Raw genomic sequence first — 72,089 nt, 5'->3', positions numbered from 1 at the left:
CTGTGCCCATCCTTTGAAGTACAAGGAATGGTGCTGTTGCTGCTCCTTTGTGATGCCTCACCCCATTTGCAACAGCCACATCTGGCTAGTCCAAGGCCTAAAGCCCAGTTAAAAGGGGCCTTGTTACTACTATGCAATGCAGATAGTTAAGCAGAAATGTGCCACGTAGTTAAGGCTAAGATTTAGTCATGGGTATTTTTAGTAAAATTCATGGACAGGTCACGGGCAAAAAACAAAAATTCACGGCCCTGTGACCTGTTCATGATTTGTACTATGTACCCCTGCCTAAATCTTGGGTGTTCTGGGGGGCAACGGGGCGCCCGCTGGTGCTCAGGAGGGGGGCACCGCTCTGGGGCACCCGCTCATGCTCGGGGGGGCGCTCCAGGGTGCCTGCTGGTGCTCGGTGCATCCGGAACCGCATGAGTCCGCTGCCGGCGTTGCTGCTGGTGGAGTGCAGCCAGGGACCACCACTGCTGCTGGGGGACCGGTGCAGCTGGCCCCGGGGCCACCCGAGCTGCTCAGGGAGCCCTGGGGTCAGGTGCCCTGGCAGGCTACAGAAGTTACAGAGGTCGTGGAGAATCACGGAATCCGTGACCTCCGTGACAGACTCATAGCCTTACACATAGTCTTTTGCAATATGTGAAGGCATAATATACTGAGCTTCCACAGAAACTGGTAGAAGTTCAATGCGCTGAGTACAGAACCCAAATGCATCCACAGCTGTATCACAAATATTCATTTTAGTCAGAAATCTTTGATCAATATTCTATTTTGATTTCTTCTTGTAGAGTTCACCTGCTGAATAACATTGACTGAGTTAATTCTGGTTATCATGTCTGTCAATGTCGTCTTCACTGCCTTCTGGTTTTCTCCTCTTCCCTTGACCCCTGAAGACCAAAACTCTGTAGCTGCAGCAACCACTGATGATTGCTAGTAAGATCATTTCTATGTGCAAAGTACTCTAAGGGAGAAAACTTATTACAGTCTACCCTACAAAAGATGATGAGGCTTAAGTCCTATAACAGATCAAAATAAAACGTACTCCTTTTAAAGAGTGGAAATCTGTCTCCAGCTAGCAATGTCAGCATATACAATTTACAAATAATAAATATCTGTTTTGCATGGTTGATTAATCTCTGTTGGTTATTATTATGTAAAGGGTTTTGCCTTAATATTTATGATGTAGATTTTAAATTATAACATTTTTCTTCAGTTTGTTTCCTGCATGTCACTGCTTATCATTACAATTTATACCCTGACTGGTGCTTTTTTGATTCCCTACTTGTTAGTTGTGATATGTATGAACATGTGTAGCGTTCAAGATTGCTAGAGTCTGGTGGAATCAAAGTACAATTCCTATTGGTACAGCTGAGTTGGACTCAGAATACCACACACTACTTCTGAATACCTGTAATCAGTGGCTAACCTTCCTACCAAGTAAAGTACTTAACAAATGTTGTCCCTGGGATTTGACACACAGTAAAACAAATGAATTCCTAGGACCATGTGAAACTTGTCAGTTTAAATTCATTTGGATCCCGGCACTTTAAAGTCACATGAATGAACACAATGAGCTTTTTGTGAATAATCTGCAGATGAAGTATTGATCACTATGGGTGAAATTCACCCCCGGTGCAGAGGTTTAAATGAGACTTACATGATGTACAGGCATCATGCTGGCTCTCTACACAGAGGTGAATTTCACTCTTTGAATAATTTTGAACAAATAAATTTTGCAATTTACTGAAAATTTGCAAACAGAATAGGTCTAATTTGTCTAACTAATGGTGTGTTGTGAATTATTGCTCATCTCTAATCATTCACTGGATCCTTTCTTAGGGCATCTTTTCCAACACAGTTTTGAGGATCAGCTACTAAACCCCACTAGTGTAACAAGGATAATAGGGAAGTGTGTCAATATTTTATATTGAATTTTCTTCAAGGCATCAACAGCCAATGTATTGCCTGGTTTTCAATTAATTCTTCTTTCCATATGTTCAAGAAGTTTCCTGCACTTCACTGGACTGTCCAGGTTTGTCTGTGAGCAGTATTTTCTACCCACTATCTTTCTAATCTGAAAGCTCCCCTCAATACTGTAATAACTAGTCAATTGTTGTAGCACAAATCTCCTAATCTAAACATATTGGTTATAGTTGAAGTTTTGGTGATTCCAATTTTTGTATGATGAAAGCATCAAGAAAGTCAGGCCAGGAAACATTTTGTCAGAAGGTAACCGACTGATTTTTCCCCCCACTTTGTTTTCATATTAATGCTGATGGGGGGGGGGGGGAACTGCCATTTCCCCAGATGGGGACACATGACTGTGACCCGCTCTTCAATTTACGTCTCTTCTTTGTTCCTGTTCACCTGGCCTAGCCTGATGGCAAAACACCTCACTGGGAGAGGACATCTCCACTTCTGCCCTTTGACCAAGACTGACCGAGTGGTTTAAGTCCCATGAAGGCTTTATCCTTCAGCATCTCTCCTTTGAGGTTGCGGGGGTCTTTTCTCCTTTGGAAAGAGCAATTAGACACACCGACCCAACCAAAGAATTCCTTCAAATGAGGTTTATTAAAAACATAAAAACCTGATTTAAAATAAAAGAAAGTTTGCTTTTCATGACTAGATTTAAGATAAGGCATTGTCAGCTTAGTTACAAAAAGGAAGAGAGAACATTACCTGTTCCAAGAGCAAGTCCTGAAGACCTCTCCTGCCTTGTGTCTGGGATCCTTGTGTCTCCTGCCAGAGTTCCAGTCCAGAGACAGAGAAGCCCCTCTTTTACTAAGAGCTCTTTTATTATGTGGTTTAAGATAGACAATTGGTGAAGTCAGTTCTTATCAAAAGATAACACAAAATATGAACTGGAACCTTTTTTTTTTTTTTTTTTTAAGTATTCTCAAATATGGGCCAGCCCATATGTGGTTTGACTAACAGTCCTTTTGCTCCTAATGTCATTTATGGTATATGTAAAATCTGCATAACTTTCTGGTTGTACCTGAAACTTCTTTTTCCTTAATCTCTCTCCTTTCCTTTACCAATTAACATTCATACTGAGAAGTGGAACTACTGCATGTTTTCTTACTGCACTGCTCTAAGGAAGCCAGCTATGACTTGAGCTATATCAGTTAATCAAACTCCCTCCAGCCTTATCAGAGGCTTCTTCTCTTGCTATCTCACTCACTCCTTTGAGATATTACAAGAGCAACATCTCTAATTAACACATCATGAACCAAACGCTCAGCAGTGAGGTTTGTTGCATAATCAAATCCCAATGTAGCCAGCGGTTGCAATAAGCTGCACTTATTCACATTATTAACTTCCCCTCCTCTGCACCACTCAAATTGCATTTATGAAGGTATTTACAACATAGAATCTAACTAAACATTTAAAGAACAATAAACAATGGTTAGGCCAGAGCAGAGAGCTACTCTGCTTTAACTCTGAAAAATTTAAAACAAAATACTTCACTTGTGATTGGGAAAACAAAGACAAACATGTGACAGGTTTCCCCAGGGGTCCCACCTGGAACTGGGGTACCACTGAGCCCTCTGACCCACCAGCCTGAGATCCCTCTCACACTGTACTGGTGTGACAAGCTGCAGACCCATTCCCAGTCTTACACTTCCACCAGCATACACACAGGCAGGGACATACCCAGCTGCAGTTACATGGAGGATCTCTGATCAGCTGCTGCATGAACCAACAATAGAGAGGCTACAGTCAAAATAACCACCAGCTTCCCAGCCTCGGACCCTCCCCCTGGAGTATAAACCCCAAATTATACCATCTTGCACTGCACAGGGAACTGTACAGCATAAGCTCATCTAGTTTGCCTCTTCTTCAATGTGGAGAGGAACTGCAACAGCCCCCCGAGCGGAAGTTCCCAAGAACTTCACTCCAAACTTACTGGTTTAGATTAAAACATAAAATAAATTTATTAATTACAAAAAGATAGATTTTAAGTGATTATAAGTAATAGCAAACAGATCAAAGCAGATTACCTAGTAAATAAACAAAAATGCAAACTGAGCTTAACATACTAGAGAGACTGGATTTGAATTAGCAGTTTCTCACCCTGAGAGATGGTACAAGCAGGCTGCAGATTCTTAAGGGACAAGCTGCACTTGCTTTACAGCTTGGAATCCCCAGGTCTTTCATACACAGGCTAGAAATCCCTTTAGCCTGGGTCCAGCACTTCCCCCAGTTCAGTCTTTGTTCCTCAGGTGTTTCCAGGAGTGTTCATGTGTGGGGAGTGAAGAACAGCAGATGATGTCATTCCCTACCTTATACAGCTTTAGCATATGGCGGGAATCCTTTGGTCCCAAACTCAGTTTGTGGAAAAACACTGACATCCCAAGATGGAGTCCAGCGTCCTGTGGCCTGGTCACAGACCCTGGCATACCTTGCTGAGTCATAGCAGCCATTACTTACAGGCTGTCTGGAACCTTTACAAGAAGGCTCACCAGGTGATGGATAAGCTTCTCCAAAGACCTATTGTTTTCCCTAATGGCTCATTACCCTGAATAGGCCCTTCCCCACCCACTATCTAGCCTGAAAACATCTTGCCTAGTGAGCGTCACCCAGATGTCACTACATTTGAAATACAGATACATAGTCAATATTCATAACTTGAGATACAAAAATGATACATGGATACAAATAGAATAATCATATTCTGCAAATCATAACTTTTCTGATGACACCTTACATGACCCATCTTGCATAAAATGCTTCATAATTATGCTCTAATCATATCATAACATTACTATAAAGAATATGGGGTGCAGTACCACAAAACTGTGGCAATGTGACCACAAGCCATGGTAGCAGGGGTGGTGGTACGTACTTGGATAACCAGTAAACGAGGAATCCTGCTGTCACAGGACGAGACATCATGCTGGCTCAGCTCATGTTTCACCACTCCTTTCTGCAGGAGCAATGTTCTCACTGCTACGGGGCCAGTTTGCACATGGGGATTAACAGGATTTGGGGGCTTCCTTTTTATCCCCGCAAACAGCACCCTTGTGCCACAAGTACTCCTGATCTTTTTGCGGATACAGACTAACACAGCTGCTACTTTGAAATCTGTCATTATGAACATTGTATGTGAGGGACAGATCAGGCCTCATGCCCCAGATCAGGATATCTTCTGCATACCAGAAGCATGTCTTTGCCCTTCGGATACTTGTTATTCTCAAGTTTGAACATGGAGACCTATCTTCCAGGTCTCCGGTTTTATAATCAAGGTATTGTCATCTATTCTGAACTCCCTGTAACTCTCTGATGCTAGAGCCCTTAACATGAAGCAGTGTATGTGGTGGGGTGTTTGGGTTTGTGACCATTTTCTGTTTTTAGTGATGTATAAAGAAGGCTGGGGGGGGGTGGGGAGGAGAGTGTGTTTTAAAAGGGGGTTGTTTATTTTTTTAACCTTAGAAATATCCAGTCTGTTCTCCCTGGTTTTGCTGCAGGTGTTCTTGGAGGACTCCGAGATTTAGATTGGAAGCTGCCTCAGCACTTGAATGAAGAGAGATGGACGGTGAGTCTTTAATAGTGACATATTGTCTTCTAATAATTTATAGGGCATTTTGAGTTAACAAAAACAAACACTGAATGTTAAGTAATGAATAAAAATCACCTCTCTATCCCCAATTAATTGGAGGGTTTTTGTACAGCTCTTCCCCACAGTGTGGCTTAAGCCTCCTCCCTGGTTCTTTCTACTTAGTGGCTTCTCCCCTCTCCTCACATGGATTGGGTCCTGAGTTGTTTGTGATGCCTGGTGCCTTCCCACAATGTGACTCCTCACTGGGCCTAGCCCAGAAGGGGTGCTGTCCCCCTAGGGAAAATGAATAATGCTACCACTGCTGGCAAGGACTGTAAAATCCAGTATACAGGAAACAATATAGTCCAGCAACATAAACCCCAGCACAGAAATGACACACGCAAAAATAAGAATAGAGCAAATAGGGACTTTACTGGGAGCAGAAAAATAGGCTCTGGGGAACAGGTTAAAGGTAATTACTATCTCCCACCACTCACAACTCTTCCCAACCCCCAGCGCCCTCCCTGGCACCTTCCCAGCTAGATGGTACACAGAGCATGAGGCCGGAAGCAAGTGATGCAGAGCTGTGAATGCTGGCCAGCTAAACAAACAAAGGGATCCTCTTCATGTCTTCACCACAAGATGCTCTGGAGTCCTGTAGGGGTCTCAGCTGGCTCTTGATAGCTGGTGCTACGTTGGATGGTTGGTGCCAGGTTGGATCCGCAGGGCTGGAAGGAACCATCTGACCCTTGCACTAGATCCCGCAGCAGTCCAAAGCCTCCTTTTGTGGGGAGGGGAAGTTAATCAGGTTCCCTGAGCTGTTCTGCTTCTCCCTCCATTCCCACACTCAAAGCTACTCAAACCTGAAAGTAAAACTAGTCTCTTTGTCTCTGAGACAAGCTCTCCCCTCCATTGAGGGGCTGAGCAGCCCTGGCTCATCACTGGCCCAATAAACTGCCTGACCACATCATCCTATTGAGAAGCCTCCCTATTGGCCTCAGCTGGAGTCTCTAGTCCATTCTGTCACCACACCTGACTCTGAGCATGCTGAGAAATGGTGTCAGAGGGCTCTTGTAGCCACCATTGCTGTTGTCCATAGGGTAGATGCCCTAGAGCAGGGGTCAGCAACGTTCAGCACGCGGCTCGCCAGGGTAAGCACCCTAGCGGGCTGGGCCAGTTTATTTACCTTCTGACGCGGCAGGTTCGGCCGATCGTGGCCCCCACTGGCCGCGGTTTGCCATCCCGGGCCAATGGGGGCGGCGGGAAGCCGCGGCCAGCACATCCCTCGACCCGCGCTGCTTCCCGCCGCCCCCATTGTCCCGGGACGGCGAACCGCGGCCAGTGGGGGCCACGATCGGCCGAACCTGCCGCGTCAGCAGGTAAATAAACTGGCCCGGCCCGCCAGGGTGCTTACCCTGGCGAGCTGCGTGCTGAACGTTGCCGACCCCTGCCCTAGAGGCTCAGTCCAGAATACAGGAGCAAACTCCAAGGGTAGGGGAGGGTACATTTGCATGGTATGTGCGGTGTTCCAGTAATTACACTAGTTCTCCCATCATCCAGAGTGTCTTCCTGGCAAAAAGAGAAGGCATAACCTGAATTTCTAATGCATTTGGAGCAGGAACTGTTGGTACAGCACCTAGCACAAAGGGGTCCCAACAATATTAATAGTAATAAAACAAGCCAAACATTAGTTTTTAAAAAACAAAACAAAACGTACTTTTGTGCATCTTCATACATCACAGGAAACAAACAAAAGGGGCACGAAAGAAATTTGTTTTCTATAGCAGGTGACTTTTATAATCCTGTAGAGATGTTCTCCTCAAGCGCTGCAATTTTAGCAGTATTTTTCTCTAGCTTAGTGTTCAGTGGGACTACACATGGAGACCAAGAATTCAGTCATTAAGGATTTTCAGCAAGGATTGTCCAGGGTCAAACTCCCCACAATCAAGTCCAAAAGAACAAAAGGAATGAACTTAATCCTTAAGTACTAACTTTATAAGAAACATATAATGATAAAGAAACATAATAAATAATAATAACTTACTTTCTATAGCATAACATGGCTATTTTATAATCCACATACATTATATTCACAGTTACAAATACATAAACAAAGAAGACAAATTAAGTCTAAATAGGTCAGTCCCCACAGAAACAGTGAGAAGTAAGTCAGAATTCCTAAAAGCTTAGGTTGAGTTCATCTGAGTCTCCATTACAGTCTTTGATCCCCAAAATCTATACAGTCTGTTGAGTCAAAAGCACTGCAACTATACTTCTCTCCTCTTGCTTGTAGAAACCTTCAGCTGGAATCCATGCAGACTATTCCTCCTCCTCTGCTGAAATCGCTTAGTTAGCTAGTCAGCTAACTAATTAACCAACCACTCAGTTTAAGGATATAGATTAAAAAAAACTCCTGAAAAATGCTTCAGAGTTTGGGGAAACAGCCTGCTATTTCTCATCTTCTCCCAACCCACCCAGGGCACATGGCTATTAGTAAAGCAGCTGCACTGACTACTTGCCCTCATGGTTTCTGAGTCCAGCATCGGGGAACTTGTTCAGTATACTCAAAACTACCACACCCAATTCCAGAAACTTCTGGCTATGAGCGCTAATCGTGCATCTGCCTAGCAACACTGACCCAGCCACAATTCATTCCTACCACTCCCCCACCAATAGATCTCTTAAAGAGATAGCTCCCTATTAGTTATATGGGTTACAGTACCTCTTGCAGGCAATGCTTCCCACAGTGGCATTAAAATCTGGCTGCCTCTATGCATTTAGCATATTTTCGCAAAGCATGGTGCACTATAAGACACATTACTATTGCCTCATGATAAGCATATGTTGCCTCCTTCTTCCACAAGCTCTTAAAGTGTACATCTTGTCTTATAACTTTAGAGCTTACATTTATTAACAAAAAGCAGATGAGGAAAGCTGAATGAGATGGAAATGAAAGCCAATAAAAAATACATTTACCATATAAAGCAAAAATGTATCTCCCCAAACTGCAGGAAAGCTCTATCTTACACACCTTGTGTTGAAAGTAAAACAAAACCTAGCACTGAACATTTGATTTGTCTAAAGTGAGAAGAGGCTTCATAAATAAACCCACTAAGAAACGCATGGTTTTCTCATTGTTTTACCCCCATTGTGCCAAAACAGGACTAATCAATTGCAGCTAGGAGAATTTGTTAGATTTCTACCTATTTTCTAAATCCTGGAATTGCTTCAAGACAATGCGGCCCACTGTTTGCTAATGGGAAATAAGGAAGTAATCGTGTATATTGAAAACAATGTGGACCCTTTGAACTTGCTGCATTTATGACCTTTTACAAACTTCTTATGGGAATACAAATATCCTGTCACTTTGGTTTTGGCTTGATTGGAATTGAAATCTCATTGGTGGGGGGGAAGGAAAAATGCAATAAAGTCTCCTGAATTGATGTTAAACCACTGACATTTTAAAAAGAACCATGCTGGCAGTTGCCAGTCTATTGTTATGAGCTACAGTGAAGCAGAAACTCCACAGTGAAGGTCACAGTGCTGGAAGCAAAGATGTGAACATTTTAGCATCACTTTTTTGGTGGTGGTGTTTGTATCCAATACTTATTTTTTGCTCCTCACCTATTTTCTAAAGATAATAGCCTGCAGAAACTTGTTAAAATATACTACTGGAGTATTCATATTCCTGGGGACAAACATCAAGCACTAAAGTTTCCTATGAAACCTGTGTCTAAGCTACAGTGGTGCTAGACTGAGTAGTTTGCAAGTGTCTTTCTCACATCAGGGGGCGGGGGATATATATGAACAGGGCTGCCATTACCATTATTTGGAATCACCTGGAAAACTAACCTCTCTAGCAATAGCAAAATAGGTCCCCTGTGATTGTGGGGGAAAAACCTTGAGTCTCTAATGAGAAAAAGCCCATAATACAAATCTAAGAAAGGAAAGGGGCTCTAAGGAACAGGACCTATTTCTGACTTTGGGAGAGTGATGGGTGAGGACGGATTAGATTAGATGAGATACTACAGGGATGGGCAAACCCAGAGACAGACCGATCTGGGATGTCACATTAAGACAAAAAAAGTGACTCACCATATATGCTCTGGGCATGAGCAATAACTGGGAAAAACTTTGCAGTTTTACCCCTTTTAAAGGGTGGCCTACATGGTTTTTTTTTCTGTAATGAGTTAACCCCAAACAGCAGAATGATCTGTTAAACCACAAGCTCCTGAGCCAGTCATTTGAAAGTATTTTGAATATTTAAATAATGGAGTTGCTGGCTATTAAAAATTTGGGTTGGGGGAGAGGAGAAATGGCCTTAAATGTCATCAGCTACAGATTACTGGTGTCTTTTTATGGGATTTAATATGTTTCTATAAAACATGGTCCAGCAACAGCAAAGGCAAATAATTCACATTAATAATCTTCATAACATAAACATAACATAAGAACGGCCTTACCGGGTCAGACCAAAGGTCCATCTAGCCCAGTATCCTGTCTACCGACAGTGGCCAATGCCAGGTGCCCCAGAGGGAGTGGACTTAACAGGCAATGATCAAGTGATCTCTCTCCTGCCATCCATCTCCATCCTCTGACAAACAGAGGCTAGGGACACCATTCCTTACCCATCCTGGCTAATAGCCATTAATGGACTTAACCACCATGAATTTATCCAGTTCTCTTTTAAACGCTGTTATAGTCCTAGCCTTCACAAACTCCTCAGGTAAGGAGTTCCACAAGTTGACTGTGCGCTGTGTGCAGAAGAACTTCCTTGTATTTGTTTTAAACCTGCTGCCTATTAATTTCATTTGGTGACCCCTAGTTCTTGTATTATGGGAATAAGTAAATAACTTTTTCTTATCCACTTTCTTCACATCACTCATGATTTTATATACCTCTATCATATCCCCCCTTAGTCTCCTCTTTTCCAAGCTGAAGAGTCCTAGCCCCTTTAATCTCTCCTCATATGGGACCCGTTCCAAACCCCTAATCATTTTAGTTGCCCTTTTCTGAACCTTTTCTAGTGTCAATATATCTTTTTTGAGATGAGACCACATCTGTACTCAGTATTCGAGATGTGGGCGTACCATCGATTTATATAAGGACAATAATATATTCTCAGTCTTATTCTCTATCCCCTTTTTAATGATTCCTAACATCCTGTTTGCTTTTTTGACTGCCTCTGCACACTGCGTGGACATCTTCAAAGAACTATCCACGATGACTCCAAGATCTTTTTCCTGACTTCTTGTAGCTAAATTAGCCCCCATCATATTGTATGTATAGTTGGGGTTATTTTTCCCAATGTGCATTACTTTACATTTATCCATATTAAATTTCATTTGCCATTTTGTTGCCCAATCACTTAGTTTTGTGAGATCTTTTTGAAGTTCTTCACAGTCTGCTTTGGTCTTAACTGTCTTGAGCAGTTTAGTATCATCTGCAAACTTTACCACCTCACTGTTTCATAATTCTGACTGTCTTTTTAAAGGGCCAGATACTCAGCTTGTGTTAATCAGCATAGAATAAGGATGAAAGCACAGGGTCCAATTGAAGTCTAATATGGTCCTATAGAAATTATTCTGAAAACTGTTTCCTATATGTTTTTGAACCACTTGTAGAATTATATAGCAGGGATGTAATTCTCTATTAAAATCTAATCATTGATTCAGAAAAAAAAATCCTATGGAAATGCTATAGGACGTTTCTATAAAAGCAAGTCATTTCCATTTACCCACTGGTAAAATAGTGTGATTATAGTCACCTTTATACAGTAACTCCTCACTTAAAGTCATCCTGGTTAACGTTGTTTTGTTGTTACGTTGCTGATCAATTAGGAAACATGCTCATTTAAAGTTGTGTAATGCTCCCTTCTAAGGTCATTTGGCAGCCGCCTGCTTTGTCTACTGCTTGCAGGAAGAGCAGCCCATTGCAGCTAGCTGGTGGGGGCTTGGAACCAGGGTGGACCGGCAGCCCCCTATCAGCTCCCCGCTCCCCTAAGTTCCCTGTGCAGCAGCTGCCTGCAGTTCAGCTGTGTCCCTCCTGCCCTCTGCCTTGGAACTGCTCCCCAAGACTCCTGCTTGCTGTGCCAGGGGGGAGGGAAGGAAGAGGGGGGCTAATGTCAGGGTGTCCCCCTCCCCCCTGCTCCTGCACCCCGCTTACCCCATCTTCCATAGAGCAGGGCTCAGGATGGAGGGAGCTTGCAGCAGCTGCGATCTCAGCAAGCTGATCTAATTAACAAGGCAGTGTACTTAAGGGAAATGCGCATATCTCCCTCCATTCCTGCTGCCTTGCAGCGTGAGAGAGTTAACCCTTGAGGGCTCAGCCAATTGCTAGTTCATCATTTAGCAGTAAGGGAAATATCCCACCCTCTGACTTCTCCACCTTAACCAAGCTTCACAATCATCATCACTGTGTACCAGTATTAAATTGTTTGTTTAAAACTTATAGTGTGTGTGTGTGGGGGGGGGGGGATATATAATATAGTCTTTTGTCTGGTGAAAAAAATTTCCCTGGAATCTAACCCCCTCATTTACATTAATTCTTATGAGGAAATTGGATTTGCTCTACATCGTTTCGCTTAAAGTCGCATTTTTCAGGAACATAACTACAACGTTAAGTGAGGAGTTACTGTATTAATATTCACAAGAGTGCTGTGAGGTTCAACTAATAATTGTGAAGTGATTCCTTGCATGGAAAGTACTATGGGGCCCTGATCTAGCAAGGTACCTAAACACATGCTTCACTTTAAGCATGTGAAAGGGTTTCACTGGGATTTGTTTGAGTGGATCCCACTGAAGGATCTGTGACTAAATGTGCAGTATATGTTCGCGGCTTATTGTTCCAAGGAATGGCATTCTTGGCTTTCATCGCCTGCGTGTTGTAGCCATAAGCAGGTAAATGATGGATTCCAGGCTCTGGCAAACCTATTTAGAGGCAGGGCCCAATCAATAGCTAACTCCAAAACTTGTTGACACCATAGAAGCACAGTGATGTGCAATAAAATGTTTGCTCCTCAGATTAATATATAATAGTATTGTTATTGTTTAGTATTAGACCAAAGCATAAAGAGATTTATCCTTTCCCTAGATTAATAATTGTGAAAAATGATACTTGAGTCCACATGTTTCCTGTTCTAATTGTATGGAATGATAACGTAACTAGAGCACTCAGTTGTTACATATAAAATCAGATTGGCTGGTTGTGATACAAACAGGATATCCCTGGAGGACTGTTTTTAATCCAAGGGACACTGCTGATACAAAAAGACATTGCAAATTGTGTCTGTTACTAATAATGTTAGATTTATTGCAAATAAAAGGTTATTTTAAAATTTATATTGCCATTTCGCTTTTCATATTCTTATTTTTTGTCTGTCTAAGGAGTGAAACTAAATTATTACAGGCTGTTTAGAGTTAATTTAATGCTGCAGTGTTTGAATTGTAAATATTTTGAGGAATACTTTACATATATACTTTAATAAAAATCTAAATGTTAAGTAAAACTACTTTATAAATATGAAATGTTTGCCATGTTTTCATTAATGCACTTGGCAGTTTGATATGTAAAAACACAGATAAAATCTGAAGACATCTGGATCTGCAAGCCACTGGAGCTTCCTCGGCTAAGTACTGAGGGTAAGAAAGCAGAAGAAGTTGAGTGTAAAGTCAAGATCATCAGCTACAAAATGCTGCAGCTTTCTCAGTTCTGCAAGGAACTCAAGTAAGTAACTTCTTCCAAACTCTGGAAGATATTTATTTTGAATCTGAATTATAATCTGACCTGGCACTGTGTTATCTTGCTAGATGTTTTGTAATCACCACACTTGTTGGTAAGTGATAAAGCAAGTCATGGAGTTACACCAATCTATTCCTGATGATTTGATGCATATACTATAAAGTCCAACCTACCCCCTTCCTAGGATTTGGTTTTATTAGTAACTTAAGTAACAACAACAACAAACTTTCTCTCCAAACTTACTTGGTCCTAGATTTTCCTTGCAGGATCTATCTGTCCTAAACCATGGTTATCTTTTTTCCTAAGGGAAGCAACATGGCTTAGTGGATACTGGGACCAGACTAGGACTCCCAAGAGTGGGGGGTGGGAGTCTATTCCCAGTAGTGCCACTGGATTGCTGGGTGACTTTGAACAAGTCATTTCACTTCCATCTTTAAAATGGGGAATAATGCTTACCTCCTTCACAAAGATCTTGGAAGTCAATGGAAGAAAAGTGTTGTGCAAGATTATTGCATTATTATTTATTACATAGGCTCTTATATCATGGTTGGAGCTAACTGACTCCACCTGCTAGTATAATTCACTGTACTTACAGGAATGGTTCAAGCACCTTATGAACAGGCTGACTACAAAGAGGAGCCCTGTATTACTATTATAATAATATACAGGGTCTTAGATGCTGCCAGCTGTTAGATGTTTTACAAACTTTGTAAATAGCTAAGATTTACATTGGTTTGTGATTAATTGAGCAGGTTAAAAAATTTCCAATTAATCTAAACAGTCTGTGGGATCATGTTGAGTCCATCAAATCTTTCAGCACAAACCACACAGACTTGATTTCCTGCTATCCTGCCCACCAGCCAGCCGAAGGAAAGGCAGAGTGATGGGCAGTCCAGTTCCCAGGGCTGTGCATCCAGTGGCCAGACAGGCTACCTGTTCACCAGCCACGCAGCCAATTTGCTGACACCAGCCAGGAAACTGACTTGCCAGCTCAGAAATTTTCCAAAAATTCGATTTTGTTTTTTTTTTCAAAATTGTCCCTTCCACAGAATATTTTGTATATCTGACTTTTTGTACCAATTGAGAATGGAAAAAGTTTTAGAAACCTGAAATAGCCCACAGGACAGAAATGCCAGTTCCTGCTCTGCTCTAGTGATTAAATGAAGACATGGCTGGACAGGGATGTCACTGAATCACATTCAAAACAGATTAGATGTTGGAAGTGCATCTCACACTTATTAAAACATGTCTCTCTCCACATATGTTAGACAAATACCAAACTACCATGTGATTATAACACACAGTGTAGGCCCAACCCTGCAGCCTTTACTCATGGAAACTTTGTTTTCATTTTGAATTCTGCCAGAGAGCAGTTCCAATCCTGTGAACCTTTTTCTCTCTATGATACAAATGATCTGTATTTTAAATGAAAATGCATTCACTAAAAACAGTGTTATTAAAGAAGGGACAAATCTGTTGAATATGGAAAAGCTGGTGATAACTGAGAAGTCAACTCTGCTCATGGAGCAAGCACTCCAAGAAAATGCTTGGACGTTGGACAATGTGCTAACAGTGCAAAATTAATTTATTGCTGTTCCAATGAAGTAATTTTAAAGTTACTTTTAGACAGTGAGTAAAATCTTTAAAAAGCTGTGGTAATAGTTAGAGTGCCAAGGAAACTACATTGCATGAAAAATGTTGACGTTACCTGTATAATCGACATTCCCCAGCCAAACAAACAAATTCAATTTGCAGAGCTGTGAATGTAGGAAGCTATAGAGTCACACTTCGGATTCACTGGGAAGGATCAGTTAAATTAATAATTTGGTGTCTCTCTCACACCCATATGCATATATGAAGCATAATAAAATTAATAAAATAAAAATGATAATATATTATCTGATATCAAAGGATCTCAGGATGCTTTATATTAATTTACAAGCATCACAACACTTCATGCCTAATAAGCGTCTCCCTATCCCTCTGAGGTGACCAAAGATTATTGAAAGGTCACATTCCCTCTCACTGAAATGCAGTCACTGCTGAGGTGGAACACAGGATACAAAATAGGAAATGAAACTGAATACAGTGAAGCCCGCAGGAAGCTTCCTATACACTAAGCTTTTGTACTAACAACTTTCTCAGAGTTGCTATGATTGATTCAGTGATATCAACAATGTAGAAGCTAGTGTACACAAAGCTACTGTGTCTTCAAGATCTGCTCTGAGCAGGGTTAGATGACACCATGGTTGAAACCCTTCCAGCCACTGGAGTCCTGTCTATAGCAGCTCTCCCACTCATGCTACCAAAGTTGAAGATTAAGTAGCTGTAGCACCAGTGGGAATTTTTTGACAAAAAAAGCCTTATGTCCATCACCTTTGTCAGACAAACTTCTGTCTTAAAAGAGCTTATATAGTGAAAGAACGTGTTCTACCTTTATTAAAAGTGATGACCAATTGTTTTTTTAGTTCCTTTTGTGGTCACTTCATACAGCTTTTAAATTATTCTTTCCAGCTGGAAATGCAGGGCAAATCTGAGTACACAAAATGCAATTACTGAGGCACAGTTTGAGTGGGTCCTTGCTTTCAATTTGTCATGACTTTTTTTTTTTAATGAGTATAGGTGCCCAGATCATCAGTTTCACCTCTCATATGAAAGTCAACACCTTCAGCAGCACAGTGCACCAAGCCACTATTGCGTATTGATTAATCACTAACACAGAAGGAAGAGTGCCCCCTGCTGAATTCCCAAAGCAGCTTTCTGCAGCTACTTGGGAGTCTCCCATTCTGACCAAACCCACCATGAAAGATTAGATAGTGAGCCGTACGAAACTGTATTCAAACCACCATGGTCTCCACCAGTGACAGAGATACACGGATGCTTCATGCATAAAAAAACCCTACTGACTAGTTATGAGTTAGTAGTGTGTCCTCTATATCATTCCTTGCAGTTGACTACTGTCCTCACAACTCACCACTCACACACATACAGCAACCATAGCCACCTCACCTCCTCTTGTCATCCAGGTAGCAGAGGGAAAGCTTTTGACTGATAAATATTTAATCAGAAGTATCAGTATAATATTAACATGGGGATGCTCCCATTAATTCAGTAATAATAACTGGCTCCTCAAGTAAAAAACTCCAGGCCCCAGGTGTTTATTAGCCAAAGATATGGTTATGACTGAGTTGAGAGCACTCTGAGGCTATTTGCCACATAGTCTCCAACGTTTCATGGAAATGGAAGTTTATTGATTAGTACCAATGCAGAAAATCATCTGAGGCTGCAAATGCAAAATAAAAATATTTAAGGTAACTTTTATTAACTCAACAGATGGATAGTCATCTGTTCAGTTAATAAAAAATGAAGGATTAAACAATTAAAGCTTAATGTCTCTAAGAAATAACCTTTCCTGTGATTGCTTTGCCAACACCTTCTATTTCACTTTTCAGTTTGTAGCAAATTTTCAGTGCCACCTGAAAAGCTCCCTGGAAGTGCGCTTTCTAGTGAAGACTGTGGGTGATAGCACTTGTATGGATGACCATATAACGTTGACTAGCACTGGAAAATGCTGCAGATTGAGTAAGTGGTGTGTGTTGTAATTTATTTAGCAAAATAATTATACAACCCACTGCACTACAGAGAAGAGGAGGAGGGGACAAATATAGTCTCTGCCTGGGACGAGGTAGAGGGTGGAATTCCTTGTCTTCCATCACTTCCCCCCTCTTCCAAACCCATCCCCACTCCTACTTCCTCAGGGAATCGCATGAACCAGAACACGACTAATTCCAGAGAAACTCTGGCCCGGCACTTTATGATGAGTATCAGGCGTTGTATAGAGCCAGAGACTCTGATCCTTTCGTTCCCCTCCGGCGAGGCAGGTGAAATACGCAGCGGCTCCACCACTGGGCTCTGTAGACTTGCACATTGTGACATGCCGGGAAGAGCAGCTAGGACTAGTTCCGTGTGAGCTGCCCGGCCAGCCCCGGAGTTAATGAAGCGCCCGCAGAGATCTGGGTCTCCGGGTCAGTCCCTGGCACCGCCATCGTTATTTCACTTCCCAGGGGGTGTTTGCGGCAGGGGCGTTTCTCTGCCCCTGTCCGGGCAGCTGGCCGAGGAGGCGAGGCGAAGCTCGCTCGGCCGAGTCTGTTGGCACCTTGGCCGCTGTCCAAGCGCCCACCCCAGCTGCTGCAGGGGGCGAGGGGCGGCTCTGCGCCGCCGGGGACCCGAGCTCTGCCTGGGCCAGCCGCCGGAGGGGGCGGACGGCGGGAGGGGGAGCGGGGACGGTCTGTCTCCCTAAATGAGGGCAGGAAACACCCCCTCCCGCCCGGGGGCCCAACCGGAAATCTGCCTTGCTCTGAATCAACTAGTCTGTGTCTCCCCAGCCCCCGGCTCCGAGCGCGGCACCTGGGCAGGGCAGCGCGCCGGGACCCCTGGGCGCTCTCGGGCACCGCTCGCTCGGTCTGTGCGCCCCGGGTTACCGCTGCTGGTCCGCCGGGCACTTCGGCTCCGTGTTCGCCCCGCCGAGCTTTGCCCGCCATGGGGCAGCAGCCGCGCCGGGCTGGCAGTGGGCGAGGCGGCGGGAGCCCCAGGTAAGGCGGAGGAGACGGGGATTGCGGAGGCTGCGGGCTGCCCCGCGGCACCGCCCGGGGGTGAGCGGAGAGAGGGACCGGCCAGACGCCGGGGCGGGGAGTTATTTCTGCCCACTACAGTTCACTGGGGAGTGGGTGTGCATCGGCGTCCGGCCGGGCCGGGAGCTTGGCCGGCCTGGTGAACAACATCCAGATGTTGGTAACTTGGAGTCCAGCTGTTCTGGGGCCCCAGCCGTATTCACGGGCGATCCGCTCGGCTCGGGTCGCTCCGCACTGGGGGGCTCCCAGTGCCGATCGGGGACGCGCCGCTGTGGGAGTAAAGGGGGGAACTGGCTGAATCCTGTAGCAGAGGGAACATCCCCCAGCCCGAGCCCGGCTAGCAAACGTGTAACGAGACCCGAAGGCGCGGAGGGCGGCAGGGGGGGCAGGGATCCTGCCTTGTTTGGGGAATTGTCAACACAAACTGTGGGCGCTTTTTGCTGCGCTGCTTGGTTGCAGGGATGGGAGCACAACCCAAGCGGTCTAATTCTCTTTGTGTTTTCGGGGCTGCATTACGCGGGGACGTCAGATCCTGAAATTCCCTCTCATAGGTCGAACCGCGTGTTGGTGTGAGAGTGGCGGGGGGGAAGCCTGTGGTTTCGTGCCCGGGCCGGGCTGCACATCGCACCAGAAGCAAACGGCGGATTTGGACCTGCCATCCCCACCGCCGGCAGACACACCCCGGGCCACAAACAGGAAAGGATCGATTGCTCCCCAGATTGAGAGTGAAGCGAATAATCCCCTGCCGCCTCCTTAGACCTTCCTTGAAAATCGAGACCAGACTGGCCATTGTGAGTGATGGGTCTAGGAGGGGAGCTCAGGATCCGGCCCCTGCTTCTGGACGGCAAAAAATCCTATTCAACACAAGGAAGTTGAATCCCGCTTAGTGTTGGGGAGAATCCAGTGCGGGGGGGAAATACCAGAGACAAGATTTATAATTTCATCCTCAGGAACTACCCTTCCTCCCGACAGCACATTCGATCAGCCTGCTGTGGATTTTATACTTGCGTCCAAATTTATTTATTTTTTTAAAGTTAGCTGGGTGGCTGTTGGCTTTTTTTTTTTGGAAAGAGTCTTACCCCTGGACTAGTGTCGGAGACGCGGCTTCTCTTTGCAATGGGATTGCAGATTTCTTAGCTGTGTTGTGGTCACGCTAAATTCACGACTTGCCCTCCACCCTGAAGTTTCCATATATGAAATGGAAAATCGAGGGCTGTTCGGCGCCCTTTGTTACCTGATGTTCAATGCACCCCTGCTGTTCATAGTAAACGGTAAGTAGCAAACTTTCGCTTCTTCCTATAGCAAATCGCCACCCCAAATACAGCTTGCTAGAAAGGAAGCCAATAGAACCGTGCGCGGAGAAATCTAAGGGGGCTGGGAAGGGCAAGTGGCCAGGGAGCCGTGTGTTTGACTCGGTAAAAACCTCATTCTCCTTCGAAAATCTGTTGCCGTCAGATAACAATCTGTGTTACGTTATCCGATCCGATGTTCCTGTCACCGATCGCTATTGAGCGCAATAGACGTAACTGGCTTGCGCCTTTGTGGTGTAAGAACTTTACTGTGTGTGTAGCTTATGTTATGGGGGGGGGGGGGGTTATACAGAAGAGGAAAACAGGGTGACGCTATGGCTATTGCAGGTGGTCACTGGGGGGTTAGTTCTCTGAAGCCAGGAGGCACAGGGCACACCAGGATCTGCGGGACTGCAGCCTGCCTGCCTGCAAGCGCTAGCGGGCTGGTTGGAGGAGAGCGATCTGAAACATGCAGGTGTTGGCTGTCGATTTGTGTGACAGATTTTTGGCCCTGGGGATCTGAACATCGTTTTTTCATGTTCGGAGAGGAGTTTTTCTGTCAAACACTCCCCAAACTCGTCTCCGTTGTCACTGGCGCGGATGCACCAGTAGGTGCCCAGGCTGCGGGGTGAAGGAGAACCAAGCTCCCTGTGTTCTCACTGAGCCAGGCGGCCGAGCTCGGTCTTTAGCCGCTGAGTCGCGAGACACTCATTTACCCGACAGCGTTTAGCCCTCGAGTTAAAGCAGATCAGATTACGACGAACCGGACTGATTTTGTCTCTTAATCTCTCCTGTTAACCAGCCCTTGTAATTCTATCTTCTCCTCCCAGCTACATTTACTGAAGTTCCCAAAGATGTGACTGTTAGGGAGGGAGATGATATTGAGATGCCTTGTGCTTTTCGGGCCAGCGGATCCACCTCTTACTCCTTGGAAATCCAGTGGTGGTACCTTAAAGAACCAGCCAGAGAACTTGCCCATGAATTAGCCATCAGTGCCCCTGGCAGCAGAAGCAAGGTAACAAAAGTGCCACGGAAACACATATTCATTAAGTGCAACATGCGCAGAGAGTGGTTAAATAACGCTAACAGACACTGCCGGTGAAAGGAGCTTCCCCGTTACATCCCGTGAAGTAGGTAGGAATCCCCAGGGGTCCTAAACTCGCCCGTGGAGTGGAGGAGAGACTAGAATCTGACAGCACCTTGGGGATTGTAAACGTGTTCTTAAAGAATGATAAATATCTGTCTCACTGCGAGCCCCATCGTTAAGACGCAGAGAGCAGCTTTAAATCGGTTTAGTGTATTACATTACAAAGCGGGGATAAACAGGAGGCAACTGCGAAACTGTGCTAGTCTGAACCGAGCTGGAAATCACTACGAACAAACGTGGGAGAGGTTGATTAAACAAGATGAGCTCCTCTATGTAGATGATTAATAAGAACAGATGGAGGAGAGGGATATGCTCCTAGCTGGAGATCCTGCAGGACAATTCTGCAGTGGGATGATTTATTTACATACTCAAATGAAGTGATTAACATGCCTTAAGGAAAGCAGGTTAAATCTTGTGTATTCTTTCTCAACCCACAGAAGGCCTCTTGGCTGCAATATCGGCTCCAGTCTTAATGTCTAGGCTGCATTTCCCTGACACCCAGTTTATTCTGCAGCCTAAATCTTGGCGCAACACCCTTTATGGGCAGCATAATGCTGCCCAGTATATAAACAAGGTTAAACAGCAGAGAAGTCTTGAGCAGAAATTCCAAGATGTGTCTTTCTAAAGTATATACAGCTTCTGACCTTTTCCTACCACAGAGCCATTAAGCCTGATGATACTCCCTGAGGAGCCTCTAATGCCTACACCAGGTCCTATCTATATGGCAGGCTTGTTTTCCTGCCAGGCTCAAATATAGATGCAAAGCATATAGACTCCGAACTAATGTGATGCCGTCTAGCTGGGGGAAATGTAAGTCTGTTGTCAGAGAGGGAAATAAATCGCTTGGATTTAAATGTCTCCTTTAACCTTATATAAAACTGTGAGCTGCTTTTACAATAAATGGTGACAGGGAATGCCCAGAAAATGACTATCTCCTTGGGAGGCGCATCAGAGAGATCAGAGGCATCATTTCTTTTTACAATAAAGTTGATTGTAACAAGGAAATAATCAGATTCAAAAACTGATGAGCTGCATCTGATCTTGTGCTGTTTAGGGACCTCATCCCTGCACTAAAGCAACTCAGGATCTGGCTTTCCCAAGTCATTTCCATGAGCAACTCTGCACTACCATAGAAAAAAACCACCCCTGCCTACAATGGCTATTTCAAATGTAATTGGTCTTTTTACAATTACCGTCGCTCAGTTTATACAACGAGCAAATATTCTTCTGCAGACATATATCCCTTAGCAAGGCAAAACTTTTACTACAGGCATCTAATAAGCCCAGTTACATTTTACCAAAGCAATCCTGTTCCTTAAGCACTAATTGATTAAATCAAATCCAAATTCTCCCAATAGTCACGCACAATCAGTTTGAAACAAGTTATGAACGTTGCACTGAAGATCTCTGTCCTACCATCTGTTTAGCTGGGGACGTGGGTGCTTATAATAATGTTAATATGCTTTAGGAGTCTAGTCTAACATGTTTCCTTCTCTGCTTTTTTAGGTAACAAATAAGGATGCAACTAAAATCAGCGTAAGTGCAGATCAAACTGAGTGATGCACAATTTCTATATGTACATGCTGGTTTTGTAACACCCCAACACATTATTTCAGCCAGTTTAACCCTCTAGAGCAACAGAAATGGTGGAGCAGAGTGGGCATGTGCATCTTTTCCTCTCCTTGGTGTGCCATATCTCCATCAAAATGTTACCATCTGTTGCTATTTTAACTGTCAAGTTTTATTACTTGCAAATCCAGGCAAGAGGTATTTGTTTTTTCTCCCCTTCTTTGATCTCACCTGGAAAGTACTGGAGGTCAGATCAAGTGATAAGTCTGTTTTTCATTTGGCTGCCTCCACTACTGAAAACCCACCACTCCCCCCAGCAATGTCAAATTTCTTTATAGCACATTATATCCAAATTCTGTTGATTTGGGGCCCGATCCAGTCACTGATTTCACTGGGAGCATGAGCAGGCCCATTTATTTGTTTGGCATTAATCCCATCACTGTCACTCTTCTGTTTCCATCTGTGCAGGCTAGTGGGAGTAAGAAAAGGGTGCTAGGGAAGGTAGGGAGAATCTTGCAGAGATTAAACACTGCAGTTGGGAGTAAAGATAGATGAGATCTTTAATTCACTCAGGCTAATAGTCCCACTGAAATTAAAGGCAATCAGTAAAGCCAGCAGAATTTGATCCTTCATCCTGTGTTTATAATGGGTAGAAGGCACTAGGTAATAGCTAGGGTGTCAGACTTGGGGATGGTGTATGCAGTCTGGCCATTACATATGAAGGTATTTGGGTATTTTGTGTTGGATTGGGGGTAGGGAGAGATGTATTCGTTAAGGTGTGTATTTTTAGAAGGGAGGGGAAAGGTTAGTGGCTGGGTGGTTTGTAGGGGGTAAGAGAGAAGAAATGCATTATTTTTAGCAGGCTAGGTGTTGGAGTTGGGAGGGGCTGTTTTTCATTTTGGGGGAAGATTACTACTCGGATTTATTTTTAGAAAGGCAATTGGAAGATTAGTGGCTGACTGGTTTTAGATGGGAGATGCCTTTAGTTTTGGAAAGGATGAGGGCAGGATTAGTGGCTTTTTAAAAATAAATTTAGAAAGAAGATGGCATGTTTAATGTTTTAACTTTGGGAAGAGGGAGGGACAGAATTAGTGACTGGTTATTTGAGTGCTGTGGAGAGGTGCATTTAGTTTGGAAGGGAAGAACTGGAATTGGTGGCTGGGTTTTTGACTTACTTGGGGAGATGCAGTGCTTAACGTATTTATTTATGGAAGATAATGGAGTAGGAGCAATGGTGGTGTGTTTTTGTGTTTGATTTTGGGGGTGGGGGAGGAAAGAGATGCATTTACTTCTGGAGCTGAGGGTGGATGAGGCCATAGGTGGGTGCACTGTTGAGTACATTGGAAGTGGTGGATTCGGTAGCTTTGTGCTTGACTAGATATGCATCACTTATTGCATTTAATTTTGGAAGGGCTGGGATAGGTTCAGTGATTTAGTAATTTATTTTGAGGAGGAGCTGGATTACAGAACGAGAGAGATTTTATTTTGGAGAGGAGCTGGGGTGGTCTCAGATAATTATACAACCCACAGCACTACAGAGAAGAGGAGGAGGGGACAAATATAGTCTCTGCCTGGGATGAGGTAGAGGGTGGAATTCCTTGCTACATGTTTGGTTATTGGGGGGGAGAGGAGATCCTCCAATTTCTTAGAGGTGATGAAGCAGGTGGGAGGGGAGGTGCATTAATTTCTGGGAGGAGCAGGCTTGGGGCTGGGGCAGGAGGGAAAGGTCGGGTGCACTGGGGCGGGGGAGGTGCATTGGGGCAGGCTTGGGGGCAGAGGGAGGTGCATTGGGGCAGGCTTGGGGGCAGAGGGAGGTGCATTGGGGTAGACTTGGGGAGGTACATCGAGGCAGGCTCAGGGAGGAAAGGTGGGGGATGTATTAGGGCAGACTCCGGGAGGAGATGGGGGGGGGGAGGTGCATTGGGACAGGCCATGGGTGGGTGGTGATCAGAGGGGAGGTGCATTGGGGCAGGCTCGGGGAGATGGGGGGAGGTGTACTGGGGCAGGCTCGGGCAGGTGCGCTGGGCAGGGGGAGGTGCACTGGGACGGGCCCGGGGAGGAGATCAGAGGGGAGGTGCACTGGGACGGAGGGACGCGCACTGGGGACGCCCGGGAAGGCGCACTGGGACGCGGGCAGGTGCGCTGACTGCCGGCGGGGCTGCGCGGGGCAGTGACCGGCCCGCGGGCTGTGGTCTCTTGCAGACGGTGCGGGTCCAGGGCAATGACATCTCGCACCGGCTGCGGCTGTCCGGCGTGCGGCGGCAGGACGAGGGCGTGTACGAGTGCCGGGTGTCGGACTACAGCGACGACGAGACCCAGGAGCACAAAGCCCAGGCGCTGCTGCGGGTCCTGTCGCGCTTCTCCCCGCCCGACATGCAGGCGGCCGAGGCGGTCTCGCACATCCAGAGCAGCGGGCCGCGCAGGTACAGCCCGGCCAGCAGGGCCACCGCCGAGCCCGGCCTGGAGAAGCGCCTGCTGCCGCCCCAGGGAGTCGGGGCCGGGGCCGCGGCCGCCGCCTCATCCGCCGCCTCCACCACCGCGGCGTCCTCCTCGGCCTCGCCCCCTCCTGGCAAGGCCGCCATCCTCCGCCAGCAGCACGGATCAGGTAGGTGCCCTGCGGGCTCGGGGAGCGCGGTGGGAGCGCAGCGACACCCAGCGAGGCGCGGGGGGAAGCGCAAGGAGCCGAGCCGGGCTCCGTTTTCTATAGGGAGAAATAAAGGGCCATAAAACTGGCCCTGCCATAAAGTGAGCCCCGGGGCGTTAGTAGTATTGGGAGGCTCTTAGGACTCTGCCCCTTTCCCCCCGCTTATGATTCAGCGTGGCACACAGTCAAAATCCTCTAAGCAAAAGGGATTTGGGAGCTAAGAGAACAGGCCTCTAGTGGGGAGCCCTAGTCGAATGGGTTGGAAATGGGGGGTTTGGAGGATCAGGGTTGGTTTGTTTGTTTGTGGAGTACATCGGTTTCCTTTCCACCTGGCATCAGCAAATTATATCTGCTAGTAAAGGGGAAAATTCCATTACTGGCCCCCGGTATTGCAGATTCTTTTGGCCTAGTCATTGTAGCTACCAGAGAGAGTTTCCTGGCCTCTATTATTGGTATTTGTTTTCAATTGCACCTGTAATAAACATTTACCTTTTACTTCAATGGATGTTCCAGTTGTCTTTAAAGGCTTATCATGGATTTATCTTTTCATAGATAAAAGTAGACATAAGTTGTGTTGAAAGTAATGGATTAAAATAGGGGTTGCAATTGTGTATGCATTAAAGGATAGACAATTTTAAATCATAATAAAACCTTTACATGTGGGAGTGGTGGAATGGACCAAGTGGCTCTAAAGCACTTCAGAGTCTCTGTCATGACAACATTATAAATAGTTTTAAATTATTACCTTTATTGAAATATAGTAGTGCAGACCAGCTGGAGAAAGAAATGTAATTAAGGTAGTAAAAACTAAGGGTCCAATTCTGCAAATAGTTAAGTATCTGAGTAAATTTATTTATATATTTAAGTGCTGAAAGAATCAAGTTTTAAGACTCAATCCTGCACTATTTTTGGGGAACTCCACTGGGAGTAAGATAGAAGCCAGAGCTTTTTATGTAGGTATAAACTACACAGTGTTACATTTTCAAAGTCATTTTCTACATCTGTGCTTTTTGTTTTGTTTTGGTTTTGAGTAGTAACAACATTCATAAAGTAAAATGTTACAATTTTTCTATAATAGCCTCAATGCTACAAGTTGACCTGTGTGGGCAAGCCATTGATCCCACATAGACCTGTATGCAGAATTCGGACAGAAGAAAGCTAATGTCAACTGCTGTGCAAAGAATTCTACATTTTAGCTTTTAGCATTCAAAGTGATTATATTACAATTTCTTTTAACAAAACTTGCAAATGCAAACACTAAGCAAACACTGGGAAGCCTTTCTAAGCTAATTTCTTTCTTTCTTTCAGCAGAGTAATTATTACTATATTATGGCCCAATCCTGCTCCCATTGAGGTCAGTTGTAAAATTCCATTTACTTTAGTGGTAGCAGGATCTGGCCCTTTTTGTTCTGCATTGTGAAGATTGTCAAGATATTGAGCATTATTCTGGCTGTGTTTGGTTCATGTGTTGCCCACTACCTTTTACATAATGTAGAGCAAGTAATCATGCCTGTATATATGGAAGATGGCATATGGATAGGTGAGCATGCTCAGAAAAAGAATTGAGGTCACCTCACAGGAGAGTGCTCTTGGAGCGAGACTCATCTTTAAATGGAAATATACACCTTTATTTATTCCCATTTACACTCTTGCATCAAACATTTACAGGCTTTGGATCAGATAATTGAAACCAACCAGGTCAGGTATTACTATCCAGGAACTGTATGTAGCTCACAGATGAACTGTCTTCTGTGATTTTTACCTACCTCTGTTCTTTGTACAGTCAGACGTCATCCTGTGAAATCTGGGTTTTGTTTTGTACCATATGAAAGAGTATTGTGTACTGTTTTGTTGACTAGTCACTTGGGCTAGTGAGGATGGCATGTCATCTGTCTCATAGTGAGTTTTCAAGACAAATGAAAAAGTTCTGTCTTAAACCTTTCTGTGTGCACTATTGGTTGTAGACACTCCCATGGCTGACAGTGACACCAGGGAATTAAAATAGAACAATAGAATCCCTGTGAGACATTCTTTTCCATTAAACATGTAGATTGTCATTTTAGCAGCCAGAATTGGCTTTGCATGTTATTTTCACATCTTTCCCTTTCCCCTGTTGATCTAAGTTTAACAGATATGTGGAGGATTAAAAAGTCTTGTGATGCCAGTGTTTCATTACTAACACATGGAAGGGTCTTGCTATATAAAAGAGGTCTCATTTAGGATATGTACTGTTATGCAACCTGCCCATCTAAGTCAACACGTGCATAGTGCATATGCCCTGATAAAACAGTCTGATCAAATTGTAATTGGCACAGTGCCACCTTAACAGATGTGCATGAGTGTGTGCAGCCAAGAGAGCATGTTAGCTGTGTCTGTTAGGGCAAGATCTGCTGCCTAGATTATCTAAATTGCTGTCTAGCCTGCTTTTTACATGCCTGTTGTTAGGGGATGTGTCACTGCTACATCATGCCTAGACTGGACTCATTTCCAAAAATAAAACACAACTGTTGCAGCCAGATATGGAGATACTGGGCTCATTTAAATCAAGTGAAAGATGGTGGAATGCAGAAAAGCGTCTTGTAGTCCTGTCAGGGAGAGTCAGAGATTTGCTGTTGTGACCTCCTCTTTGCACAGGCTAGCGTCAATGAACTCCGCCACACAATGGCATACAAACTGGTTACCTTTCAGGAAGAAAGTTGAGGAGGTTCTGTAGAGCTTGGGTAGTTGTTAGTTGTCATAGTGCTTATTTAATAAAGTGTGCAGGAGCCATTACTTGTGTCTACCTGCAGAGAATACATTGTGTTTTATATTCTGTGCTTGTGGCTTGTGAAGATAAAGTGCATTTCCTCCACTTGACTCAGGAGTCACCAAATGACAAAATTTTACTTTGGTCTGTTACAGTTTCCATAGTTTTGCATAGGTTGGATCAGCCTAGAATTATTCTGATAATAAAATGTCGGTAAGGGAAGGAGATCCATGATACCGCTCAAGGGATTAGTAACATGAAGACTGGGACCTCCAAGTTGCTCTTTCTAATGCATTCCAGATTGATAGTGACTGAAAGTTATTGCCATTTGATGGCTATTTGGTGGCCTTTGTGAAACAAATTGGTGGTTGCTGTCAGATTGTAGTGAACTGGGGTCCGCATCCTAAAAACCACAGTTGCAGCTGATGCCATCTTTGCTGTAGAGAGAGACAGATTTGAATGGAGCGGTCCCTCCTGCTCCGAACTAAGGCACAGGGGCAAGGTGCTTTGGGGGAAGGTGGCATTACCAGTACTAGTGTTTTGCGGAAAAATGGAAAAGTTTGCACTTTAGGGCCCTTACTTGGACATGTGCTTGCACAAACACTAACCTCTCTTAAAATGTTTTTAAAGAAACAGTCAGCATCACACTGCAAGGTTTCTAATAAGTCATCTTTTAATGGCTGGTTTTTAGCAGATATTTTGACTGAGGTAATTAGGCGTTTTTCATAAATAAATAAATAATGGCTTCTCTTTCTTCGTCTTGCTCTCAGAAAAGAAGCCTTATTTTGAGTTGACCCATTCGTGGCAGTTTCTTGTTTAGCTCCTCACTGAATAGAGCTGACGATCAGAGGTGACTGAGCCCACAAGACACTAAATCCTGTGCTGGCTTACAGAGGCTCAGGAGAGTCAATAGCTCTAACTCCCCATGCACGCTGCAGGTATGTGGGAGCTTTCCACAAGGGAAACTAGAAGAGGAAAGTGAGGATGCCTCCCACAAAGAAGGGCTATTCCATATGCAGAAGCACAAATGCTCTGGGTACCATTGGTGGTTGGTGTAGGAGCTGAGCAGCAGTAACTGGAGATCTATTTGCCTGCATTCCTGCCTGAGTTAAATTCCAAAATGAAGAGCTAAAACCAAAGTTAGCGAGAGGGGATGTAAAGTTTTACACTATGCACGTGCCACTTCATTACTACACAGCTCTAGATCTGAAGCTGGTGAGTGATGCAATAGGCAATGCATCCAGAAGGGGTGTGCGTATCTTTTTGTTTGGGAAGCCTTCTCAGTGTACCCATACTACCTTCTGCTCCAAATACACACTTGCCTTTCTGGCTCTTAAGTCTGTTCGGCATTCAGAGTGCTCTGGGATATCTTGTTAGCATAGTAGTAATCCCAATTTATTGGAAAATGCAGGATTGGGACCCTCAATCGGTAAAACAGCAAGTGAGGACATGGCATAACATGGTAGAAACATCAACAGGCAGTAGAGGAAGTTTACAGACCATCAAGAAAGGTGTGAACTGAATAAAAGGAAACTGCACAGGGAAGGAAGGGAGCAAATCCCACTAAATATGAACTCAATAAGACATCTGTTAAAAGTGGTAATATAGGTCACTGCCTTGCAAACCCTATTGCCTGAGTGGATCCATGGGCTTTAATGCAACTACTCATCTAAGTAAGAGTTCCCATTACTGGGCCCGTGTTAATAACCTGTAAAGCAATAATTAATTATCAATATATGCTGCTTAAATAAAATGTTATTGACCTAACATACTGAATGGATTTTGATGGAAAGTAGTCCATTTACCGTAAATAATACAGTACCTATTGTAGAAAATATTTTAAAACAAGAAAAACATGCGTGTTCTCTGTTGGCTCTTTGGGAATATTGCCCTTTTTTAAAGGAAATGCAAAGTGTGACAGTTTAGTGGCAGAAGTCAATCTTTCCACTGTAGCATTAACTATTTGTCTCGCATATCTATTCCATTTAGCAAAATTACACACATCTTCTTATGTTGTTCTGGGTTTTGTAAAACACATTATTTATATAGTGCCATCAATGTATGTCTAGTTATTTGCACTTTAAAAATATGCACACCATCATTAGTAGAATGTTTGTAATGCCATAAGCCCAAAAATATTTTGTAGTTATAAAAGACCTAATCCTACTCCTAATATATTATGTGAGGTTTTGCCATTGAATAAAAGCAGAAATGGTCCCAAGCACAGGGTATATAATTACCATCAGTTTTTAAGAAGAGCTCCTGTTTGTTTCAATGGGCTGTTCAGTGTAAAAGTTGATGACATGATATGGGCTACTGTATGCTGTTTAACTTGGGACTCCTCCTGTTCCCAGTACAAAAATAGTTTTCCCAATAGTTTCAGTGTAGTGGGATAGGGCTCCCTGTGCACTATACTCCAACAGTTGTAATTATAGGGTAAATTGCTGCCCTCAGATGTGCTTGCAGGGCTCTTGTTATCTTCAGTGAGAGTCCCACTCATGCATTCAAGGACAAAAATGTGGTCCTTTTTATCTTCTAATTGATTTTAAAGTGGATTAAATGTGGCTGTTATAGACATTTTCTAAAGGATACGTAGTTCCATTTGACAGCCCCAGATCTAAATGGGAAATCCATAATATGGGGCCTGTAGCGGGGTGCTGGAACAATGTTTAGAATGGGGGTGCTGATGATGGAAACCATGTATTTGGTATTACTACTTCAAGCAAGAGGGGTGCGGCAGCACCCCGACCTTCCCTAGTTCCAGCATCACTGGCATGTAGTTAAAAATAGCATGTAGTGCAAACTTCTGATCAGCTTTGTAAATATAGAAGAGAACAAATCCAATGTTATTGTAAAACTGTTGCATAATATGTCAAATATTAGCTGGTCAAATAGAAGATTATCTGTAATATTTAAACTAGTATATAAAACAACAGAGCTGTGATCTAATGAGATTTAGAGAGATTATTGCTTGCCTGCCATAAAGGTGGATTATCTAAAGTATTTAAATCAATGTGGAAATTGTTACTTAGGCTGTAAGTAAGGCAAGCAATACTACTAAGATTATCTTTGATAATAGTCATATTGTAATACTTGGGGTTGTCTGTATGGGCCCCAAAATGCAAAGAAGACCAAAATTCAACTCAATTTAAAAAATAAAAGTTAAATTAGAACTGTAAAATAAAATCAGGCTGCGCAAGTATAACAACATACAGAGTATTAATGTTTTCAGAAGTGCATCTGTGTTTGACTTTATTGTACTGAAGTAGCATTTAGTGGCTCTATGTGTATCAGGGCCCCATTATTCTAGGGATTCTACATTTGCCTATCAAAATGTACAGTACAAGAAAGTCCCTGCCCCTTGTCTAAATAGACAAGGCAGACAAAGGGTGGACGGGAGAAAAGATCAAGTGATTTGCCCAAGCCGCGGCATAGCTAGAAAATGAACCCATGACTCCTGAATTTCAGTTCACTGCCTTAACAAGATAAACCTTACTCTCTGATTAAGTGTCAGGCACATATAATCTACATATTTATCTCCTGAAAGACAAGTTGGCTGTATTGTCTGCACAACAGTAGTGTAAAGAATGTCCAAAAGGGGCTGCCCCTAAGCTATGTAACAAATTATGGAGTGGGTGGGTCCTTCATTTTGCATGTTTCAGTGTTACAAGGGAGTAATCACCAAAAAATGTGTCCCATAATTTATGGATTCCCCAAATATGTGCCTATGTACTGGCTTTGGGGCAGATTTTAGACGAACCTGTGCTTTGAACGTAGATTACAAATAGGTGCTTCAGAATTCCCTTTTATTTGCTTGATCTCTAGTCACAAATTTCTGAAGCAGAAGCCTTGAAATAAAATAAACAAAGATAAGAATGGGGAACAAAAAGCTATTCTTCATTATGCTTGAAATGCTCGGAAGTACACTGCAAAACTCAAGCCTGAATGCAGAGATGGATTGTTCGTAGTAGGGAAGCAAATGAGTGCAAAAAAAAAAAAGCCTTTTCTGGCCGATGCTAAAGAAATCCCTGTTTGTGCCTAATCTGTTGGAGCATATATTCTGAGATAATATGGCCAATGAAAGAGCCTAATTCTGTAGTCCTTGTGCATGCAAAACTCCCAGTTCCATTGGAGGGAAGTGCATATATTAATTAGGCCTGGTCTACACTACGACTTTAATTCGGATTTAGCTGCTTTAATTCGAATTAACGCTTGACCCGTCCACACAACGAAGCCATTTAATTCGAATTAAAGAGCCCTTTAATTCGATTTCTGTACTCCTCCTCGACGAGAGGAGTAGCATCAAAATCGGTATTGTTAATCCGAATTAAGGTTAGTGTGGCCGCAATTCGATGTTATTGGCAATTCAATGTTATTGGCTACCCACAATGCAACGCTCTGGAAATCGATGCTACTACGGTAGCTTGGACACACACCCCCGAATTAATGGTGCCTAGTGTGGCCGAATACATTCGAATTTATAAAATCGGTTTCCTAAATTCGAATTATATAAATTCGGATTAATCCCGTAGTGTAGACATACCCGTAGACAGGCCTTGAGCTGGGATGGGCCATGGAGCCACAAAGTTTGGATCAGAGAGTCCATTGAGGTGAGGAAGACGACCTGAGAGGATATTAGGGCCTGCTATGGGGACTGGGAAGCAGAAGGCGTGTTGTCAGAGCAGGGAAGCTAGAGTGCTCTAAGCACTTAGACTTGTTGTGGTAGCCCTTTGTTGTGGTTTGTTAGAAGCCCTTTGTTCAGATTGGATTTGGGTTCAGTTTGAGACTGGAATTGGGGACAAAAACTATAGCTTGGGTCTAAAGCTCTCCTGAATTTAGTCAGACTCAGGCTGGTCTGATGCATGTCAGTCAAAAGAGTTTCCAGTGGAGCTAATTTACCTTTATGCATCAGTTTTTCATACAGTAACTTGGAAAGGCAAAACCTTGTAACTTCTTATATGGCTCAGTTTCCACACTCTCCCAGCTCTCCAATGTCTGCACCTGATGCTTTCAGTGAGATCACCCCTCACATTCTAAAAGGCTGACTATTGCCATTGCACAATGTAAATGAAATCTTGGTCATATCACTTTTTTCATATACATTAAGTACAATACCAAGACACATTGGGCATAAATGAAATCAGGATAAGCTCCTAAATGTCACTGGGTAATAAAAGTGCAAAAGGAGTTTCTCATTAAATACACATCACTAATGTTTTAAAAGCTAGGCATATTGAGGATTCTCTTGGTTTCCAGTAGGGACACATGAGGTCAAGTGCTTTTTTGTAATATGATATTGATTAGTTCATAGACTGGACAAAAGTAAGAACTCTGTTGCAATGTCTTCAGCACAAACGAGTTATGTCAGGCTAATTATTGTGAAAAATATGATTTATTTGATTAGCTCTCACATGCAGTGCAAAAGTATACTAGCCTATGCCAGACTAGAACAAAGAAATCTAGACATTATTTATATATTTTAAAATATGTGTAAATTGTAATAAAGAAAAATAATGGAAACTGGGCTCCAGTTTCTTTTTAAATGTTTGGAGAGCCTTATCTGTTGTGGACTACATTTTCAAAGAGCTTTCTTAAATTGTATTTAATTTGCATCAACAGTACTTGCCCATATATCCATTTATGTGTGAAAAATGGTCATTTGCAAGTGGAAAACTATGTGCCTAAATGTCTGTCTGTGTACCCAAGCATATAAGTTGCATGGTTTCTGTGCATGCAAACAAGTACACTTTGCAAATTTTGAAGGTACATTTCCAGTGGTTGTTTTGCAAAATCAGTCTCTATGTGTAGTACTTGTTCACAATCAGTACTTCTTGCAAGAGAAGCTGGTAATAGATAGTCGAGGACTCCAGTATATTGATACAGAGTTAATGATGTATTAATTTTTTGGGGGGTGAATTGTCTTGTAATATTTAATATTGTATTCCCCTAATCTTTAAAGTAGTACACTTAAACTGCTTTATAACACCAGCATTGGGAGCCAAGAATGTAATAAGCAAACCTAGTTATAAAGAGGATTATTATAGTGGGGTTTGTAGTTGAAAAGCGAAAGCATGACAGCATCTGCTAGAAAATGAGTCTGATAATAGTCCTATAAAGACAGTAGTTTGTCTTTACTTACCAGAGTCTGACAGGACTGTGTTAGTAATAAGATGGCTTCATTATAGGTTTTAATTTAGATCTGCTAAAGCAGTGAGTATTGTGACAGGTTCACAATTGCTATTTACTATGTGTTGTTAAAATTAGATAATGGCAAAGCAATTCCATGTGTCAATAATAAAATGGGGGTGTCAGCAAAATAGTATTATTTGTCACAACAGCAGTTAACAACCAAGTATTTTGTATTGCTAGGCTATCATCAGTTGGGAGGCAATTGTGTTAGCAGGAAAGTAGAGCAACTGTGTTCTGTGGAGAAGCTGGTGTGTTTGCATTACAGATCGTATTGTGACACAGTCGGAGAAAAGAAATTTAGTTATGATGTCAAGTGGTTACAATAACTTGCTGAGGCCTGCTCATATATTTGCATAGATTAGTGGTACGAAACAGAATGTTCTTTTATGTGCTAATGACAGGTGTTAACCTCAAGACTAGTCTAACCAGGATTAACAATTAATTTGATGCTATCTTATGTCTATCATGTTAGTCAATTGTAAAACATACTCTAGCTTAGTTTAACTAAAATACATTTTACTAGCCTTGTAGATATAAAATGGCAGTGTGCTTCCAAGTGCTTCTAATCTGAATCCTAATGTTTTGGGGTTTGTTTGTTTTTTTTACTTTTTTCCATTTTATATAAAAAGACGGCATTCGCTGTTATCCCTCTGTCCACACTTTTTCCCTAGCAAGTGTTTTGTTGGCTGTTTCTATAAAGATTATATTTCATAGCTCTCAATGGAAAGTGTTACAGCTACTTTCTTTTAATCCAGAAGAGGATGGTGGCTGTCCTTTTTGTCAGAGTGAGCGCCCTACATAGATTCACCAGTGGAAAGTGTGTGTGCATGCGCACATGTGCACACACAAACATTTATGAATGTTTGTATGTATAGACAGAGGAAGAGTGATCTCTTCTTCATAGAGATTGAGGTTTGCAGCTCTTAAAATATTTACTTTTCCCATGTAGACTGAGGCCTGAGATTTCAAGACTGCTCCTGAACCTCACTCTAGTACTTATTCTTTGACCTATGGAAGGGAGAGAGTTATTGTCTGGAAAATTCCAAAGTAAAAATACATTGACTTCAGTAATTCAGAAATTTCCAGATTTAAATTTCCAGATGGAGGATAGGTCTATCAATGGCAATTAGCCAGGATGGGCAGGGATGGTGTCCCTAACCTCTGTTTGCCAGAAGCTGGGAATGGGAGACAGGGAATGGATCACTTGATGGTTACCTGCTCTGTTCATTCCCTCTGAGCACCTGGCATTGGCCACTGTTGGAAGACAGGATACTGGGCTAGATGGACCTTTGGTCTGACCCAGTATGGCCGTTCTTATGTTCTAAATGCTAATTAACAACATATAGGGACTTCTCCTGTGAAGTCAAAGCTACTTCACTGACAAGTGTTGGACCTATGAATGGTAAAACCTTGTGTGCTACCTAAGGCCCCACTCCTGTGAACACTTAATACAGGGCATAGTGTTTACTACTAGCTTACTACAGTGAAGATAAATTGCCATCTTTTGCAGTTTTGTTGTAAGCCATGCAATAGTTGGTGTTTCTCTTGAAGTCCAGCTCCTGGAATCATCTGAATACATAAATATCCCAGCTTTCACTTTAAAAATAGTTTCTAGTTGTCATGGTTGCAGAGGAAAATTTGAAAATGTAGCCAAAGTGCACTCTAAAAATCAGAAGGCAAGTAAAAAACCCCAAATTTACTGTTTATACAAAATCTCATTTTTAAGTCAATCTCTTAATTTGGGTGCTGGCTCATTATTTTTGGATGTTTGGAGTTGGCGCATAGCAACGTGACTATTCACAGAAGGAAGCACTAAGCCTAATAGTAAAGTGTTTGCAGACTGGGTCCTAATTTATTAACATTTTAACACCTACTAATGTGGTAATTTATTCTCTTATTATATCTTTTAAAGCTTATTAGTTGAAGATCAATCTTTCACCAATCTCACTAGTCTTTCCTTTTAAAAAGAATAGCCTATTTTATCCCACATTATCAAAGCTTCAGGGAAAAAATTAATGACACTTATTATTGTTATGTTAGTGTCCTAGTCATACTGCTATAGGAAATTCTATAACTGGCGCACATCCACAGCAATATATTCTTATCTGATTTTTGGTGTCTTGGTTCCACATCATGGAGACTTTGCTCACGGACACCAGAGCAGAAATCTATTATATTAATTTACCATGGAGAAGAACCTGACTGCGGATCCCAAAAGAGGAACTGTATTAGTTTATTTAAATTCAGACTGGTATAATAGTATTCTGGCTGTATAAGCTAGAAAGGACAAATTACCATAGTTTATGTGTAGAGAGACATTTCCCTGCTGGGCTTTGTGGATGCAGAGCTCAGACCTGATTCAACGGTTTCCATAATCAAATGCTGGTATTTATGAGAGGCAAAATTAGACTTTCCTTTAGACTGCTCTGTGTGGCAATTCCTATCCTAAGTGGTGCAACTGGCAAGTGGTTGTTTGGGAATAAGAGCACACTGATTCCTTTCAACGTGCTCTTCTGATCCTCCTTGAGACTTTCCCTGGGAGCTCGGCTCTACCAAGTTTACTAACACATGATTTGTATATATCCATCCTACCATGGAAGAACAGAGATGCTCTCTTGATTTCCTGCTCTCTTCCTTATGTGCATTCCAGCAAATTTACCAAGCGTATTAGTGTAACTTGCCTCTATTAAATATAACCATTAACAAACAGTAATCAAACAATAGAAACCGTGTGCTACATAGGAACATAGCAGTTGTCCTACTAGATGTCCAAAATCAGATGATCCAGCGGAAACTGTAAAAATCTCCTAAAAGGATGATTGATGGGCCTCTGTACCATATATATGTTTGGAAGGAATTGTCAGTCCTAATGTTTTGGGAATACAGTATTGTATTTGGCCCTAATAAATTTCAGTTGTAATGAGCTCTACTGTAATCAGAGATCCATCCACTTTTGATAATTGTGGTGGCTTACGGAAGATACATTGTACTTTATTTCTCCATCAGTTCCTTGATCTGTCCTATGTAGCCCCACAGGCGTGCAAACAAATTCGCTGCCAGCAAAGTATTGTAATGCTTTAGAAAATAAACATTGAAGGAGGAGCCTAACATTGCTTCATGGCACAAGCTCACAGATTTCCCCCATTGCCTCTCTCCTCTCCTCCCTGCATAATCTGTTTATAGACTTCTAATGCATCCATAACAGTAGTATTTAGTTCATAGTGATGCCCCATATTTAAGGCTGCAAGTCTGTCACAGAGATCATGGATTCCATGATTTTCCCTGATCTCCGTGACTTCTGCAGCGGCTGGTGTTTAGGTGTGTGGGAAGGGGCTCAGGGGATTGGCGGGGGGCACTTACCTGGAGTTGTGGGTCCCCCTGCAGCTCCTAGGTGGCGGATGGGCTGGGGGGGTCTCCGTGCCGTGTGCTGCCGGCGCCCACAGGCCCCGCCCCCACAGCTCCCATTGGCTGCAGTTCCCGGCCAATGGGAGCTACGGCAGCCGGCGCTTGTGGCAGGAGCAGCAGAGGAGCCCCTGCCCTGGCCCCTGCCTTCGCCACCTAGGAGCTGCAGAGACGCAGAGCTGGGTAGGGAGCCCCGCCAACCCTCCCTCCCCCAACACCAGTGGGGGGTCCCAGGGCCCACACTGCAGCCCGGCCCTCCCCATCCCCAGTACCAGTGGGTCTCCCAGGTCACCTCGACCCCCTCTCGCAGCACCTACAGCGCTCCTGGACCACCACCACCCCTTCCCCGGGCCCCGCCGCCCAATTTTTAGTCATGGTGGGTATTTTTAGTAAAAGTCATGGACTGGTTACCGGCCCTGAATTTTTGTTTATGGCCCGTGACCTGTCCACGACTTTTACTAAAAGTTAGGGCTGTCAAGCAATTTAAAAAAATTAATCCTGATTAATCGCACTGTTAAACAATAATAGAATACCATTTATTTAAATATTTTTGGATGTTTTCTACATTTTCAAATATATCGATTTTAATTACAACACAGAATACAAAGTGTACAGTGCTCACTTTATTTTTTATTACAAATATTTGAACTGGAAAAAACAAAACAAATAGTATTTTTCAATGTACCTAATACAAGTACTGTAGTGCAATCTCTTTATCATGAAAGTTGAACTTACAAATGTAGAACTATGTACAAAGAAAACCTGCATTCAAAAATAAAACAATGTAAAACTTTAGAGCCTACAAGTTAATCAGTCCTACTTCTTGTTCAGCCAATCCCTCAGACAAACAAGTTTGTTTACATTTGCAGAAGATAATGCTGCCCGCTTCTTGTTTACAATGTCACCTGAAAGTGAGAACAGGCGTTTGCATGGCACTTTTGTAGCTAGTGTTGCAAGATATTTACATGCCAGATGCACTAAAGATTCATATGTTCCTTCATGCTTCAACCACCATTACAGGGGACATGTGTCCGTGCTGATGACGGGTTCTGCTTGATAACCATCCAAAGCAGTGTAGTCCGATGCATGTTCATTTCATCATCATGAGTCAGATGCCACCAGCAGAGGTTGATTTTCTTTTTTGATGGTTTGGGTTCTGTAGTTTCCTCATCAGAGTGTTGCTCTTTTAAGACTTCTGAAAGCATGTTGCCCACCTCATCCCTCTCAGATTTTGGAAGGCACTTCAGATTCTTAAACCTCGGGTCGAGTGCTGTAGCTATCTTTAGAAATTTCACATTGGTATTTTCTTTTCATTTTGTCAAATTTGCAGTGAAAGTGCTCTTAAAACGATCCTTTAAATGATCTTAAAAAGTCATCATCCGAGACGGCTATAACATGAAATATATGGCAGAATGCGGGTAAAACTGAGCAGGAGACATACAATTCTCCCGCAAGGAGTTCAGTCACAAATTTAATTAATGCTTTTTTTTTTAAAACAAGCATCATCAGCATGGAAGCATGTTCTCTGGAACGATGGCTGAAGCATGTGAGGCATATGAATCTTTAGCTCATCTGGCAGATCAATACCTTGTGATGCCAGCTACAACAGTGCCATGCGAATGCCTCTTCTCACCTTCAGGTGACATTGTCATTAAGAAGTGGGCAGCATTATCTCCCATAAATGTAAACAAACTTATTTCTCGTAGCGGTTGGCTGAACAAGAAGTAGGACTGAGTGGACTTGTAGGCTCTAAAGTTTTTGCATTGTTTTGTTTTTGAGTGCAGTTATGTAACAAAAAAACCCTACATTTGTAAGTTGCACTTTCATGGTAAAGAGATTGCACTATAGTACTTGTATGAGGTGAATTGAAAAATGCTATTTCTTTTGTTTATCATTTTTACAGTGCAAATATTTGTAATAAAAAATCATATAAAGTGAGCACTGTACACTTTGTATTCTGTGTTGTAATTTGAAATATATTTGAAAATGTAGAAAAGCATCCAAAATATTTAATAAATTTCAGTTGGTATTCTATTGTTTAACAGTGTGATTAATCGTGATTAATTTTTTTGAATTAATTGCATGAGTTAACTGCAATTAATCGACAGCCTTACTAAAAATAGCTGTGACTAAAACGTAGCCTTATCCTTTTTTCATATAAAAGCAGAGCATCCATTAAGACACCAACATCTTCCACCTGCTGAAGGAGCAAACAAAATAAAAAGGCAACTGCTTCACAGATCTAATTTTTTTTTCACAAAAATATGATTTTTCACCAGTGTTGAGCATATACCTTGTGCAGCCCTATACACAATCTCTGCAAAACCCTCTGTATCCTCTCTAATCAACCTCACCCCCCATGTTTTTCCCTAACCCAGCACCATAGTACTGTGATGGGTGAACCTCAAAATGCTTTTTCAGATAAATACTGAATAGTCCAGATGCTATTTCAAGCCTTATCTGAACTGTCAGAATCTTTGGGTCTGGGCAATTGGGCTGGAAATATCACTAGAATAACTTTTCTTAGGCTATTTTTGTACATTTTGTATTTTTCCACTATAACTAGAGGATGGACATGATTAATAAGTACAATAAGGCTATGCTGAGATGCAAATAGATTTGGAGTAAGTTGAGGGGTGGAACTGGGTGTGATTGAAGAGACTTGAGATGATGATGCAAGATCTTCCAGGGCTGTTGGCAAATAAAACGAACTTCCATTTCTTTGAGGAGTTTGATGTATAAATGTGTGGTCAGGTGGGAGAGACATGGGGGATGGACTTTTTACTCTTTCAGGAACCCACAAAAACAGGAAATAAGAATATCTTTCACCCAGACATATAAGAGGGTCTGTCGGTGACCTGGGAACCACAGCAATAGGTAGAAGAAGGGAGAGAGATGGACCACCACTTGCATCCTCTTTCACAGCTGTATAGGAATGTAAATCCAATCTGATGTGAAGTAGCTTTCTCAAGACAACATAGTCATGGAAGGAGATTTAAAAATCTAAGTCATAAGCAGAAGTGTGCAGCGGGTGGAAAACTCATTACCATCACTTCTTCATGCTTCATCCCATGTGGCTCGATATGGATTCATCCCATTCAGTGATTTAAGAACATGTGGGAGGACAGCATTCTATCAGCCAAATCTAGGCCCCGATTCGGCTTCTGGCTGCGCAGTGGCGTTTAACTAAGATGTGCAGGGTCCAACTGTGCAGAGCCAGTTGGAAGTCAGGACTTTAAACCAGTGGAGTGCAGAGCGTTTAGTAGCCTTGCATGAATGAACCTTCATGTTACCAAAGGTGGGGAATAATTTTGTGACAACGGAGCACCTGCTTTTAACTAGTGGTGTACTAGGGTTTCGCTCGAAGTTTGCATTAAGTTAATGAGTGATGTAGATAAATCCCTCTGCACCACACTGAAAATGTTGTGCTTGCCAAGCAGTAGTAAAGCTGGGATACCAGCTGTGGGGCTTGAACCAGCTGGGATACCAGCTGTGGGGCCTCATAGTTCTTCCAGTATAGTGGTCTTTGAACCAGTCGTCTTGTATTTGTTATCGCTGTTGGTGGGGGACTTGTTTCTACCCTGTTGCTGCTTTCATTCTGTTGGTCCTCTGTATTTCTGTCATGCCAGCTCATGGCTGAAGCTCGTTATAAATCCTCTTGGTCTTGGCCCTGTCTGGGCATGCCAGCTGTCTGCTGCTACTCTGCAGTTGTCTTGGGTTTGATCTCCACTGCTGTACTGAGTCTGTAGCTACCTCATATGATGCATATCCCACTGTTATCTTTTGCCATTGCCTTGTGTGGCTCTTTCATGGTTGGACCCAGCCCTGCTTATCTGTGTGTAATGGCCTCAGATCCTTGGCTCTTTTGTTGTAACAGGCTGCTGGTTAGCTTGGCATTCTCTTAACAGCGGTTATTCCTCTGCTGGGCTGCCCCTCACAGGAAGCCCAGTCTTGGTCTTCTGATCCACCAGTCCCTGTGCTAGGCAACTATCTAGTCCCTGGGACAATGCATTGTGATGGTCCAATATTGCCAGGTAACGACCCTTTCTGATCTGTTTTGCTTTTACCATTGGTCTCTTTGCTGCCTTTACTGCCCATTCTGCCTTCCCATTGCTTTGTGGGTACCCAGGGGAAGACATCTTGTGCTGAATCATTTGAATCCTGCTGCAGTGTACTGTGGCCTATTTGAGCATAGCATGTCAGGAATGCCAGATGTTGCAAAATGCATTTTCAGTTGCCTGATCACAGTTCTCCAGATAGTCCAACACACAAAAATTGGAGTGACCTACTGTGACCTTGTAGTTCCTTTCATTAAAAGTGGACAGGTGTCTTCTGACCTTTTCCCAGCATCGGGCTGAGATTTCATTCAATTGTAGAGCCTCCTCCAGTTGTCGATCGCTATGCTTTTTTTGCACACCTTGCTCTGCTTCCAGGTGCTCTCTCAAATGGGCATTCGTGTTTGGCCAGTAGAAACTCTGCTTGGCTCATCTCAGGTATACCTCCGTACCCAAGTGCGAAGTGTGTCTTCGTCTCACAACGTCAACTCTTAATTTTGCTGGGATTACTGCTTAGTACTGCTCTTTGAAATTTCACATTTCTGTTTTGCAGGAAATTTTGACATTTTGAAATTTGTTTTCTTTCCAAATTGGAATATTTTCAAAATTTCCAGCAAAACAGAAATTCTGAAGAAGGAAAAATGTTTTGAAAGCTTGTTTTAAAATGAAATTTATTTTTTTAAACTATTTCATTTAAATAAAATAATTCTTGATATTTTTTATTTTTACATTATTTCATGACACATCAGTAGTTGTAATACATAATATGTCATGTTTCACATGTACATTTGCTATATTATGCTTTCTCTTTAAACCACAAGTAATTAAATAGATTTTTAAAACATCAAACTTTTAAATATTTAGTTACATATTTTTGTATGATAGCAATAAGAACATAAAAAGAGCAAATATATATCGGAAGATGAAATTTCATTTTATTTTTAAAGTGTCTGCACTACAGAAGTAACTGCATAGAGACAGATACCCCTGGTCGGGATCCTCAGTACAGTAGTTTGCTACTTTTAAATCTGGATCCAATCCCAAAGTTCTTTCTCATGACAGAATCCTGAAAATCTGGGTCCAGGTACTGCTCAATTACACCCGGGCTTCTTAAGTCACTTACTGAAGCAAATTAAGGGTCATCCCACTGACTTCAAGGGAAATACTCACTCTGCTTTCAGTTGCATCAGTGTAAGTCTATGGCTCACTGAATTCAAGTAGCCCGTAATAATTGTTAAAAGCAGTAAGGAGTATTGGCCAAGCTGAACAAGAGGCAAGCCAATGAGAGTTGTGCATTTGACCCAGTCTTGCGTCTTCCAAAGTTATGCCACCTGAATCTCCTTTCAGAACAGTTTTACATACATAACTTCATTGATTTCAGTGGGTTTGCTTACACTGCTATGAAAGGAAAAATTGGTCTTGGGGTTTAAATAGAGAGATCTGCCTTTCATCAAAAACAAGCAACCACAAAAAGGTTTCTTTAACTCTAACTGCTAAAATTAATTGTGAAATAAGCATGCTCAGATGATCTTAAAAGGGTTACGAACAGTTCTCCTGCAAAAATCAGACAGGGGAATATGTGTAAAAACATGGAGATTTCAAGTTCTTCACTCGCACATAAAGTGCTAAATATTGGTTTTAATTCAGAGGTTTAAATTGAGATTTAAACCAGATTAGGAGTACTTAGAATTTAAAATTTGCCACGGCAGATCTTGTAAATTTACAGTTATTATACCTAGTTACAGATGATGGTTGCTTGGCATAAGAAGAGAAATCCTAACCAGGTGCTGTTGGCCCCACTTCAGAATACCTAAAAAGACCAAATTTATAGACGATCAATTCTTAGCTGCTGTTTCAAGGGGATTTTCCCATTTATTAAAATTCTACTTTTTCTTTTTCCTTAAATGACCTGTAACAACCTTAGAAATCAAAGTCCTATTTATTCACTGCCAGCAGCAGCAGTGCTCCGTTACCAAGCTTACATTTTAATAACATACTAAATATACCAGGCCAAATCCTCACCTTAGTGCTATGCAGGTGTGGAGCTGGCTGACCGCGTGTGCCCTGGCAAGCTTTACAGAGCCATCAAGAGCTGCCACTTGCCTCAGAGGCAGAGTCTTAGGCTTCACTGCAGATGGCCACATACAGGAACTGTGGCACTTCTGTGGGAGATGATGAATCCTATATGCCCTAGTTCAAGGGCTGGCCCCTCCAAAGCTGTTAGAATGGTCCAGGCATGAGACGAGGCTGCTGACAGTTTGGAAATGGTGGTGTCAGTTGGAACCCCTGGTACCAGTGATTTAGATGCATATAAAAAGTGTAGACATACTGTTTTATTTTTATTTATCATTAAACATTAGGCTTAAAATGGGATGTTGAAGTGGTCATGTTTTTACATGTTACATTTGCTGTATTATACTTTCTCTTTAAAACACAAATAATTAAACAGATTTTTTAAAACATCAAACATTTAACTATTTAGTTACATCTGTTGGTATGATAGCAATAAGAACATAAACATAGCAAATAGAGTGGCAGCAAAGGATGTGATCGACTTAACAGCTTCTCTGGTCAATTTAACCTTGCATTTTCTGACCTTGATGCATTTATGTTTTCAGACATCACTGTGTATCAGCATATACATATTTATGCACAGACTCTTTTTTAAGGAAAAATTAGGAGAACGGCTATTGATCATGTATATCAGTAAACACATTATACATGGGGCTGATCCTATAACCACTGGCATTCAAATCTCCTGTTGCTATAAACAAGAGTTTAGAATGTGTGTAATGTGCAGGCTTGGGCCCTTAGGACCCAGACCCACCAAGTGCTGAACACCCTCAGTTCCCATTTAGATCAGTGCGTTTCAAAGACACTTGGAAGTTATAGGAGCCCTTCAGCACCTCAGAGGATTGGGCTCACTGTGCCTTTATTTTAATGTGCACAATGTATTAATGCCAGCAACTGCAGTATGATATTCTGCATTTATTTGACTGAGTTTTAACTGTACTTGGTCCCTCTGTTGAATTCAGTGCTCCTGTATGTGTACGGGATCATACGTAGAAGTAAACAGAGCCCTGTTTATGTGTAATGCACAGAGCTCCAGACATACTGACGTAAAAAGAATGCCTGGAATGGGAACTCTCCCCTGTAGTTATTTCTGAACTATAGTTCTTTCTACATGCCAAAGACCCTTGTCCCTAGACCTGCCCCGGGCTTCCCTAAACAGAACATTTGTGAGTTATATAAGCATAGACACGAATCTGGAAAACATATTGATATGAAAACTTCCTTACGTTTGCCCCTCTTCTTGAATGACTTCTCCATCTCGCCCCAAAATTATTTTTCTTTGGGCAAAGAACAAGCATGAGAAAGGTCACTCCAAAGGGGGGAGGGAAGAAGAGAGGCTCTTACACCAGGTGACCCCAGTCCCAGCTGACAGAGCAGCCTTTGGAGACTGTCATGGGGACTTGTCTGGTGTCCAAAGCCATTCCTGTATACAGGTTCCATTGTCCCAGGTACTGTTACTCTGGCTGGCTTCTCACAGGCCTTCATTGACCAGCCACTCGGGGCAGGATTATGACTGGGGGATGAGGAGGCCCACTGCCTCAACAGGAGCTCCTTGAGGCAGTACAAAAGGTGTATGTCTGCTGATACATCCTTCAAAAGTGTTAACTATGCACTCTCCCCTGCATGGAGGTAGCTCTACTGGCTCGTGCAAGGATTTGGGGGTGGGTATCATCCCACCTCCTCCTTGCCCATTTTAGGGGAGTCTTACAGTCTTGGCAATGCAAATCTTGCCAGAGTCTTTGTGCTTTCTGAGTGCAAGGACTGGGGATGTACCCAGCCCCTCCAAAGGGACAGAAAGGCACAGGCTCCTTGCACCTGACCGTTACCTAGCCCCTTGTGCTTCCACAGGACTGTCACATGCTGACCCTTGGAGAACTGAGTTACGCATTTCCTATATTAGGCTCATTCGCTGCCTCATGAAGTTTAGTTGGTTTAGATGCACAAAGTGTGACCCTTTCTCTTTGGGAGCTGTTTTTTTCCACTTGTTCCTTCCGCCTCCCTCGCAGCAACATACAATTATAGGACAGAAGATGATCAGGAAGTACCTTTTAGCTCTTGAGTTTATACAGCTATGCCATGCTTGCTGTCTTCCCTCCTTTCACACACATCTCTAATGCCCTTTAAAAACAACTTTATGAATTGCTTCTTTTGCTGCCTTAGTTAATTGCATTTGTTAATGATTTTCTGTAAAAATTCCTTTTCATGCTCAGCTAATACTTAGTTGATGGTCTCATGTACAAATGTACATGGAAAGACTTAAATTAACTGTAGGCAAGCAGCATTCATGCAAGGTGGCTTCTCATAAACTCATTGGAGTCTGGAAACTAGATGGTGTGAAAATTAGTTCTTAATAACATCCTGGCAGATTTGTGATTGAATATTTTGCTATTGAATAGTAATGTATCTTTGCTGGTGAGGCAAATGTAGACCATGAGTTAATTTGAGCGGTGGTGCCATGTTTACAGAAGAGCATTTCCAAGTATTCCCTTTGACTGAACCACAGAACGCACATGGAGAGACTCACAATGCATGCAAACCTGTGTAATAAACCCAGACTAACATTTTCATAATAGGTTATATAAAGCTTGGCTCCTAAATTAAAAGTGGACTGATTTTTTTCAGAGATACTGAGTGCCTACAGGTCCCACTTAAAGGCTTCCTTTCTGAAAAGTGACTGTAAATACAGCACTGGGTGGTTCCCTGTTTGTCTCTCAATGACTCCATAACTAATACGCTTGGTGGTTTACAAGTGTAAAGCTGTTCCTTCTGCCAACCCTGCAAACTCAACCTGGGATCTGAGGGTCAAGCTGGGCTCTTTCTGTCTTTTGCATTATCTCCAGTAATAAAGGTTCCACAAAGCAAACTACGTCTTCAGCTACACTTATGCAACCCCCTATTGCCTTCCAATTATGGTCTCCAAGTCCATTGCCTTCAGTAGGCTGGCATAGCTGTAACTGATTGTGTACTAACTGCCAATCAATTGATGATGCAGACAAATCCTGCTCACATAGTCTCGGTTGTGTTGGCTCTGAAGCAGTAATAACTCACCCTGCAGATAGGATTGTGAATAAAAAAAAGAAGCAGATCTGCTGAGTAAGAAGGTGCCATTTTTCACATTCACTTCTCCGAGAAGAACTGAGCTGTAAAGGGTGTAGAAACAACCGTGGTCCCCACACAGCTCTACTAGGTATTGGTCCCCAGTCACAGTGTGTCCAGGCGCTTCTTCTAGAGCAGGGCACCTCTACGCTACCTTTATAGGGGATTGGGTCTTGTGGCACAGTGTAAACTTCTTTCTTTTTAATGCAGGTAGCTAATGAATAGAAAATAAACAAGTATTTTAGCACATTTTTTAGAAATATTTCTGTGCAAACTCTTTGACTGTTATGATTCATGGAAAGGGGTTGGCTATGGGAAGAATCATTTGCAACCTCTCTGCATTGTTATAAAGTTAAACATTTAACTTGTAGACTCCCTATATTAAAAGCTCCAGCACTTAATAGTGCATCCAGCAGCTATTAAGGCAGAGGGACACACTTAAGAAGCAGTAATGCCTAAAGGTGATAGTGGACAGCAAACTAGATATGAGTTGGGAATATGATAAAATAGAGGGAGGACCCAGTTTTGATCTACAACATAACAACCTGTAGCAGGGCAGTTATACTCCTTGGTGCCTCTGCTGACAATAGGGTTGCCAGGTGTCTGGTTTTTGACCAGAATGCCTGGTCGAAAAGGGACCCTGGTGGCTCCAGTCAGCACAGCTGACTGGGCCACTAAAAGTCCGGTTGGCCACAGCACCCGGCTCCACGCAGCTCCAAGAAGCGGCCAGCATGTCCCTCTGGCTGCTAGGTGCAGAGGTGGTCAGGGAGGCTCCACACACTGCCCTGTCTGCAGCACCGGTGACGCCCTGAGCGCCGGCTCTGCAGCTTCCATTGGCCAAGAACCACAGCCAATGGGAGCTGCAGGGGCAGCATCTGTAGATGGGGGCAGCGCGCAGAGCCCCCTGGCCACCCCTCTGCCTAGGAGCCAGGGGGACATGCCAGCTACTTCCGGGAGCCGCTTCAGGTAAGCGCCAGCCAGAGCCCACACCCTGAACCCCTTCCTGCATGCCAACCCCCGCCCCAGCTTTGAGCCCTCTCCCACACCCAAACTCCCTCCCAGAGCCTGCACCCCAACCCCCTGTCCCATCCCTGAGCTCCCTTCTGCACTCCAAACCCCTCGGTCCCAGCCCGGAGTCTCCTCCCGCACCCTGAACCTCTCATTTCTGGCCCCACCCCGGAGCCCACACCCCCAGGCCAGAGCCGGGAGGTGGGATGGAGTGAGCGGGGGCAGGGGGCGGGACAAGGGTGTTCGGTTTTCTGCAATCAGAAAGTTGGCAACCTCAGCTGACAATACCTTGAATTCAGTGCTCCAGTACTCTCTTTGTGACTCTGGTGAGAAAACACCTTGTGTACTAATTCCAGGGGTTTATCCTCTCTGTGGACCAGATTCTTATACTCTTACAGTGATAGCCCCTGGTTCAGTCTTGCTCACGTCAATGAGAACATTGGTGGAAAGAGGCACTACTTCACATAAGGGCAGCAGAATCTGCCTCTGTATGGGTTCTCTCTAGTGCAAGAACCTTGGTGCTAACTGCAGGAACACCTCCCCTCCCATTCACTATCACAGATCACTTGCAGTCTGTATAACATCCTTGTGGCATCTAAAGCAATGTCTTACATGGAAAAGTAATATAGGAAAATATTTAATGCATTTTTATCTGTATCTTAATGTGACTGAGCAGATGGAAACCAGGAGGGGAGCCAGCACCATGCAACCAGCCAGCTTTCCACAGGCCACCAGCAAGTGGTTCACAGGCTCCAGTTTGAGAATCCCTGCCGTTTTGAGCTCTGGGCACTTTGTTACTGGAATGATTAAGACAAATGGGGAAGGGGGGGAAATTTAGAGAAGAGCAATAAAAAAGAGTCAGAGATTAGAAACTGACTTGCAAGGAATGATTTAAAAGAATTAAATATACTTGGCTAAGGGACAATTTCCTGGGAACATAACTGTTTACACCTTTTGAGTACACCGCTACCTCGATATAACGCGACCCGATATAACACGAATTTGGATATAACGTGGTAAAGCAGTGCTCCGTGTGGGCGGGGTTGCACACTCCGGTGGATCAAAGCAAGTTCGATATAACGCGGTTTCACCTATAACGCGGTAAGATTTTTTGGCTCCCGAGGACAGCGTTCTATCGAGGTAGAGGTGTACTTGTAAACATCACAGAGAGAAGAATTATTTAAGGTAGCACAAGGTAATAGATATAAGAAATTTTATCTGTATGTGAGAAAATTATTCTTAACTATGAGATCTACTAGACTGTGGAAAAGTCCCAAGAGGCAGGATGAAAGTCCCATCACTTGTGGCATTTAAAACTAATCCGGATAAAGCCTTTGAGACAATAGTGACTAAAACAATCTTGCCCTTCCCAGGGTTTGGACTAGATGTCTTTAATAGGTCTCTTCCACATCTGACTTTTCTAGATATTGCTCTTTATGTGTAGAAGGTAAACAAAATGCAAGGTCTTGCTGTCTCAATTCCAAACAAAAGTGGTACGTGTCTTGTTGATCAAGGAATGTTGCAGAGTACAGCCACAGCATTTGTCATTTTCTTTTAAAGTGATGGGTGGTTGATACCTGTCATCTGTCAGGAAATGTTATAATGGATTAAGGTATATTTATAGCAGTCTCAATTGCTGCTATACCAGATGCCAAGTTTAGGCCATACCATTAGTAATGCATAATGAAATGACCTAAGTGAGAGGTAGGCTTTGGGGAATAAAGGCATTTGAGCTGGATAGCTTTAGTATGTGATCTTACTATTAAAATTAAGCTTCTGGCCTCTGACTGAAATGATGAAAATAAATCCTCCTATATTTTTCTATATTAAGAAGCTATGTATGTAACACGTTTTTAAAGACAGAATATTAATCTCTCCCTCTCCTCTTGTCTTTTTTTTTTTTTCTAGGTACAGGACCTATTTATGCTACAGACCCACTCCTATATATGTTCCTGTTAATATTGCATAAGCTTGTACACTTATTAGTAAATCACTGATGGACTATTTTATCCAATATTCCTAAACCAAACAAAAAGGAACCTATTTAAAAACAAAACAAACCCTTGATAAGAACTGTAGTTTTAAAGATGGACAGAGAGAGACTGAAAGAAGCATGACAAATTGTACATGGGGAGGGGGAAACATATTTTTGGGGATGTTACACAAAATAAACCACCTAAAATAATGCATCTAGTTTCCAGATTATATGGTGTAAAGCCATGCTCTGTGCATGGCACCTATGATTTCTCTATTTTAATGTAATATTTTTTCTTTTCTAAACCTTCCTTCTGACTATTCATTTTGCACGAACTGTTGAGCAGTTAACTTTATGATAATATGTAAAGATGTTGAGTCAAAGCCCTTCTAAAGAAGGGAAATATTTTTAGTAGATTATTGTGTTTAGGTTTTTTGGATTTCCTTTTTCTGTTTTTTAATTAAAGTAAATTATTTCTTTTTGAGACATTTTGATTAAAAAAGGCACATCTTACCATAATTAATATTCACTGTCAATAATATTTATTTTTAAATAAAGATTGGAAGCAAGGTAAGACATTTGTTTATAAACTGTATTGTATATTGCTGAATAACAGTTGAATAAAAAGATTTTGAAATAATGTTTCTACAGCTGTGTATGAGTTTTAATGCCTTTATAGATAGACAGCACTGAATTGCTACATGGATTGTGTGTTCCTTCTTCAGTCACAATTCATGGCTGTTTGCCTACTTTATGAAGCGCTCAGAACATCCAAGAATCTTGCTATCTCCTGCCTGTTCACAACAGCAGGGCAAAGGAATGATGGTGCAACATATAACTGTATATTAAATCTATATCAAAAAGGAATCTAGTGCCAGGTGTGTTAGTATCTGGTCACAAAGGAGAGATTTATTTCACTTTGCTGATAACCTCAGTTTGGGGAAGTTGCTACATTATGCAAAATCAGAAGGACCATTAAACAATTTGGAATGTTGAAGGTAGGTTAAATTTTGGGTGTATCGGTTTTTACAATATCCTTGCAAAAACAGTGGAATGAAAAAAATTAATTACATTCTCAAATGTGCAATATTAATAAAATAAAAACGAATAATGTATTGTGTGGCATAGATAATACACCTCTACCCCGATATAACGCGACCCGATATAACACGAATTCGGATATAACGCGGTAAAGCAGTGCTCCGGGGGGTGGGAGTGGGCGGGGCTGCGCACTCCGGTGGATCAAAGCAAGTTCGATATAACACGGTTTCACCTATAACGCAGTAAGATTTTTTGGCTCCCAAGGACAGCGTTATATCGAGGTAGAGGTGTACTTAATCCTGCCAGGAGTGCAGGAGACTGGACTAGATGACCTCTGAAAGTCCCTTCCAGTCCTATGATTCTGTGATATAAGTAGGGCCTGAACCAACATGCATTGACTGCAGTGGGTTCTGGATCAGGCTCTTAGATTTCTGTTGACAAATACCAAACAGAGCTGGTTGACTTTTTTTGAATGAAAAGGTTCCGCACCCCCCTCCCTCCAAAATGGACTCTTTGAAACAATTTTTTTTTTCACCAAAAAATGGTTTGAAAAAATTTTTATTAACAAAAATGTCATCTCTTAAAAAAAGGGAATGGTTATTGAAACTTCATCTTTACTGAAAAATGGTTATGTGGGGGAGAGGTCAACTTCAAACTCTGAGATTGGTTTGAAACTGGGATAAGGTTTGCCTGTGCAAGCCTTGCTTTACATCGGAGCAATGCAGCTATACTGGGGGTTTAGACAACACCCCTAAATATGTATTGTAAATCCTCCATTTTTTTAAAACTGTTACTGCTTAATTCTCTGGTGTTTGTAACTGATATAGTTTATGTTTACATCATTATGCAATATTTCCATTTATGTGTTTGAATTTCTGTCAGAGTAGGAAATTTATATTTAATATGTTTACAGTTATGGAATTTTTGGGGCAAATATTTAGAAACAAAATAGTAGGTTAATCTTTTTACATTTGAACAACATATTCATTTATCTTAAAGCCCTAGTGTGATGAATCTCAATAGGCTTCACTAATGGTCAAATGGAGTTTGATTTTTAAAAAGAGGAAAACAATCTTACCAATATAAAGAAAACCAACCCATAACATAAATAAGGAGTTGCCTGCTAAATGCCAGTACACATGGCTCATATTTTGTCGATACATTAATCTGTTTCAGATTTCATTCATATCGATCAATAATAAATCTAGTTGTAAATGTAATCTTGTTTTTTGGAGATAAAGTGAATCTGACCTGAAGGATTTTTTAAATAGTTCATTCAATACTGCACTGTGCTAATGTCAGATTAAAGAGTTAGCTATTATTGTTATCTAGGGGACCAGAAGGGCTGGATAGTGAAACAGCAAAATCTGTTTCTGTTTCATTTTTCTGAGAAAGGGATATTATTGGAGTGTCCTCTGTTTGCAAAAGAAACACCCTGAGTTGATATTTCAAGAGCTATATTTCCTACAGATGTGTTTTATTTCCAGAAAGATTTGCCTGAGGAAGCAGATGTACAATATTCACTTAAAGTACTTCATTAAGGTCCAGTTAAGGTTGCTGCTGCACCACGTCTGGATATCTCTTACAAAGAGAAGACGGTTGTAGCTACAAGACTGAATCCTAAAAAAGAAATAACCAGGTGGCAGCGGGCAAAAATGGTGGTAGGTTCATTGACTTCAGCAGGTGTTGAGGATGTTCAGTTCCTTGCAATTGACTTTTTCGGTGTTTTGATTAGCAGGAAACAAATGAGGTTTTAAAAGTTCTTTAGTGACCATGCAGTCCTCTGCCAGTCATGTACATGCAGTACTGGAGATGCAGCTCTTGATGTCTGATTCAAACAATGAACTATTCTATATAACTCTAGCTCAGTCAGCTTTAGTGTTTTAACATTATAGTGGAAATTGGAGTATTTACTATACCTAAACACTTAGATATGAATCTTATTCCAGAATCTCTTCCTTTGGAACAATTCTGTGCTCCACTCTGCACTGGTCAACAGCAAATATACTAATTCAAATATTTGTTGTATGCTAAAATTCAAATTTTTAATGGACTCTTCCTAATGTGTTAAACTGGTAAATAAACACACACACTCTTACCTGGCAGAATCTGGCAGAGTGCTTCTGAGAGTTCATGGGGACTGGCTATGGTTTCATTGCTTGCTTTTGTTTATATATTTAAAAATAAATGAATTTAGTGCTCATGACAGGTGCCATGATGGAGACAACAAGCTTCTGTCAACAGAACAGGTACAGCAAAGGCAGTAATTTGTGCATGCTTCCTCAGACTATCTACCTGAATCCTCTTCTGGAGGGACTACCAGAGAGCAAGAGGTTTGTTCAGTCTCCCTGCATATTAAGACTCTGGCTTCTCTGATGAGACTGCCAATCACAGTGATGGATTTGTGATGAAAACTTCTCAACTAGCCATTGGATTGAAACACCAGCTCATTTCCTATATACCACCACGTGGTGGTAACTTTGAGTCACTACCACGTTGTGCTAAACTCAGGCTGGTGAGTCCATATCACAGTTCTAATTCCCTTAAATCCATACAGTCTTTCGTGGGTATGCAGTAGATACAGCTATACAAAAAGCAGAACTTTGGAAGAGCATGTGGTGGAAACAGTCACTCTGAGGTTCTGGAGCCTGGAACATCCTATACATCATCACTGTTCTAAGATGGTGGAAAAGGGATACTCCTGCTTTCAGAAAGTGAAGGTGAGTGGGATTCTCCTTTACAGTGGGGAAGAAAAGGAGGGGTGAAAAGAAAAGAGGTGAATGCTAGATGCTGCCTAAATTAATACTAGCATTTAATTCATGACCAGAAAATTGTTCACGGACAGTTATTCCCTCGGAAAGTACTTTGTGGGCATGCTAATGTTAACAAGAGCTTTGGTAATCGGGGTGGGCAAACTTTTTGGCCTGAGGGCCACATCGGGGTTCCAAAACTATATGGAGGGTGGGTGTAGTGTATTAAGTTGCTCCCCTTAGGAATGTGCTACTTACGGTGTACTACTTACGGCTGCCAGTCCTGGTGCTCTGAGCGGCGTGGTAAGAGGGTGGGGAGCAGGGGGGTTGGATAAGGGCAGAGGGTCCCAGGGGCGGACAGGGAACGGGGGGATTGGATAGGCGGAGTCCCGGGGGGCCTGTTGGGGGTGGGGGTGTGGATAGGGGTCGGGACAATCAGGGGACAGGAGCAGGGGGGGTTGGATAGGGGATGGGGTCCTGGGGGGGGGGCAGTTAAAGACGGGGGGGTCTCGGGAGGGGGCAGACAGGGGACAAGGAGTGGGGGGGTTGGATGGGTGGGGGATTCTGAGGGGGGCAGTCAGGGGGCAGGAAGTGGGAGGGGGCTGATAGGGGGTGGGGGCCAGGCAGTTTGGGGAGGTACAGTCTTCCCTACCCGGGTGTAGTGTATTAAATTGTTCCCCATAGGAATGTGCTACTTACGGTGTACTACTTACAGCTGCCAGTCCTGGTGCTCCGTAAACAGCACATTCCTACGGGGAGCAATTTAATACACTACACCTGGCAGCGCTCATAGCCCCGCCGCCCAGAGCACTGACAGCATGGTGAGCTGAGGCTGCAGGGGAGGAGCCGGGGGCTAGTTTCCCTGGCCAGGAGCTCAAGGGCCAGGCAGGACAGTCCCATGGGCCAGATGTGGCCCGCGGGCCATAGTTTGCCCACCTCTGGATTTTAAATGAGTTCCTTAGATGAGCTCAACAATATTCTGGTGAGGATGGCAAAAAACTTCTCACAGGAGGAAGTAGAAGAAGGGGACAAGAGAAGGGTAAATAGTTGAAGCATAAAGTGGTGGAATGTTCTAGTCCAATTCTTAGACTACACTCATCACCGTAGTATCTGATCATATAACATGATTTGCAGGAGATAGGAATGCAATACATCTCATAACAATTGCCCTTGACTTTATATTTTGGTCACAGAACGTGTACCTGCAGAGGACTTTGAGATCAATTAAAAGCTTTGTGTACTGGAAAAAAATGAAATTACCAAGATTTTTAATGTTTCCGACTTTAATCACCTCTTTATCATTACTGAGATGAGAATTAAATTAGACTAATGTAGGAAATAAGAAGAGTTTGAAAAGTGAAACAGTAACCAGAGGATTGGGTGAAAAAGTTTTATTAGAAAAGTATGAATCTTAAATACAGTTAAATCTATTGGGCCAAATTCAGGACTTTTTCCATTCTATGAGACGTGACTGTACTCTACCACAGCATCTTCAGTACTTGTATTCTGACCTGACTAGCCCGAGCCCTCCCTCCCATGCAGGGCTGGCATTGCTGCTCACCCAGCCCGCTCCCTGCACGTTCCTCTGTTGGCAAGAGCAAACGGGACAAATGCATAGTTTTGCCAAATAAAAGTCAGGACAGCCAGGACAGAGCTTAAAAAAGGGACTGCCCCGGCCAAAATGGAACGTATGGTCACCTTACTCCTAGAGAAAAGTGCAGCAGTTCTATCTCACTTGGCCAACTCTTTTCCCAAATACACATACATAGAAGAAGCAACTTGGAGTTGGCCCAATATTTTGAGAGTAGTACAGGGGAGCGTTGGCTGCAAAACATGGAGGCAGCACTGCTTATAATACAGTTGTAGTCTTAAAACTAAATGTAATGATAAATATTCAGAAGGAAAATGGCACTAATACCTGACAAACTTAAAATGTATGTATATTGGGAGGAGGGTTTACAGCTTTATTGCATCTGAATGTGTTGGGGATTTTTACTAAAACATCTTTCCTTTGAGAGCGCTACTTCCCTGAAAAGGGAAATGGCTTCGCTTCTCCTGATCATATTCACAAAGGGCAACATACCTCCACAGTTTCTGCTTTAGTTTTAATGGCCAACGCCTTGCAGCAAATTTTGCTCTTTCATAAGATTCAGTCATCCTGATTGTGTGTGCTGTCAGTGTCCATTAGGAATAGGTCCTGTGTACTATACAGCTTTCAGAGGGTTTTGTTTCTTCCAATTGCCTACCATAATAAGTCAGAAGGACCTTCAGAACCCAAAACTAGGTTAATTGAATCCTTGACATGATACATCAAATCCAAGTGCTGTGGGCGTTTTTTGTACATTACTTCTAATATCATGGGACAGTACACATAACTCCTGGGCTACTGCAGTGCCACTGCGAGCTAAGAGTAAGCAATGATTTTTATGTACCAAGGCTAATAACCCAGTACACAGTTTCACTGAAAAATTAATGGAACTTTGCACTTTTCATCATAATGGCTCCAGGCTGCATCATCAGTCTAGCTGCACTTACACTAGTGTCAATCCACTGACATCAACAGAGTTAACTCCAGATTTACACCAGTGTTACAGATCAAATCTGGCCCTGTGTGTACTCAAAATGCACAGGACAAATTAGCTTTTGCAATACAGATGTGTAGGGATCTATTTAAATCATGTTACACATCTGCAAAATTTGGTATTTATGCCGTGACCAACCCGCAAAAAATGTGTGGTTTCTCCGCAGCATTTCTCAAAAAGGGGTTGCAAGCCTATTAAGGGGTTGTGGTATTGCCACCCTTACTTCTCCGCTTCTGCTGGTGGTGGTGCTGCCGTCAGAGCTGGGCGCCCAGCCAGCAGCTGCCGCTGTCCACTTTGTCTTCAGAGCTGGGCAGCCGGAGACCAGATTTCAGAGGGAAACCATATTTTATGAGGGAGATCAGATTTCACAGTCCATGATGTGATTTTCACAGCCATGAATTTGGTAGACCCCTACATATGTAATCTTTAAAGATCAAAGAAATATAGCCTACAAGCTGTTAGTATAGTGTTACAGAGTATCTATTTGATGCACTTACTTTTTTTTTTTTTTTAATGTCTTCCAAGCAAAACTACCAAAGAAGGCAGTGGATGAAATCCTCCCTCTATTGACGTCAATGGCAAAAAACTCGTGGACTTCAGTAGAGCCAGGATTCCACTCAATAAGGAAGGATAGCAGGTTTAGAATGTAAAAAGGACATTTGAGAACATCTTCATTTTTCATTTCTAACATGAAATCAGGTTGTGAGATTTATTTTAGTTGAAATTTAGAAAATAAATAAACTGCTACATTGTGGAGAACTTGTATTTCAAAAACAAGTTGGTAACGTAAGTGCTGCTTCCATAGCATCTTTTACTAAACAATACATTTTGTGCTTAGCCAGAGGCTGGCTAAGTTCATTATTCATCATCCCGAATCTTTGGGCAGTTATTATTCAAACTCCCTCAGTACTTCTATTTAATAAAAAAGGACAGAACATTGATGGGATCAAAAATGTTAATCTTAATGCTTTTAGCAAAGACAGATTGGAGGAGTGCTTTTCTGAGAATATTAATTTGTAACTTATTGGTTTTAAATAGAATGTTCTCCTTATCAGTGCAAAGTAATACAGGGCCTGCTCCTTCAGGGTGAGTTTTGCCTGAATGAGGACTGCAAGTTTTGGTCCATAATTTGATTGATTTATTATCCCTGGAATATACCAACTGCCTCTGAGACCCGGGTTTCTGCACATCAGGATAAAAGCATTTAACAGCATTACATGGTTAGCATTACAAATCCTGGGAGAGCACTGATATACCAAATGAATGCAAATTAATTCAAATTGAGATAAAGAGCATTTAGATGGGGTGACATTCAATTTTATCAGAGAAAGGACGATGATTTTTTTCTAGTAAGCTCCTAGTACTGTAAATCACTGAACTCGATTAATTCAAGAGGTTAATCATCGATTAGGTAGGGCCATATCCTGCTTGCTTTATGAGTGTGACTTGTCCTGATGACATGAATGGGGCTGATACTGATGTACGTGTGACACAGAGGCCCATTGGTGCCAGCTGACAAAGAGTTCTCTACTCTGTGTCAGCAACTCCTGACAAAGTCACTACACCTAGCACAGTGTTTGTATAGTATTTATCCATAAAGAATATCATTTAAGGTATCTAAAAAAAGCTTATGTCATATTGAGCCTCATAATTGATGGGAGATGTATGTACAGATGACATTTCAAGAATTGTGTATGGGTGCTGAAATCTGTGTCCAAGTCAGAGTTCACTAACAGATTTTGGATCAGACAAAGGTTGTTGATTCATCTGTCTCTGTTGGCTATGTAATTTAAGCATTGTAAGCCAACACAATGAAAGCCAAATCTGCACATGGAATAAACAGGGAGATGGGAAGATACCGGAGACTAAACAACAGGTGGCTGTCTTGTCTCTGGGGTGCAAAGATAATGAACTTTGGGGATATAAGTAAAAGGCAAAAAGGACACCATTTGATCTTTCCCTGAGGAAGCAAAAAGGACAGTGCTTTTTGCATTCATGAAAATTGGATCCCAGCCATGTTGGCTGGTGGTTGCTTTAGTGGAAAAACTACTTTAGACAAGGATTTTAGCCTATGAAAGCAATCATTTCTGTTTCTGTTAAAACTTTATCTTTGATAATAAACTTCATGATAGCTTTCACTATAACTGTACCTCAGTGCGGTGATTGTTATAAAGGACCTGATCCTGAGTTGTACCAGTCAAGTTGTGTGTATATTGTTCCCTCGGGAACAACAAACCTAGTAATTTCTGCGAGGGTTCAGTGATGGGCTGGATACTCCAGCGGGACGCTTTCAGAGGGGCTCAGAGCTTGGAGCACACCTATTGTTATCTGCAAGGCAAAGTAAAGGCTGGCAGAGCCCTGTGGAGATTGTATGGATGGCTAATAGACTGGTGTGTCAGGGAGCTGACATCCAGTTAAGCACAAACAAATCTCGCTCGCTCGCTGAATCGGGGGGAAACAAGGTGACTCACATTCCTGGGCACCCTGAGAAAAGGAAACAGCAGGCAAGCAGCTTTTGAGCAGTCTACTGAGATGTAATAAGTCCATGTTTAGTTCAGACAGCATGAAGTTGCAATGAATCCATATGCAGACATACTGGTTGTCAGCTAAACCATACACATGTGATATTGAGGTAGAACAAGGACCTTAGACTCCAAAAATACAAAGCTTTACAACTTGGGCTACAGTGTTAGAGATCTCCCAGACCTGGTGGTGGTAGCAGAAGTAAGTCTCTTATCCTTTTTTTGGGTCAGTCATTGGAGGGCAGCGTCACAGGTACTGAACCATTCAGTCTTCTGAAGTAATCCAATAAAAACTAATGTCATAGTATCTGGGTTCACATATAATATAAAAGAAGAGCACATTCTGACATTTCTTTTAGAACAAAAACCACAAATTATGCGATAGTGTTGCAAATTATGATCTTGCTCCATTGTATTGAAAGTGAATAAGCATAACAAAATCCTACAGTTATTGACAGGGCACAATAGGAGTCTGATATGAGAGCAAAATCCTGCTCAAGTTTTCAACACTTGATGTACGGGACAGTATAAGAGCATCCTTTTTCGATTAGTATTCTTTTGTATCTGAAGAAGTAGAAGTTTTGGAAGCAAAACAAAAAAAAAGTGCATGTAATAACGAGCAAAAAGAAACCAAACCAAAAAAAATTAATTATTTAGATAGAGTTGACCATTGTCTTTGTGAATAATCATAAAAGCAGAATTGTACTTACATCTAGAGCAAAGTAATATTCAAAACACTTCTGGTCAAAAACTTTTGATGGTCTATTTTTTAAATGATTTATTTGTGAAGTGACAGCCCTCCAATCCAAAGTCTTCTCAATTTAACCATACTACTGCAATGGCACCAGCTTCCCCACACAGACCCATCAGTGTGCTGCACATCTGATCCAGAGGTGAGAAGATGGTCTACTCTCTGCTGAGTCAATCTTTGTTCTCTTTGCTAGCATTGTTCTCATGGGTGCAACGTTGGAACAGGCCAACAAAGGAATTTCTATTTGATTAAAATGGTTTATTCTTGTTATGATGCTTACTAATACACTTTACAAAGTTGGCTCTGGGTTTAAGGGTCTCCTATGGAAGGTAGGTTGTTGGGGTTCCAGTTCAACTCCCTTCTCTTCTTGAAATAGACTACACCTGGAATGAACTCAATGACCAAATTGGTATTCATGTTGCTATCCCCTGACTTCTCCCTCAACCATGAGGCTCTCTGCAGCTTCACGGGACACCACCTGCTAAGCCAAGTAGGAAGTGAAGGAGGCATTTAAGAAATTTGCATTTTGCCATGGCCCTCTGACACCAGTCTCTCAGAGGGACAGGATCAGGGATGGTGCTGTGAACAGAGGCTGTGCTTGTGATGTTGAGTCCCATGTGGTTTATAGGTGACATAGTTTGAAGGGCCATCACTGACACTTTGAGATCACTGAGACCAATTTTAAAATAAGTAAAGCTGAAAAAAATTGTACCTTTCTATCAAGTCTGAACCATAGAGAATCAAACATACAATATTAAAAAAAGTGCTTTAAAAGAGCACATTTAATCTGTTCTTTAATGGCAGGGAGCTTGTATTATAACCCCAGTGACATCCAGCCCTTTCATTATAGCAATTCATGAGAGTTCTAAACCCCCAAATGAAAATTAAGAATAAAATTGAAAAGGAACGTGCAGCAGATTAATTAATGGATCTCTGTGTAATGTTTTAGATGTGTCTCCCTTAAATTATTTTCCTACATCTCTAATGGAAAAGTCCTCTACAATAGGGGTGAAACTAATAGGGTTATATGGAAATTACTCAAAATGTATAATAATATATAGATGCATGTATAGAGGGTGGTTTTTGTTAACTATTGTCTTCAGTTTTATAGCCAGGTCTTTCTAAAGGACGATGCTTTAGTTTAACTTCATGTGAATGGGCTTGATGCAGGAATCACTGGTGACATTTTAAGGCCTGGGTTATACAAGAAGTAAGACTAGATGACCACAGAACATGCTCCTTTCTGGCCTTAAAATCTTTGAATCCATGTCATTTCCAATGAAATTATAAATGATGGTTTTTAAAAAACAATAAAGTTTATTTCTTATTAAATTTCATAAGGGTTATAGTAGTTCTGACAGTCAGTCAGTCAGTGGGAGTCTGGTCACTAATTTCCACTTCTGGGTCTTCAGGGGCCATATGCATTGTGTCTGGAGCTGACTGCTGATGTTGGATCTCTCAACTAAATCCACAGCTGCTTTGGCAAAATCCTAATTCTGAGTTCCATACACTCAATATCTTTTAGTAAATGTTCTTATTCAAAGAGAATATTATAAGCCACAGAGAACTTGTATTTACACAGTGTGTATAAAGTGCTGGATGTAGTGTTGCATTTTGAATTTCTTAATTTATGTAATGTATTCATTCACTTTTGGTTTGCACTGGATAGTTCCATTTCAGTACTTCCTGGGTTGTCAGAATTGCTCTGAGTGATGGATATCTGTCAGTGTGTCATTAACCAAGCCGCTTTTTCATCTTTAAATATGTGTGCTCTACAGAAAGGTAATTTGTACTTCCATTTGGTTGTACTATCTGTAATTGTTTTGTTACTCTGAAATTTACTCCCTTTGACCTCCCCCTCAGGTAAACGATGCACCAAGTATGAATATCTTGGCTAAAGGCTAAGGGGAGGCACTCAACATGATGGAAATTCCCTGGGCTAGATTATTACTTGGATTGTGTGCCAACACAACGAAGTAAGAGGGGGAATATGAATCCCTTCCCCCCCCCTTCCAGGTGTACAGGTATAAGCAGAGCTATGTGCATGCTTACTCTTTCCCTGGGTGGGGAGCAGTGGGGAACCAGCTTAACCCCTTGCTCACTTGTCATCACTGGGCATGTATAATTTATACTGGTGTAGACCTACAGCAAATTACCATTGCCCTAAGCAAAGAGGGAGCAAGGGTGAGCTTTGTGACTCATGGCTGTGTCATGGAGATTCCTGGGCTGGCTTCTGGGGTGATGTAGCTTATGCACCACCCTTTTTTCAGGTCTGTGCTGAAAGTCCAAACGAAGCCCAAAAGTGATGATTTTTGACTCAGGGTGTAGAATAAAGAGTAAGTGGATAAAATAATGAAAAAAGTAAATTTAGGCTATCAGGGAACAGATCCTCATGGGGATACCACATTAGAGTGTGGAATAGCCTTCCAAAGCAATTGGTGGAAGCCCTATCACCCAAGATATTTAAGGCTACAATAGACTGGATGAAGCATTAGGGAAAAAAAACTCCGTGAGGAGCAATCCTATTGCGGCCTCCAGGGAATGGACTAGTAGGGGTTTATTTTCTTCTTCTCTGCTTTCTCTGATACCGTGGCACTAAAATTAAAGCCACATGAAGGGCCAGATAATTAACTCTTTAGTCACTCATAGGTTAGTCCTGTAAGTAACTGCTTACCACTACAAGGGATTCACAGCCTCAGCCTTACAGATCAGCCTTATGAAAGGCGCTTAAACACACTGAAGTATATTCGGTTGCACTGATGGTGACAGGCCGGAAGGAGACAAGTTGGAACCTTCCTTAATTGTGTGTGCACAGCTGTAGAGTACATTAGATTCAGTGGTAAGAGTGTGAAATCACCACAGAGATGAGTTTATGAAATTGAACAGGAAAACAGTAGTATTCTACAGCATACCCTATACAGGAGCGCCACCAGCTTTTCTGCTGCCCTGTATCTCTGACAAGTATTAGGACTTTATCCATAATAGGCTGTAAACTGAAACATTCCAAACTGTCATTTTATTGCACATCAACATATATTGCTCCAAGGTTTGGAAAGCTAGAAATATATAGTCAATGTGTCATGCTGTGAATGAGCCAAACTGTGTGTGCATGTGGGAGCTGTGTTCACTTGGGAATGCTGATAAATCATTGGATAAGGATTGTGACATAGTGTGCATGTCTAAATCTGAGTCAGGCAGAGGAATAACTGTACTGAGTGATGATCCAGATTGAGCTATGTCTGGCGGTGATATTGATCACTAGCTTGGAACTGCAGCTCTCAAGAAAATGTGCAATGCAAGTTAAAGACAACAAAATCAAATAAGACAATGAAAATTTATAATTTGATTAAGGAAACATCAAATGCACTACAATCTTTACCAAATTTCACATCTGCAATGCATTTATGCTAGTTCAATATAATATAGTAAAAAATTAATAATTTGGTACTACAAATAATGCTGCATACAGTGTAATCCATTTATAGTGACTTGGATAAAACTTAAACTTATAGTAGTGGAATGAAAGTCTTCAGTTGGTTAAATGGACTACAAGGTGCTAATTGCAACTCTAGTTATAGTGACTCTCAGTTAAGTTGTTGGTTGAACAAACAATTTCATTCTGAGCCAGATTCCAGTGCCATTGAAGTCAATGCCAAAACTCCTTGTACAGTAGAATCTCTTAAATGCAATATTAGCAATAATTAATAATAATACACAGTACTGCAATCTACAGGGTAATGGGTAGGGGTACACAAGACAGAAAAATAAAATCTGGTATACGTTGGTGCATAAACCAAAACTGAGTTTTTCAGTTTCATTGGTTTTGCCTAGTCATATTTCTCAGAAATACATGGAATCAGAGAACAATGAGCCATCTTTTTGCTTCTGGAATTTTGTGTGCTCAGCACCTGTCAAAATCAGGCCCAAGCAGTAATATAAAAATGCATGATGAGAATGTGTCAAAGTCTGCATTTATTACCACATTATAACAACAAACAAAATGTATGACTGCATAAATGAAAAAAATTCCAAGTTGCTACAAAATACAAGAGTGGGGAACTAAAATTTATCTGATTTCATGCATGCAAGAAATTAATGGTTTTATTATGAGACCTATTTTGGTAGGACATCTTGTGTTATAGCCAGACTACTCTATTTCATAAAGCAAAGCATCTGTGAAGAGAATATCTAGAGTTTTCCTAGTCACAGGAAAGTATCTGTCAACATGGTCATAAATGTACATAGAAAAAGTCAACCAAGGTTAGGATCATTACCCAGTGGTAATTTAAACCTTGCCACTGCAGCCTTTTCTAGGAGAGCAGTGCCAGAAAAAGCACTGCTCATGTTCATTTCCCATGAAAACACCATGTGTTTAACACTGCGTATTTCACTTGATTCAGTGTTCATCTATTGCTGCTGGTATATCAAGGATTGGAGGAAAACATTAGTCTGATTTGTTGCCTATAACTGAAAGTCCAATAAATTTATGGAAAGGGGAGTTTGAAAGCTTCAGGATGGTGTTTACCTAAATACGGTGCAAAATTTGCTAGCTGGTGTTTTTATAAATTGGAAGAGACCAATAATATATATAATTCTGCACTTGAAATTAGGTATGTGATTAAATACAATCCATTTCTTTTAATTTGAACAATAATTCCAAAGTACAGTATCTGAAAGGTCAAGGAGATATCTGAAAAATTGAGATTGAAACTTGGCAGGCTTGAGGAGTCTGAACATCTCAGCTGCTCTGAAACAGACACTTCAATAATAAAAATGTTACAAATATTTATATTTTCATATGCACTGAACCACATATAATAATGTGGCGTTTTCATAAATGAATCCCACTGATAATCATTTTCACTGTGCAGCTCTACCTAATTGGGGTGTAATGAAGTGCATAATTCAAATGCCATGGAGCTTGAGGGCCTAAAGAGAGGTTTAACTGAGATAGCAGGCAGTTGTCATACTAGCTATCGATAGAATTTCAGGCTCTTAAAAGAGCCCATAGCATAGGTACAGCATTGGTGTCATACATGATGGTTTGCTATTACGGTCAAATTCCTGCCCAGTTACACCTGTGAAACTCACAGTAGTCAAATGTACAGTATTATTTTATCAATACATTAAGTATTTAAAACATAACAGCTTAGTTCAGGGAATAATACTTTTAATAATATGGATTAACAGAACACATGCAAAAAACGCAGGACACTGAGCTAAATTTTCCTTTGTAACAATGATATTGAATTCATGCATTCAGTGGTCTCACCCTCAGTTTACACTTACAGTTTAAATGAGATCAGATTTTCACTCTCTCTGTTTAACTTACACTGATTCTTTTTTTAATTACATGAATTTGAGACCAGAGGCCCATTTTTTGGAAGGGGTTCTGAACAGCCTCCAAATTTGCAGCACAAACCCCAGAATTTTCTCATGGAAATTGCTTGTGCAAAGTAGGCCATTAGATAGTGGCCCCATTTGCACACACATTTGTCAAACAGGTACATTTAAACTTGCAAAATTGCAGTCACAAATTAAGAGGCTGTATTTGGAGATGTTATTCTTACCTGAATTTATTATATACAGTGCTATTATGTGTTTTCTTACTAAAATTAACATTTGTATAGGGGTAGCTCAATTCAGTAATATCAGCTGATTTACAATGGGGCCCTGATGATGACCTTACCCTTAATTTATTTAAGGATGGGTTGTTGGGCTTTTTTTAAATGTAATGTATGGAATGCTGAAAGTTTTTAAGTCGTAAGTATCTTACCTAGATGTTACTTTCTTTTAGGGTCAAAAATTGGTTTTGTATACCTGTATCCTTTCTTTTCTAGCAAAGCAAACTTCAAAATTGGAAAGAGTCCATTAAATTGTTGTTTTCATTTATTAGCAGCTCCTAAATCAGTTAATATTTCTTTCCCATAGTGAATGCACAGTATTGTGAGACTAAATGCTGTAATTTCTATTGATCTATTACCACAGTCTATTTAAGTGAAATAATTAAAATGATTTATAAGCTTGGCCCAGTGCCTCAATGGTTTAGTAAATCATATGGCACTGTGAACGGCTCAGATATTCTTAAGTGCTCACATATTGGCACCTACAAGAGCTAGGACTTGAACTGTATTTCCTTCTCCTGAGGGTAGTTTATGGAAGTCAGTGCAGCTGTAGTCAAAATGCTTGTTCACGTGTAGGGCCTCCGTGAAAACGTAAGGTCAGATTCTGTTCTCGTTGTACCAGTGCCCATCTGGAATCATTTGCCCTTGGCATCAATGGAATTAGCCCTGATTTGAACTGATATAACCTTGCATCAGTGGAGTTATGACAGATGGGCGCTGGTGTAACTGGAAGTAGAATCTGCTCTCTAGTTTGTGGGAAAGGCATTTTTAGTAAAAGGTCGAGTATTGTGGTTTAGTACTCATGGCTGTACTGGTGTAATAATACTGGTTAAAAGCAAGAAAAGTTTTCAGGAGTTCCTAGAAAACTTCCCCATATGGCTGTACTTACCCCATACACCAGCTCCTGTTAGCTGGGATTAAACTATGCAGCAGCAACAATGAGCATGAACATTAATTTGGTTTGCTTCTTCGCGTATACATGGATAATAAAAACACTAAGGTGGTGGGGACAGGGGTGGGGGGAGAGAAGTCTCTTCAGGCAGATTTGAGATAGCAAAGTGTATTCAAGGTGCATTGATGAGAAACCAAGAGCAGCATTGTTTACTGTTAGGCCCACATCTTATGCTAATTTACAGGTTGACAGAAAATGTGTTTAAAATAATTTCTACTGGCTAAAGGCCTGATCCTGCAGCGTACTGTGTGGGGGCAAAGGATGACCCATATGGGGGAGGGACTCTTCGACCATCAATGCAATGAGAAACACTAATGGGAGTTACAAAAGTAAACCTCCTCATGCCATAGACAGAATACATTCCACAATAATTCTGAAAGAAGGATGGGGGCCCATGACCTTGACCTCAGCTGGGTGGGTAGCTAAATTCAGCAATAATTGTGAAACCAATTACATTTTAGGATATATACTGTAGTATTTTTACTTTGAATATACATATATACTATGCCTAAGTAAGCCTCAAGCTTAGCTTTATTATTGTACATTGTTTTGGCTTTATTCATTTGTGTAACATGGTGGGGAGAAATTATACTAAGAAAAGGAAAATGCCCTTGTGGAAACATTAAATTTTTAAGATGTTTTGTTGGATGCACTTTGAAACAGACGTCATTATCTTCTTTCTTGACCTTAACCTGCCACCATTTCCATTTTGCTTCAAATGGATCCATTATTCTACAAAGTGAATTCAGCTGGAACTAATTGTTTTATTAAATAAAGTTTATTTTTGAACTGACTGCTCCAGGCACTAAGAAAAAACACTTCTTGCCACGGCTGTAGCAAATCTAGGTCAGAAATTCAAAAAGAAGTATTAGCAAATGGATGTAATCAAGCTGAAGGACAAGTGAATATTCTACCTCAAAGGTGGAAAAAATAAAGATGAAACAACTGCTTTTTCTTCTGTTGCCTGACCACCACTATTTTCACATATCAGTGGCCTTTTTTTTAAAAGAAACCTGCCATACTGAAGTGTAACTGTCAGTGTTTTTATTTTAAGTACCTATAATTAGGCTTGCATATTCATATTTATACACCTAAATAAGAGGCCTAATTTTCAAGAGAGCTGAGCAGCTGGTAGCATCCCTTGGCATCACTGCAACTGCTTGGTTCTCTGCACTGTTGAAAATTGGACATCCTATTTAGGGGATGAACCATGGACTTAGGACCCTAGCAATAGGCGCCCATTTAAAAAAAAATCTTGGCCCCAGTTTGACTTTGAAAATTTTCAATAACAAATTATTTTCCAAAATGGAACACTCCCAAACCAAAAGCAGGACAGCTCCATAAAATAAATGGCAAATTGCTAAAACAGACATGCTCCCAAAATATGAACATCAAGCAGTCCTCATGAGGGAACGTATAGCACATGAAATTATATCTACCTGATTATTGCATAAAAGTATCATTTGAAGTACAAGTAAATTCTTTGTGATAGCTCTTATGAACAGATGGTTGAGATAGAGATTGATCAGAGGATCATTAATCTCACAAATAATAGCTGTCTTTCTAGTAATAGTGGCCCTGATTCCCCAGTGGGGTGTTCCCAACTGTATGCTGATGTAACACCTGTAGAACCTCATCAAACTGGAGTGTAACAGTGGTGAATCTGTAGCCTATAAGGCTAGCTTGCTTGCTTGCCTATATATTTTTTCTTATAGGTTTCTTATTTTTTTATGGCACCTTAGAGACTAACAAATTTATTTGAGCATAAGCTTTTGTGAGCTACAGCCCACTTCATCAGATACATAGAATGGAACATATAGTAAGAAGATATATATACATACAGAGAACATGAAAAGGTGGAAGTTGCCATACCAACTCTAAGAGGCTAATTAATTAAGATGAGCTATTATCAGCAGGAGAAAAAAAACTTTTGTAGTGATAATCAAGGTGGCCCATTCCTTCAGTTGACATTTGTTAGTCTCTAAGGTGCCACAAGTACTCCTGTTCTTTTTGTGGATACAGACTAACACGGCTGCTACTCTGAAACTTATTTTTTATGGTTTTGATTGTTTGTTTTATTATAATAGGTTTATAAATTTATATTAAAATAGTTTGGCTGTAACGCAAGAGATCTACAGGCCATATTCTGTATGTTTAGCTAAAGCAAAGTTAGCATACATATGTCTGGGACCTTTTACCTAGCTAGATAGTGATAAGTTAAAAGCATAAGGTCCATATCTGGCAGCGACCTTTAACTTAGAGAGATAAAGGATGCATTGAAGCAGGGGGGCATAGAGGCTTTCCAAAGTTCATGCCCTCTGTGAACAGGTACACCACAAATAAAGAACCGAAATAACCGGGAGGACAAAAATAATAAATGTGTGAATGATCTAATGTCATTAATATGTATGTAAATGTAATCAATACGTACAAACATATCAGCCTGTGGAGTAAGTGTGCCCCAATACTTTGGTGAGTGAGGAAACTAGGTCTAGACAGACAGAGAAGGAGGGTGTGACGGGTTGGATCACAGAAACCCCCTTGGGAGCTGCCACCCAATGTACCAAGACTACCCCTGCTTCTGTTTTCCCTGCCAGCTCAGGACTCCAGCACCCTGTCTTGCTGAACCAGACACTCCCGTCTGGCTCCAGACACAAACCCAGGGTCTGAAATCACTTGTCCCAAAGCTGCTAGTTTACCTGAAAACAGCTCATAGAAGTGTGCTTGTCTTTAGCACTCAGATGCCCAACTCCCAATGGGGTCTGAACCCAGATAAATCCGTTTTACCCTGCATAAAGCTTATGCAGAGTAAACTCATAAATTGTTCGCCCTCTATAACACTGATAGAGAGATATGCACAGTTGTTTGCTCCCCCAGGTATTAATACATACTCTGAGTAAATTACTAAATAAAAAGTGATTTTATTAAATACAGACAGTAGGATTTAAGTGGTTCCAAGTAGTAACAGACAGAACAAAGTAAGTCACCAAGCAAAATAAAATAAAATGCGCAAATCTATGCCTAATCAAACTGAATACAGATAATCTCACCCTCAGAGATGCTTCAGTAAGTTTTTTCTCAGACTGGACACCTTCCAGGCCTGGGCACAATTCTTTCCCCTGGTACAGCTCTTGTTGCAGCTCAGGTGATAGCTAGGGGATTCTTCATGATGGCTCCTCTCCTCCTCTGTTCTCTTCCACCCCTTTATATATCTTTTGTATAAGGCGGGAACCCTATGTCCCTCTAGGTTTCCACCCCCCCTCACTGGAAAAGCACCAGGTTAAAGATGGATTCCAGTTCAGGTGACATGATCACATGTCACTGCAAGACTTCATTACTCACTTGCCAGCACACATATATACAGGAAGACTCACAGGTAAACACAGTCATCTGCAGACAATGGTCCTTGTTAATGGGAGTCATCAAGATTCCAAACCATCATTAATGGCCCACACTTTACATAATTACAATAGGCCCTCAGAGTTATGTTTTATATTTCTAGTTTTAGATACAAGAGTGGTACATTTCTACAAATAGGATGATCACACTCAGTAGATTATGGGCTTTGTAATGATACCTTACAAGAGACCTTTTGCACAAAGCATACCCCAGTTGCATTATATTCACTTATTGTCAAATTTTTCTAAAACTATCCCAGTTTCATTATATTGACTTATCAAGTTTTTATAAAACCATATAGACTGCACAACGTCACAGAGGGCTCAAGCACCCATGCCCTATAAGATGGGTGACCCACCATGCCAAGAAATCTAATCTAATCTAAGCATCTATGCGTCTAAGAATCTAAGCTCCAAGAGTCTTTCTTAGTTTGTTACTGTTAGTTTAATTTTAAGTTTTAAGTCAGTCAGTGAAGTGAAATTCTAAGTCAGCTTCAATAGCTCTGAGCTCTTGCTTCTTCTAAGCTCTGCCCCTCCCATTCAAGAATTGAGGAACCCGAGGCGAGGCTGGTCCTTGGTCTCTTATAACCAGGCCATCAAGGAAGGGTGTGAGTCTATTAATCAAAAGCTTTATAGTATATAATAGCACATGTATCTTTAAAATAATAGTATTTCATTTGTAACTCTGATTATTTTACCATTTGATTATAATTCCTTTTTATCTCATTAAAAGCCTTTAAGACTATTTTGGTCTCAGTGTGCGCGTCCTGTCATACCCCCCAGGGCCCTGTGCACATTCTATGTAGCCTGATTCTGGGACAAGAACTTTATCTTCTGATCAGATTAACTGGCGAGCCTATAACCCATACTATCCAAATTAATATTAACCTCCTAAATCAGGCAACAAAGTTTGTTAACTAGAGCTCTATGCTCACTCCCCTGCAGAAGAGCAATATGGTCCCTAGGCAGCTGTCTGCAAACACAGTTCAGCTTCAGCCACAAGTCAGTGAATGGTTAACTCTGTTTGCAGGACTGTTCAAATTAAGTATTTTACGATGTGCACAATTACAGGAGCCCAAAATCTGCTACTCTTTTATTTTAACAAGTGTAAAGAACTGAAATGTCACTCTCTCCTGGAGTAATCCTTGGCAGGCTAAAAGGTTTTCTCTCCTTGTTCCATTACAAAATGTATAAATTAATCTCATGATAAAATTAACATAGTGATGAGGCAAATGAACTAGCATTGCCACATTCATCTATCAGCTTCCGGCATTTCTTGAGATTAGGGTTCATTTAATTAACAACCTGACAAGCTAGCTCACTCCAGAGCTGCAGCTCTACTTATTACTTTTGATCTCTTTAGACACGAGTCTCTTTATATTTTATCACCTTTTTATTGCAGAGATTGAAGGAATATCTTGTCGTGAACAGGGCAGGTTTTTTTAAATCACAATGGTGTTGACAGAGTTTTTATTTAAAATGCAATAAAATAGCATTGACCCCAGCCAGAAGTCTGCAGCTCATGAGAAACTATATTGTGTATAGTCTGATCAAATGCCTTTAATCAGTTACATGTCTTTACCTGAGCACCTCTGATAAAATGATGAGATGAGCACTCTCAACTCCCATTGACTACAGTGCAGGAGTCAAAATTAGATCTTCTCAGTTGTTTTCCTTTCCTTGTGTATGACAATCTCATGAGAAAATATCAGTGCAATAGAGTCCTTCAGTGCATGGACAAGTGGGCTCATTTTAATTTCTATTATTGGAGTCTACCTGGACTTCTCTTGAAGTTTTATGTCGCACTTCATGTTATTAAGGGTCCATTTATAAAGGGTTAATACATGATTAATTGCGGCTACAAACATGTTGCAGACATGAGTATGAGTGTAACATAATTATTATACTCACATCAGTAGAAAGTATTGCAGATGGTTATAAGCAATCTATTGGGCTCTACAGAGATCTATAACAATTAATTAAGCCATCTATTAATCATTTATTAACCTGTGACAGAGTGCAGGGAGTTAACAGATGAGCCTGCACTCTGATCACTCTCATACCAATTGGTTCCCCAGACAAGGCTGATTGGGGTAATGAGTTAATTATCTAATCAGGTGTGGGGGGAGGGTGGGTTGGGTGAGCTAAAGAGCCAATTAGCCCATCAGCTCCAGAATTGTAAGAAAGGCACAGGAAGAGGACATGCAAGATTGAGGAGCAGGGCTAGCTGAGCCCAGAGTCAGAAAGGTCTCCGGAATGGGAAACCTCTTCTTCTTTTGGGCCCTGGAAAAATGCTGTGAGAATACAAGGGATGTTGTACGTACTATTGTTGCACAAAACTGTAAAGGGGTTTGTGACCGAATACACCCCTGTATTCGCACACTATTGTAATAATCTTTGTACAAAATGTGCCTTGTCACATATCATTTGATCACTGAACAATAATAATCATGATGAAATCTGTGTAGCAACATTATATGTAAACTTATGAATGCCCTTTAAATGATGTTGGTAACACACATTGATCCATTAAAATAAAAATCCGTTTCACAGTCATTCTGAACATTATAGATGGAGCCAATGCAGACTTTTTTGAGGTAGATAATGAGCATCCATGTAAAAAAACAAAAAAAACCCCAAATCTGCCATTCGCCTCATCTCCAAAAGCCAGACAGCTCCGCACCTCTCCCATTTCCCTTTCCGGAAGACCTGTGAGGTATGAGAATGACTGAGACTACCTCTATCCACATACACTGCACTTGGTCTCAAGAGGAAGGCGTGGGAGCTTGTGGTGACCAGCTCTAGGCTGGAGGTTTTTCTCATTGGATTCTGTTAATTGGAAGGCAGTTTCAGGGAAACTCAGAAGGTAAATGGATGTGCCTCAGCCCTTCTCTCTCTCTCTCTCTCTCTCTCTCTAACCAAGCACCAAGGCCCAAATTCTCAAAGGTATTTAGGTTCCTACCTTTCATTGAAATCAGTCGACGTTAGGAACCTGAAGACCTTTTGAGGATCTGTGCCAAACTGCCATGTCTTGCTACCTTGGAAGGCTGCAGGTGGATTTATGTTTGTTAGAGGCACAGTGCTTAGAGACTAGGGGCCAGATTTTGAAAGGTATTTAGATGCTTCAAGCCCTTTAAAAATCTGGCCCTTGGTCTCTGAAAGCAGTCTACATTGTCTAGCAGGGAAAAGATGTATCTACCCCAGACATAAAATCCCTCTGTAACCTATCTGTATGGGAATACCTCAAACTTGTTACAATGACTGTGCAGAGTTGCCTACACAGAGAATTACATGGAGAGATCACTTCCTAAAGAGGGACTATTTATGCTCACTTATCTAAATGCACTGACACACAAGTGACCATGT

At 41.8% G+C, this 72,089-nt stretch overlaps 1 protein-coding gene across 1 annotated transcript; it reads left to right on the top strand.

Annotated features, from left to right (window-relative positions):
* The first annotated feature begins 19,108 nt into the window (after positions 1 to 19,108).
* Positions 19,109 to 49,125, top strand: VSTM2B (V-set and transmembrane domain containing 2B). Its single transcript, XM_065416868.1, has 5 exons — positions 19,109 to 19,181; positions 20,030 to 20,214; positions 21,853 to 21,882; positions 24,118 to 24,520; positions 49,037 to 49,125. The coding sequence occupies exons 1-5, from the start codon at positions 19,109 to 19,111 to the stop codon at positions 49,123 to 49,125; spliced, it is 780 nt and encodes a 259-aa protein (XP_065272940.1).
* Positions 49,126 to 72,089: the final 22,964 nt, after the last annotated feature.

This window comes from Emys orbicularis, chromosome 14, assembly GCF_028017835.1.
Source record: "Emys orbicularis isolate rEmyOrb1 chromosome 14, rEmyOrb1.hap1, whole genome shotgun sequence".
Classification (NCBI taxonomy): Eukaryota; Metazoa; Chordata; order Testudines; family Emydidae; genus Emys; species Emys orbicularis.
Note: the sequence above shows the minus strand (reverse complement) of the source record. Positions and strands in the feature narration are given on the sequence as shown.

What these genes read in the sequence shown, in the direction of transcription:
- VSTM2B (XM_065416868.1), top strand. Translation starts at nt 19,109, where the DNA reads ATGGAAAATCGAGGGCTGTTCGGCGCCCTTTGTTACCTGATGTTCAAT. An exon ending in CCCCTGGCAGCAGAAGCAAG is followed by an intron (nt 20,215 to 21,852) that starts GTAACAAAAGTG and finishes CTGCTTTTTTAG; the next exon opens with GTAACAAATAAGGATGCAAC. An exon ending in AGGATGCAACTAAAATCAGC is followed by an intron (nt 21,883 to 24,117) that starts GTAAGTGCAGAT and finishes GGTCTCTTGCAG; the next exon opens with ACGGTGCGGGTCCAGGGCAA.